At 40.2% G+C, this 70,589-nt stretch overlaps 1 protein-coding gene and 1 pseudogene across 1 annotated transcript; both read left to right on the forward strand.

The window, feature by feature from the left end:
* Nucleotides 1-1,729: 1,729 nt before the first annotated feature.
* LOC147615862 (pyruvate decarboxylase 2-like) lies at nucleotides 1,730-13,481 on the forward strand. Its single transcript, XM_086778467.1, has 7 exons — nucleotides 1,730-2,368; nucleotides 11,366-11,529; nucleotides 11,664-12,225; nucleotides 12,316-12,404; nucleotides 12,551-12,668; nucleotides 12,841-13,029; nucleotides 13,120-13,481. The coding sequence occupies exons 1-7, from the start codon at nucleotides 1,907-1,909 to the stop codon at nucleotides 13,288-13,290; spliced, it is 1,755 nt and encodes a 584-aa protein (XP_086634593.1). The 5' UTR covers nucleotides 1,730-1,906; the 3' UTR covers nucleotides 13,291-13,481.
* A 22,937-nt stretch (nucleotides 13,482-36,418) lies between these two features.
* LOC147615863 (FACT complex subunit SPT16-like) lies at nucleotides 36,419-45,225 on the forward strand (annotated as a pseudogene).
* Nucleotides 45,226-70,589: the final 25,364 nt, after the last annotated feature.

The raw sequence follows: 70,589 nt of genomic DNA on the forward strand, positions 1-70,589 counted from the left end.
GGATGTTTGAGCTTCAGATGTTATTACCTAGTAAGTTTAGACATTTATTTGATGAGGAGGATGTGCATGCTAGATGGTCTAGACGTTCTACACATGGTGATTTTGTTAAGGATCTATGTGGGTATCTTTACATGGATGGTTCGGCATTGATTGCATGGGAGAATGTATTTGGGGATTTGATTGAGTGTCCTACATTTGTGAGTAGAGATGACTATATACCTGAGGATCGGTATCATTATGACATACATTCAATGGATGATGATGTGGATGGTGATGATGATCATCATGTTGATGATGATATTGATGTTGATACATGTACACATGGTGATGGTCATACACATATATGTGATGACATTGATGTATCACACCCACATACCTATGATGATGTATCATGCACACACACACATGATGATATTGATATATCACACACACATACACGTGATGATTGTGATACACGTGCACATGATGCCACTGACACATATGTACATGATGATGATGTATGTGATAGTGATAGTGAGAGTGATGTGTGTAAGTCAGATCATGTGGGCATGATCTTGATGGGAGGGATGGCCAACAAGCACATCAAGCATTACGAGCATCATAGAGCTACCTATCTCTATTCCTAGGGATACATTAGATGACCATAGTGATGCATTCCATGATCTTGATGGACATTTGACTAGACATGATTATTCGGCTAGTCATACATCTTTAGTCACACATGGGATTGACACTTCATATGTCGTTGAGCACATCATAGACCATGAGGAGCATAGACCCAAGGTTCTAGTATTAGATGTGTTGGGCTATTCCTCTAGATTTGTTACATGTGGAGAGATTTCGGATACGACCACTACACACGCTATCTCTCTTCTCACACACACTCTCCCACGTATAGAAACTCTCTCTCTCTCTCTCTATCTCTCTTACATACATTCATGCACACACACAAACATACTTCTTTCTCATGCACACGTGCACACACACACACACACACACTCTCTTCTCTCTCACACACACACACCCACAAGTAAATATATATTATCTATAATATTATGTTTTATTATATTTAAAAACGTATACCTATATATACATGTGTATTTATAAAATAAATAAACACATATAAATATAAATTTTTAATCAATATTAAAATTTAATACGTGGGGATGCATGATAAGGTGTGTTCACTCTTAAATAAGTGTATCTTATATATAATGTCTTTTGTCTTCTCTTTTACATACATATGTGTGTGATTGTGTAATGTCTTCACGAGTGCAAGTGTCTTGATTGTGTGTATTTGTTGTGTGTGTGTACATGGTGTGTATGTTTTTATTTATGTGTATCCATAGTGAGTGTCTACATGTACGTGTGTGAGCATGTGAATATACTCGTGTGTACATCTATGTGTGTGCACGCGTAGGTGCACATGTCCATGTGTGTGCACATGTACTTGTGTATGTGAGTGTATTTATGTGCTTGTGTGCATGTATACACATGTGTGTATGTGTGCAAGTGTGCATATCTCTGTGTTGCACGTGTGTCCATACATGCGAGTGTGTGTATGTGTGTTTGTATGCGTATGTACACGTATCATGTGCTTGTGTCTGTGTGCTGTGTGTGTATGTGTGCATGAACATACATGTGTATGCATCGACACACATATAAATCTATTTATATATACATGCTTACATACCTATAGATACACATACATACATGATATAGCACGGGGTAGGACTGGTGAGAGCACAAACATTTGTCCTAATGTAGGCAGGTGCCAATCAGTGCGCAGTAATAGTAGTAGAAAAAAGGGTTCACTGAATGTTGCTCTGCAGCGAACCTCAGCCGTTGTGGGGCACTTCAGCAGAACTCAGGAGGCGGCCTATTTTTAGGGTTTTGTACTCCTGCCATGGCAGAGACCCCGGAACCCAGCACGCAGCAGTACCCTTACACACGAATCGGCAGTGGGTGCTCATCCCTTGGGCGCCACATCGCGCGTAGGCTGTTGGAGATTGGCGTTTCAGACGTGTTCACAGTACCGGGCGACTTCAATCTGGTCCTGTTGGACCATCTGCTGGCAGAGGAGCCCCTGAAGCTGGTGTGCTGCTGCAACGAGCTCAATGCTGGCTATGCTGCGGATGGCTATGCTCGGGCCCGAGGCGTGGGTGCCTGCGCGGTCACCTTCACCGTGGGCGGTCTCAGCGTCATCAACGCCATCGCCGGTGCCTACAGCGAGAACCTCCCTGTCATCTGCATCGTCGGTGGGCCCAACTCCAACGACTATGGCACCAACCGTATCCTCCACCACACTATCGGCCTCCCAGACTTCAGCCAAGAGGTCCGCTGCTTCCAACAAGTCACTTGCTGCCAGGTCAGCCCACTCCTTTTAGGCAGGTAGTGAGAGTGCCTCCATGTATAGATGGAGATGAATAATCACATGAATGTAGGCATGACCGTACATTTTGGTGCGTGCATGCATATAGACATAATGCATGCATGTAGACATCATGTAGGTATGACCGTACAATTTGATGCATGCATATTGCACGCATACACACAAACACACAGTTTTTTTTTTGTAACATGGGATATTACAAGTGGGAAACCTCCAAGTGGAGAGGAAAACCACAATCAAAATACAGGAGACATAAGGAAAGTTACAAACCCGACTGTCCAAGTACAAGACAACTAAAGTTCAAAAGTAGTCAAATAACACTTGTTGCTAATGCAGGAAAGAATCAGCAAAATAGGGAATATCTTGTGTGGCAAAAAGATCAACTGACGTCTTGCATGATAGATGGACCATAGGGCCCAAAATCTGGTCCATGCAATGAAAGTATCAAATTTTGGCTGACCAGGGGAAATGGTGCCAAATAGCCAAAAGAATTTTGCCCACAAATTTGAGAGGAAGTGCACGGGAATGGGGGCAGGACCATAGAAGATGATAGACTGTCTCATGTGGATGTGAACATCTTCTACAAGATGTTGGAGCAATACGCCTTTCAGCCAAAAACTGCCAACCGGTAAGACACCAACGAGGCATCTCCAGAAGAAGACTTTCTATCTAAGGGGTAATCTTCTCTTCCAGATCCTCAAGAGAGCCACCCTCCACCACCTAAACGGCTTGTCAATGTGCCATAATGAGTTTTTGTGACCTTGTATACAGGGAGGAGAATTGTATGTATTGGTTGCAGTCAAATTGCAAAGGGGCACCGCGTGATGACCTGCATTTTGACTTGCCAAAATTTAGTCATCTAGGGTATGACTCAATTGTAGAGGAGGTACATGCTGAAAATCATGCAATAAAGAAGTATGATTCACCATATCGGTCTATGATGTAAACCGAGATTGTAAAGGGCCATAGCTTGTGGAAAAGAAAGAACATAGCCGCTGCCATTCATTACATCCTCAACATATGTGACTGCTCTGGTAGAAAGGTAATAGCCCTTTCTCGGTTGGAGCAAGAGGCTGTTGAAATGCACGACTCCAATGAATACTCTCTCGGTCTACCAGACCATTTTATTTGAGCCGTGAGAGTCTGCTAGTCCTCGATCAGTTTTGTGGAGAACGAGCATCCATGAATGCATCCATGTAAGCATCCAAATATAACCTCAGCATGAGTGATCATCCAATGCCCAAAAGTTGAAGTTTTCATTGCTGCAGCAAGTCTTGATAAATTTAAAGTCCAGGGCTGTTTTTGCTCCAAAAAACTCAAAAGAAGAGAAGCTTTCCTTGCAAAAGCATGAAAGTGTAAATTCAGTATATTGAGGCCACCATGCATTCTTGGAGTACATACCAAATGGTTTTTAAGTAGCCTAATGGGTTTTTTGTCCACCTTAGTATGCCACAAACATAAGGCTACAGACATGAAACTGTTAGCGTTATTCATCTCCTGGTAGTGTGCCCAAGTTGTGTATCAGGGGTGCCCAGATTTATCCCGGGCAGCACCATACTTTTCCCTCATGTTCAAGCCCTTGGTTGTAGGGTTCGCCACCCATTTCTCACATATTTATTTTGTCCAGTCGTGGGTCTTTTTCTAGAGCCAGTCGGCCAGCTCCAGTAGGAGCTATATAAGGTCAGGCTCTTATTCATTTGTACTCATCTTGACAGGGGCTTCTAGGCCGGGGTCCTCCCCGAGGGGAGTTGCTCATCATGCCCTCATTTACGGGGGACCACCCCTTGCACATGGCTGATTGTATCATTGCTTCTTCATTATGCAAATTCATTTTCTTTCTCTCTGTGCCTATGTCTCACGCTTTCTGCTGCGCACTTTTGACATCATATCAGAGTACCAGGTTGAAGCTCTTCTACAGAAGGTGTTAGAGAGAGAAGGGTTTCTGCGTTTTTTTGATACTGTTGTGGAGGAGGTGCTGGGCAGCATGGCTGCGTTTCTTTCCTGAAGGAGGTGCAAGGCAGCATGGCTGCATTTTTCTTGAAGGAGGTGTTGGGTAGCATGGCTGCGTTTTTTCTGGAGAAGGTGCTGTGGACAGCCCCTATAGCTACGTGCTGGGACCTTGTGAAGAGGTGAAGGGGCAGCCAGTAGAGGTGAAGATCAGCCCCCTACAGGCTGCGTTTTTTTTCTGCCCCCAAGTCAGAGGTGGAGAGCAGCCCCCTATGGCTGCGTTTTCTGCAGATATGGGGCAGCGAGTAGGGGAGATACACGTGCTGCGTTTTCTGCAGATCTGGGGCAGCCAGAGGAGGTGCTGAAGGTGCTGTGTTTTCCTCTTCCCTCTTTTTCTTGGTACACGTGCTGCCGGCTGGTTACAACAGTGTTTTTTTGCATTATCTCATCTGCGTTTTTTGAAGGCAATGGAGGCAGGTGTTCTTTTCCAGAGGTGCCTTCCCACATGGCCTGGAGCCCTTGCTTGGCCAATCTTTGCTTTGTCAGAGTTTTCAGACTCATGGATGCACACTTGGATTCACATCCTCAAGGTGTGTGTGGAAGACAATTAGTCCTTTCTCGACAGCAAAGGGGGTCTATGAGTTTGTGCAAGTTCAGCATAGTTTTGTTGGTGTATAGGTGTTTCCTTTAGGTTCTCAGGGTGTTCACTTTGAGAGGGGGATGTGGTTACTTGTTGGCAAGGTGTGCCAGTCCTATTCCCTAGGCAGATGGCCTTCTGGATTACAGGGTACAGGCACAGGAGTCTTCATCCCTAGGATGAGCATTGATTTGGGAGCTTGGTGTATAGGTTGATATCGGCATTCATGCAGAGGTAGGCTAGGTCACTTGGTGACAAGAGCTGTTGTTGAGGTTCACAGGTACTTGCTCAGTTGCAGGATGGGAACAGGATGCATGGCAGGTGTACAAGTTCATTGGGTACAGGTAGGTACCAGTGGAGCAGCAGTTTGGAGCAGATGATTGACATCAGATTGTGCTTTGGGATGATGAGTTGTGGATGTTTGGTTCCACATGGACACGTGACTAGTTGGTTGGGAGCTTGCTAGCTAGGGGTGTCAGGTTTTGGCAGGAGAGCTTTCTTGAGCTTAGTGCCATAGTTAACACCAAAGAGCTCAGGGGGTGTTGCCATGTGATTGAGTGACTCATAGGGGTGTGTGAGTAGTAAGTAGTTCCATCACGCGACGGCGAGTTATGGATACAGGTTTTAAAGGTCAGGTGCCAGCAAGATGGTCAGCTACAGTGCTAGAGGTATGTTTCTTCCACTTGGAGTGTTAGTAGGACAGAGAGGCATTCTTGGACTGAGGGATACATGGAGATCCAGAAACCTTGTATCTGGAGATTTGTGCTCAACAAGCTCAGAGTTGGAGGCTTGAGTACTAGGGCTGATGTAGACATTGTGGGCCTCTACGGTGTCTAGAAGGGGTGCCAACAGGGAGACAGTTTGGCGGCGTTCTCTAAGGAGCAAATTTTTTCTTGGAGGTAGAGAGTCAGACGACATCCTTTCTTGGACTGAAGAGGGAGCACATTGTGTGGACTGGTGTCATACAGATTGGGTTGGAGATATGGACATCTGGTGGTTCATTTTTTTGGATTTTGCTGGACTTCTGGATCGGGAGAAGTTTCTTGGAGTACGTGGTAGAGGTGGGAGCAGATCGACTTCTCGACTTGCTTTGGAGGTTTCCTTTTCCAGCTCCTTGGACCGGTTTCTCTCCCAAGATCTGAGAGGGGGTGTTAGAATTATTCATCTCCTGGTAGTGTGCCCAGGTTGTGTATCAGGGGTGCCCAGATTTATCCCGGGTAGCACCATATTTTTCCCTCATGTTCAGGCCCTTGGTTGTAAGGTTGGCTACCCATTTCTCACATTTATTTTGTCTAGTCGTGGGTCTTTTTCTAGAGCCAGTCGGCCAGCTCTAGTAGGTGCTATATAAGGCCAGGCTCATATTCATTTGTACTCATCTTGATAGGGGCTTCCAGGTCCGGGTCCTCCCTTAGGGGAGTTGCTCATCATGCCCTCACTTATGGGGACCACCCCTTGCACAGGGCTGATTGTATCATTGCTTCTACTTCATTATGCAGATTCGTTTTCTTTCTCTCTGTGCCTATGTCTCATGCTTTCCGCTGCACACTTTTGACAGAAACTATCTAGATCGGCAGAAGACCAAGGGAATCTAACATGCAGAGGCCAGGCTCATAATTTCCAATATTGAAGTTTGAAATTGAGCTTGTCCAACACCCAGAGGATACCCAAGATGTTTGACTATATGATATGGGGAAATTATCTGGCCTGGCCAAAGAATAGAGTGCCAATCATAGCTTGGACTTAGCAAAATTGATTTTCAAGTCTGTTGCCGCAAGACTAAACAAGTCCAGAGCATCCACAATTATTTTGACATCATCTTGGGTGTTCCTTGGAAAGAAAAACATGTCATCCGCATAAGCTTGGCTAACAAAGTGGGTTATATCCAAAATCTGAATGCCATGTAGCTTGTTCTATCACCGAAAGCGGGGACCCGGAGCAATAGACAGACACTTGTAAAACCAAACAGAGCATGAAAACACAATGGAGGAACCATAAACAATATAATCACACCGCATAGGTCTAAGGTATAGGAAAAGTGCACATGTACGAGGCCCAAGAAAAGGAACACAAGACATGGAAGAAATTCCGAGGAGGTTGGTTGGTGGTGATCCACAAGGGCCAAGGGGAATGGCAGTCCTGTGCGTCAGGTGCCACTTGGGGCACAACAGGAAAGGCTCTCAAGCAACGGTTCCAAGGAAGGATGATTCTCCAAGGGGCGAAGTGCAAGTGCTAGACTCAATACTTAGGAAAAGATGACCAGAGAAAGTGTTCAGGGATAGGGCATGAAGGGAAAGGGGACAATATGGTACATATGCATAGATCTTCATCGGAGTTGGAGAGGATTGGAGATCGGGCAAAGTTTTCAGTGAAAAGGTTGCGAGGAAGGGAAGGATGACAGGTTCGGAACTTAGTGAATAAACAATGGGATGATGATAGTCATCCAAGAACAAAAGTTGGAATCCTGTCATCAAGTTTAGCAGAGGGGGATATCATGTACAAGACTTGTGGTGACTAATCCTAGGGCTAATCCCTGAAGGGCAACGATAAAGAATTAGACTAGAACCAGATTTGGAGCTTGTGCTACTAGGTTTGGGGTAGGAGTACCTTGTGGAGAGGACAATGTCACGTACATCCCGCACTTGGATGCCATGTAGACATATCTGTACAGAAGGTGCAGGACCCGGGATGGTAAACTGGTCCCATGTGAGCCTAGTCCGGGACGAGTTAGCTAGGGATCCATCTCAGTCGTCCGAGGTCAGTTGTGCATTGTCCTGCACAGGAGTCCAAGGTCAGGTGTGCATTGTCCTGTACATGAAACAGTGCCAATCCGCGCTGTGAGTCTTCCTCTGGAATGATGTCAGTGATTCTGTGTATTTGGTATGGTACTGGATGCCAGATCATTGTGTAGATAGTTAGGGTTTGCTTTTAGGAAAAGGGGCCAGCCCATAGGGCTACCCCAAGTCCTTGTGTGGGCATGGGGATAGTGTAAAACCACCCCCATGAGGGCCAGGAAGGCCCTGGCTGAACCCACCAGCCATGGAGGGGCTGTAGGACAGCCCTAGGGGCATGCCAGGGGCAGCCAACAACACATCTAGTGTTATGAGGGCTGTAGGGCAAGTTTAAAGCAGCCCATACAGGCAGCCCAGTCCCCAAGGCAATCTAGATTCAGTGCCCAGCCCATGCCAACTAGGCAAAGATGTGCAGCAGTTTATGGATTTTATTTGAATTATTTCAGCATTTAATGCTGATTATTCAGTCGTGGCAAAACAAGACACAATCAACTGAATTATAAGCTGGCCGACTGCCATTAGTTGGTAGTATAAATAGGTGAGCCACAAATTCATTGTGTTATATCACAATTCACCAAGTGCTCAAGCAAAACAGGGCTAGGACAGCCAAGAAGTTGCTGAAGCAAAGGGGTGGAGGACTGCAGGTCAAGGGTAGGGATTTCTCAGCCAAGAAAGGTCAAGTTTCTGTATTTTCTTTTCAGATTTACATCATTCTAATAAAGCAAATACACCATCCGTGGTGGGGGCCCTACAGAGGGTATTTGGGACCCAATACTGTGTCTTCTCCTCTCTCCCTCTCTCTCTCTATTTTCTGCACATCTTCATTCAGTTTTGTGCGTTAATTCCATCGCGAAAAGAGTGCTGATTTTTGAGCATTGAAGTTACCGATCTTCTCCGAAGCTTCCGCATGTTACAAACAGGAGGGAGGGCTCTCAGTGAGTTTTTAGAGAGCTTTTCTCTGTCGGCTGTAGCAATATATGGGAATATTTTTCTTGGATCTGCTGTCGGCCAGTACATTGAGGTTTTCTGGCCCTATAAAAGGGCAAACATGCTCAAGGCTTAGATCATTCAGCTCTTATGAGCTGAGTCATAGATTTAGGGATAGATAGGTGACTTTCCACTCAAGGCAACCTATGGCTATAAGATTGTACATCCTTTTTGTACCATATGAATATACTGAATACTCAGCTATATCTCTCTCTCTTCTCTCTCTTTAGTATGTGTTTTGCATCAAGCATGTTCTAGGATGGTGTTCAGGGTTGAAAGAAGACTCCTCGAGCTTCCACATGTGACAGCAAGCTTTCAAGGACCTCAAGGTTGCATTATCTGAGGCTCCTTGTTTAGCATTAGCCTCTTGGGATGACCCTTTTTAGGTGATCACTGATGCGAATAACATCGCTATTAGAGAGGTCTTGCAACAGAATGGACATCCAGTAGCTTACATGTGCCGTAAGGTGATCCCTACAAAGAAGAACTACTTAGTTTATGACCGGAAACTCCTTGCGGTGATACAGGCCTTGAAGCATTGGAAACATTTTCTTTATGGGTGCGACTTTTGAGGTTCACGCAGATCACCAGGCTCTGCGTTGGCTTGAGACGATGCCAAGCGCAAATTGGAATGCGTTGGAGCCAGATTTTCTAGTAGTTTGGTGTTATAATTGAGTATCTTTCAGGCAATGCTAGCCCAGTAGCCAATGCCTTGAAGATAGGGTTGTCAGAGCCTTTACCCATTTTCGAAAGGACCTTTTCAAGATATTTCGATGGATTTTGTAACGAATCTACCTCCGAGTCCGTGTAAGCGTAATACTCAGTGTTCGACGATTGTTGATCGTTTTAGCAAATTTGTTATGTTTATTCCTTGTAGGGCTAACATGACCACTGAGGATGTTGCTAGGTTGTTTATTTGGCATAGGTGGCATACCTAGCACCATTGTGTTAGATTGTGATGCAATGTTTACTAGTCATTTCTGGAGGGCATTATTTGAAACTTTGGAACTAAGTTGACTTTTTCGAGTGCATTCCACTCACAGACGGACGTCCAGACAGAGATTTACAATCAATTGGCGTTCGATGTGATGAAGTCTTATGTTCACGACTAGCAACATAAGTGGGAATAGTATTTGCCTTTAGTTCAAGCTGTTTTGAATGACTCTTTTTCTTCAGCTATTGGCATGACTCCATACGAGGCAGCATTTGAAAGACCGTTCCATTCTTTGTTGACCAGGGCGTCGTCCTCAGTGCCTGAAGCAAATAGATTGACTGAGTCTTACCAAGAGATCTTGGAGTCTGTGAAAGACAGATTGGCTAAAGCGCAGGAGGCTTGTACTCGACAGATCAACAAGGACATAAGAGATGTGATTTTTTCGGAAGGAGATTGGGTTTATCTTCTTTAAGATTGGTGTCGATGCCCAAAATTGTCGTTTCAGAGCTGTGGACCCTTACCCATTTTTAAAGAAGATCAGTGAGGTTTCCATGAAGCTGAAGCTACCACCCAAGTCGGACTATGCATGATGTGTTCCATGTGAGTTGGTTGAAGCCTTAATATTGGACCTCCTCTCTCCGATGTCCATGATGAACAAGAGCCAGACATAGCGGACGAAGTTGAAGTTATGGTTCCAGAATAAATTCTTCTACATCGTTTCAAGCACGGCTTCGGCCAAAAAGAACCACAGTTCCTCACGAAGTTTCAACACCGAGGGACACCCAAATCGGTGTTGCTTGACAAGACCTTCTTTGAGACTTTCCGGCATTATTGACAAACTATTTGGAGGCTTTACGGCTTCCGACAATGATGCCTAAGGGGACTCCTTCCTCTCCTTTGCCCGAGTGGTTAGGCTGTCCTGACTATCCTGTATAGCATATCGTGAAGTGAAGTATCTGGTGCAAAGTAGCAAACCGCCACATGTATGTATCTGGTGGGTGTAAGCTGCAGCCTAACCCACATGTATCTGGCATTCTCATCCCGCCTGACTATGCTGATCATACCCTGAAGGTGTGACCTAAATAGGACTGCTACTACTACTGTCCTGCGGGTATGCCCATGGTAAGCCGACTCCCACTGGTATCCGGCGACAGGAGACAATCCCCTCTTTGAGCTCTGGTGTGTCTCCGTATAGAAGACGATATCTCGTCCCGTAGATGTCTTCCAGATTCCTTCCACATCTGACCACAGTGTCCCATTACAGCTCCAGGCTGCCATCTTGATGCGTGTAGTCACACAGGGGGATGCCACATGGGGATATCACACATTGACAAACTTGCCAGTGAGGTAAACTGCTAAAAGCAAATGCAGTTTGAATGCTCAAAAGAAAAAGAAAATATCTCAAAGTGTGCCATAAACTCTTTTAGCTACACAAATTAGCACACAAGGGCAGGCAATAGAACCCAGGCTGCTCATCAAACCTGGATGTTATAACCAATCAAGCAAGGCTCTGCCACAAGTGGGCATGCCTTTCATGCTGCAGTTCTGCTCTAGTTGTTTTGATTTGCAGCTGGTGAAAACAGTTTCTTTTTGGAGTAGCTCTTGTATCTACTTTGCACCGAACTTTGTGCATGCACGCATCATGTTAGAAGCTAACTGATGTAAAAAGTTTGAAACAGGTGGTGGTTCAGGACCTGGATACAGCTCATGAGCTCATTGACAATGCCATCTCCACTGCCTTGAGGGAGAGCAAACCTGTGTATATTAGTGTTAGTTGCAACTTGGCAGGGCTACCTCATCCTACTTTCAGCAGGGAACCTGTTCCTTATGCCCTTACACACAGGTATTATAGTTGAGCAGCAATACTCTTATCCAAGTGTTGTCTTTCATTGGAGTGGTTCACGTAGTAGTGAAAAACTGGATTTGGCTCCAATGCCCTCATTAAATTGACTCACTGATGTGCAATTGTCTAAACAGACTCAGCAACCCTAAGAGTCTGGAGGCAGCAGTTGAAATGGCAGCAGATTTTCTAAATGCAGCAGTGAAGCCGGTTTTAGTAGGTGGTCCGAAACTAAGAGTGGCCAAGGCAGGAAGTGCCTTTTTAGAGCTGGTGGATGCATCCAGTTACGCGGTTGCCATGATGCCATCAGGCAAAGGGTTGTTTCCAGAGACATACCCACACTTCATCGGCACCTACTGGGGTGCTGTCAGCTCTCCTTTTTGCTTGGAGATAGTCGAGTCTGCAGATGCATATCTTTTTGCTGGTCCTATCTTTAATGACTACAGCTCAGTTGGTTACTCCCTCTTGCTCAAAAAGGAAAAGATGGTAATTGTGGAGCCTGAGCGAGTTACCATCGGCAATGGGCCTGCATTTGGTTGTATTTGTATGAAGGACTTTTTGAGTGCCCTCGCAAAGAAGACGAGGAGAAATACAACAGCATTTGATAACTTCAAACGCATATTTGTGCCACCTGGCATGCCACTTAGGGGTGCTCCGGGGGACCCATTACGAGGGAATATGCTGTTCAGCCACATTCAGGTGAGCAGGCATGCAACATGATCTTTTTATTGAAATTATTGATTAGATGTTTCAAAGCCAGAATTTGAGTGGTACTGTGAAATTCTGCAGAGGATGTTGAATAAAAACACCGCCATGATAGCGGAAACAGGAGACTCTTGGTTTAACTGTCAAAAGCTACAGCTGCCTGAAGGATGTGGGTGAGTAATATCCTATCTTTTCCATTATAGTAGACTGAGGCAGGTGGGGAGCTGTGCGCTTTGAGTCTTACATTGCATTGGTATTGTGCTTTTCTTTGGAAGAAGTTCGTATGAAGAGTTTTGATGTGTTTCTCCTTTTCCTGCAGCTATGAGTTTCAAATGCAATATGGATCCATAGGCTGGTCGGTTGGTGCTGTGCTGGGCTATGCCCAAGCGATGCCAGAGAAGCGAGTGATAGCATGCATTGGAGATGGTAGCTTTCAGGTCATTTTCTTTATTTGACCATGTAACACTGCATGCATGCTCTCACATGGCCCTAGTGGACTCACGCCCAGAGGGAGAGAGGGTGGTTGCTGTCTGCTTTAATTTTTTCAACTAATAGGAGGATCCTTCCAAAAGAGAGATAGAGACTCATTACTGTGCTTTCTCCCTGCAGGTCACCGCACAAGACGTGTCAACAATGATTGGGCACGGTCAGAAAAACATAATCTTTCTTATCAATAATGGAGGGTACACCATTGAAGTGGAGATTCATGATGGTCCCTACAACATCATCAAGAATTGGGATTACACTGCAGTGGTGGATGCTTTTCACAACAAAGAGGGGAAATGTTGGACTATGAAGGTAGGTTCCAACAACCTTCTGAACTTTGCAGGTAGGCATATGCAGGCTTTAGCCAATCAAGGGTGTATGTGATGTCTTGATTTCCTCCAGGTGAAAACTGAAGAGGAGCTCGAAAAGGCAATTGCAACCGCACTAGGAGAGAAGATTGACTGCCTATGTTTCATAGAGTGTATTGTTCACAAAGATGACACCAGCAGGGAGTTGTTAGAATGGGGCGCTCGTGTGTCTGCTGCAAACAGCAGGCCACCTAACCCTCAGTAAAGTTCATAATTGATAAAAATATGTATGACTTGTTGTGTTTATTTTGTTAAGTCCAAGGCCAAGCGAGGTGCATTCTGTAAATATTATGGGCATTCACATGCTATACATGAGTTGTTTTCCTAGTCTTTTCTATTCTGGATTGTTCTTTATTTATCTCCATGCTTTTCAATTATAGTGCAAGGATTCCGAAACTAACACTCCATTACACAATCAAGGTAAACTAAATAATTTTGTGGATGGGGCTTAATTAATTGAGCAAAAGAATGTTGGCTTGGGTGAAGTAATTAAGAGGCCACCTTTTGCATCCATGCCAATTGCTGTATGTGTTGTAGGTGTCCTCCACTTTTTCCCAGTTGTCTACCTGATGAGGCACAAGCTGATTGGCGTCGATGAGCACATCCAACTTGTCAACTAGGTGAGAAGATAGAGGCTCTTGATAAATACCAAGGTCATCTATCATGGAAATATGCAAGCAGCAACCTTGGTCTTGCAACAATGCTCTAGTATATTTAGCTTGCAGAGGATGATGGAGATATTCTCTGTTGGAGTCTCAGAACGAGCTTGCTCGCTTCTGACCCCGGCTCGAAAAACAAAAAACAAAAAAAGGATGATGGAGATATTTAGCTGCTAAATTATGTTGTCTTGGAATCACTGTTGTCCGTTACAAGCTCTAAGCTTGTAAATTAAGGTTGCACACAAGAGATTTGAAGTAATGACATCCATGAGGCAATCTTTGCAATGCATGTCCATCACAAAGATACCACTGGGTGGGTGGATAGAAATAATCCATTTTTAGACATTGCAGTGTGCTATTTCTCAACTGCCATGTCAACCTTTGCACATGACTTTTTGCAAGATAGGCAGTCACCAGGCACATCTCTAATCTTGCAAGAGCAACCATAGTCACCTCTAGAAATCACCACGACCTCACTATCATTTTCATTAAAAAATCCCAATTACATTAAGAAAATCAAAATACCTTAGAGATGAAGCAAGAATCTTCAATATAGCAACGCTTTCAATATTACACCATTGGTACATGTACCTAGAAGTTTCTTTGTATACTTCTTAAAAGCCCCCACCACCCTTTACATGTGTTGCAACACTAAAGAAGCTTGCATTTTACATTTATTGAGCTCAATTTCACACAACTGTTGCAACACTAAAGCAGCCTACTTTTTACATTTATTGAGCTCAATTTCACACAACTAAACCGCAAGATTGGTCTAAGTTAGTCAAGTTACATTACCAAAGTAGCTCATTATTACCTCATAAAAGTTGCTTGATTTGATTCAAATTCCACATGCTTAAGCTATCGAATATGAAAACACACACACACACACACATATATATATGTATGTATATATATATACATACATATATATATATGTGTGTGTGTGTGTGAGAAAATACAAATACATACATGTATGTATAATATACATGTATCTATATGTATATGTACATGCACATGCGTGTGTACACACACACACACACATATATGTATGTATGTATGTGTGTACACACGCATGTACATATACATATAGATACATGTATATTATACATACATGTACATGTTCATAGATACATGCATGTATTTGTATTTTCGTACATACATACATATATATATATATACCACGCATCGTTTGCTAGACAATGCGAAGCGGTTACTTCCCGTGGATGCTCTCTCGTCGTGTCTTTGCCCTTCGAGGACGGGGTAGGCAGGCACTATCACTTTGTAGACACTTCCTCGCTTTGTTCTTTGTGAAATCGTGGGGTAAGCGCTTGCCTAAACCAAAAGGAAAGGTGCGTGCAAAACAAGAGTGCTTCCCCGCCTTCGGCCCTCATCTTCCTCTGGGGCAAAGGACAATAACCTAGTGCGGTGAAACTAGGGTAAGTGCTGTTTGGCACTCACCAGACAAAAAGCCCCTACCTCGTCCTGCCTAGGATGGAGTAAGCGTTACGCACTTCCTTGCTTCGCCTCGTCAGAGCACCTATATATATATATATAAGCCCCTACCCCGTCCTGCCTAGGACGGAGTAAGTGCTACTTGCTTCGCCTCGTCAGAGTATTATATATATATATATATATATATATATATATATATAATATATGTATGTGTACATATTTATTACATATTAACCATGGACAACCAAGGCACAACGAGAGGAGAGAAAAAAGAAATCGTGGGTTTAAAAAAAATAAGAGTAAAAAATCTCTTCGATTGATCTTTTGTATTCTGGCTTCCATTCTTTTTGTCTTTTTAGGCTCTTATTGTTTTTTGGTATTTTCTTTCCTTCTAATAAACGTTTTGCTCTTTTTTGTGCGTGTTTTTGGTGGGGCGTTGGATGGTCTGCATGTGTGTGGGGGGGCTGGTGGATGGCGGGTTAGGGGAATGGAAGGCGGTGGTTGAAAACCAGAGGAGGTGGCCCGACAGAAGAAGCGGGTCGCGAAAGTGGTGGTGGTCGGAGGTTGTCGGAAGCCGAAAGGAGACGGAGCCGGAAGGAGTGGGACAGAAGACAGGAGGTGAACTAAGGGGGGGCGGAAGCAAGTGTGGATCACGAAAGAGGTGGTGATAGCTTGGTTGAAGGAGGGCACGACAAGGGGAGATGGCAGAAATGGATCCAGAGGGAGCAGAGACAGTGGCGTAGCTCATAACGGAGGAGAGGAGGCGGGTCGGAATTGGAGAGGCGGAAGGAAAACGAGAGGATTGATCTTTTGGTTTTTAATATTGTAGGGAAAGAGAATGGAGAGAGAAGAGAGAGGAGAACTTAGAGAGAAGAGAGAGGAGAACTTTTTAACGTAGTAGGAAACTATCCCAACAGACCAAATTGATCTATCCGACAAGATTTGAACTCAAGACCTTTGATTCAAGAGAGAAATGAGTTAACCAATCTACCACACTTGGAGAAGGATAGAAAGAAGAGTAAACTCCACTTTGCAAATGGGTGTCATGCCATTATATTGTAAATAATATGTCTATCTATTTCTATTACATATTATAACCATGGACAACCAAGGCACAAGGAGAGGAGAGAAAAAAGAAATCCTGGATTTCTAAAAAATAAGAGAAAAAAATCCCTTATTGCTATATTATCTATCAGCATGACCCTTTGTATTCCGGCTTCCATTCTTGCATTTCACTTCTTAATGTCTTTTATATATCGCAGGAACGCATGGGTTGAGTACTAGTGTGTACGCATGCACACACGCACACACACACACACGTACACACACACACACACACATATATGTATTTATGTTTGTATGTGTTTGTGTGGGTGGGTGGGTGTGTGTGTAAATGTATGTGTGTGTGTGTGTGTGTGTGTAAATGTGTTTGTATATTATATGTATGTCTATATGTGTTTGTGTGGGTGGGTGTGTGTGTGTGTGTAAATGTGTATGTATATATATATTCACACACACACACACACACACACACATACATACACACATATACATATATAGATATATATGTATATACGTGCATGTGTGTATGTATATATATATGTGTGTGTGTATATATATATACATATGCATATATATATATGTATATTTATATATTTACATATTCACACACACACACACACACACACACACACACACATACACACATATACATATATAGATATATATGTATATACGTGCATGTGTGTATGTATATATATATGTGTGTGTGTATATATATATACATATACATATATATATGTATATTTATATATTTACATATATGTATGTATACACATACATATTTATGTACATACATACATACATACATATATACAAATACACACACACACACACACACATATACATGTATCCATGTACATACATACACACACACACACACACACATATATGTGTGTGTGTGTGTATGTATGTACATGGATACATGTATATGTGTGTGTGTGTGTGTGTGTATACATACACACATACACACATATATGAATGTATGTATGCATATGTGTGTACATACATACATACATATATCATACATATATGTATGTATGTGTGTGTGTATATAAATGTATGTATGTGTGGGTGGGGGTGAGTGTGTGTGTGTGTGTGTGTATGTATGTAGAGAGAGAGAGAGAGAGAGAGAGAGAGAGAGAGTAAATGTACATATTAACATACATACATTATATACATATATACATTTATTTACACAATATATATACATTTATAAATATATATACATATACATACACACACACACACACATATATATACATACACACACACACATATATATGTATATATACATATATACATGCATACTTACTTACATACATACATATACACATGCATGCATGCATGCATACATACCTACACACACGTATACACACATATATATCTAGATGACATCGGACATCTAGATACTCTGCAACCGCTTCTCATCAAGAGTAAGTAACTGTTGTTGAAGTCTATTTTCTTTGGACTCTCCAGAGGATAATTCGGTAGTAGCTGTCACTTGTAAACTTGGCTCCACAAATTTCATGGGAACTACTGCCTCCAACCCATACACCATGGAAAACCACATCTACCCTAGTGCTAGCTTATAAGCAGTATGGAACGCCCATAATACGGGATGTAGCTTTTGATTCCAATCTGTTTTCTTCAGTATTCTTTGCAAGATTTTGTTAGAAGACTCTGCCTATCCATTAGCATGTGGATAGTACACTGTAGACTTCTTTTGAATTATAATGTGTTGTTGTGTTAACTTTTGTATTACTGCATTAAGAAAATGGCCACCTTGGTCACTAACCAATTCTACCAGATATCCAAACCTTGTCATGATCAACTCATTCATAAATTTGGCCCCACTTAATTGGCTTTATTATCTCTCAAATCTCTGGCTTCTACCTATTTAGTTTAATGATCCGTTGCCACTCAAATATACTTGTTATTAATCCGATGAGCAGGAGGTTAAAATGGCCCAACAAAACCTAGACCCATTTCCAAAGGTAATATTGTGGAGTATGAGGCATCTGATGTGCCGTATTTGGCTGGCCTAGTCTTTGACAAACATCACACTCACGAGTAAACTTCCAAGTATCCTTTAACACCGTGGGCACCATAACTGTGCTTGAAAGATCTTCTGTCTTGTAACTTCCCAGAAAAATGGCCGCCCCTTATACCTTGGTAGACCTCCATTAACACTGCTTATTGTTCATGTGACTGCATACATCAGTGAACTGCTATGATCCATGTTATTTGACGAATGATAGTCATTTATTTGACGAATGATAGTCATGGTCATTTATTATTTGACAGGGACGCCCGAGTATTTTTACTAGTCAGTAATGGATGGATTTTCATGTGTGGGTGGACTCCCACGTGTATTTGGTGACATTTTGGTATTTGATTTATATTTTTTTATGATGCCTATTTCTCATGAACGCGTTAGGATTGATTGATGCGATGTCAATTGATTGTTACTGACCTGGTTTATGCTTATGAGTTTAGGTGATGAGGTGTGCAAGGGTACCGACTTAGGTGTTGCACAGTGCGAGGGTACCGATTTAGGTGTCGCACGGATGGTGGATTGAGTCGTGGCGTGTGGACAAATCTCATTATTATATTCACAATATTTTATGGCTGTATGATGGCGTTTGATATTATTTTGACATCATTGTGATGTGTGTGTGCGCATGCATCAATTTATTGTACAGTGTGCGTGCGAGCACTAGTTGATTTATTTTGTAATGTGTATATGTGCACAAGTTAGATTATTGTATTAGAAAATTGTGCAAACCTTAGAAGGCTTAAGGACAAAGGCTAATTTAATGACAAAGTCCAAATATGGATGTGTACTCTATTTTTGGCTCAAGGCTTACTTTTGGAATATATCACAAATACCCATGTGAGAAGAAGCCACTCACGTTTGGGGGGGGGGGGGGGAGGGAGATTGCACCCACCCTTGTGTTGATGGTGAAAGAGACAAAAACAAAGCACCCTTGTGTTGATGGTGAAAGAGACAAAAACAAAGGTGATTTTGGTAATTTTCTTGAATTTAAATTAAAGAAGAACAAGTTTAGGGATTTTTGTTTATGTATGGTTGAAATAAAGCTTGTTTTTAACCATTGGGTAATCAATCTCCATCAATCTATTGCCCAAAGTGCAAAACTAGATGAAAAACCATTAGTGGGTTTCCCAAAACCATGAAACCACCTTCCTCTTCACTAATCCTCTTTCTAATTTGTCCGTACGGATTGAAAGAGCAAGGAGAGGAGCATGGAGGGTCATAGCATGATTGCTAAACCAATAAGACTCTGAATTCTATAATCAAGGGTGGGAGGTGATGGATTTTTCTTAATTTCTCTCAATTAGTAAAAGCGCAGTCTGTGAGAAATGAGTAAAAGCCATATATATATATATATATATATATATATATATATATATATATATATATATATATATATATAATTTCCAATTGATCTTTTTCTCTCTCTCCCTCCTTCATGGGCAGAGCCTACCCCGCTCCTCTCTCCATCCGGCAGTGCTGCGAATTCAGAGGGGGGGAGGAATTTTCAGACCCCGATTTACTATTTGCGCTTATTGAGGCTTAAAAGCTTTATTATTACAAAGCTTATATTAGCTAAAAGCTTTATAAGCTTAAAATGTTTATTTTTATTTTTATATTAGATGTCGTGTCTTCTCCAGCTGGGGCGAAGATTACTTTTACCCATTCGGAGCTGCGCTCAGATAAAGGCATTACAAGCTTTTAATAATAAAAGCTTGGATTGATTTAAAGAGCTTTATAAGCTTTATATTACCCAGCTTTAGAAATATATATAGGCCCTTGCTCTATCTACTTCCGTTGATTGTTTCTCCACAAAACACCATTTAGTGAAGTTCTTTTAATTTTGCACAAGTGATTGAAGCTTTAATTATTAAAGAGTACATGGATTATTTCTTGAAAAATTATGCATTTGTGTATTGAATTAACTTGGCAGGACTCACATCTAACTCGACATTCCATATGAGATAAGAAACCTTATCTTTTCTCTTGTTTTAAATTTTTCTATTCCTTTTAATTGTCAGAAAATGGGTGAATATCCGCACCGTCCTACTATTCAGGAACAGCTTGATTCTCTCCATATTATTTTGAATCAAGAACGAGAGCATCGGAACAACTTTCAAAGAACGATGTCTGTCTAGAATGAACAAATATATTAAGAAGAAAGTTAAAACTGTGGAAGTATCTGACATGCATAGCCCGATCAATGACATCGTATCCAAGCTGTCTGTTGTCAAGTGTTTCAGGTGTAAGATGATGGGACATTATGCTAAATCTTGCCCGACTAAAAAGAAGAACCAAATTGCACCAAAGGACACGCTTGACACCAAAGAGGTTAACGCACTCGACACATTAACCAAAGGCGGAGGTATGTGTTAAAAAATTATTTATTGTATACAATTTCTTGTTTGCTTTTGTATCTGTCTTTTGAATATTCTTTCCTTCTAGACCTAGTTATAAAATTTTAGAAAACTTTAGCTCCCGAAAAGAATTTTAGACACCCTGACCTAACTAGAAAGATCGAGACAAGGTTAGCAAAAGTTATCTTCAAGATCTAGTTGCCCAAATTCAAGTAAAAATGACTGTTAGACATTTCATAGAAGATTAAGACCAATTTAAAGATTCAAGATCCAAGCAAGTTTCTTCAATCTTTGATTCAAGTTATCAATTGCTTAACCATCGACTAGTGATGAGAAAAGTAAAGAAATAGCTCTCAAGTGACTAGAAACCAAGCCTAAGTTGTATGCCAATCACAATTACGAACTTTATACCATTTCAAGTAAAGTTTTGTCTAAATTTTCAAGTGTTCTAGTTTAAGATCTATCCGAGTACAAGATTCTTTCTAGACCAAGAATTGCTCTAAGTCAAAGATATATTCAACCACAAGATTTAAACCCCTTAAGAACAAGATTTATTCAAGAATTGCACTAATCTCTCAATTTTTGTCCATTCAAGTATTCTAATCCAAGCCAAGATTCATTACTAGTATATCAAGTTCTTGCTATCAACTAGGGCGTAAGATGTCCATCTTTCTTCAAGTTCTGATTTCAAGTTTAAGATTAAGCTTAAGATCAAGATCCCCTTTAGATTTCATTGTTTACAAAAGTAAGATTCATAAATTCAAGAATTATAAACCTATTCAAAGATTATAATTTTTGAATTTAGTTAGACTATTACAAGATTAAGATAAAAAACAAATCTCGAGAATTCATCAAGTTATTCACAGGAATGTAAATGATTATTTTTCAATCCTAAGTTGATAAGAATTTCCATTTCGACCTAATTCATTTTTGGAATAAGACTTGTAGTCTAAATTTGAGGATAGAGAAAAGTTGTGTCGGAATGAAAGTTTCAGAGGGAATTAGCTACTCCGTCTCAAACTTCTGTTCTTAAGGTAGTGTCGTGTGGAATTAATCTATGGTATGGGACATTAGTTTGGTTTCACATGCCTACACTAGATGCATCTATGTCTTCTATCTTTCACCAGCAGAGCCGGTGTTTGTATGTGGAAGGTACCTCTATGGAATGGGACACTTAGATCCGTTTCACATGCGTTCACTTGTTTGGTTTTATTTTCGGAAATTGTTTGATGTGATGATCTTGTCCTCCACTTGTGCCATGAAGCCATCCACTCATTGATTGCGCAACTGAGGGTAGTTGCTTCCCAACAGGGGGGATTGTTATGATTCATGTTATTTGACGAATGATAGTCATGGTCATTTATTATTTGACGGGGACGCTCGAGTATTTTTACTAGTTAGTAATGGATGGATTTCCATGTGTGGGTGGACTCCCACGTGTATTTGGTGACATTTTGGTATTTGATTTATATTTTTTATGATGCCTATTTCTCATGAACGCGTTAGGATTGATTGATGCGATGTTAATTGATTATTACTGATGTGGTTTATGCTTATGAGTTTAGGTGATGAGGTGTGCAAGGGTACCGACTTAGATGTTACACAGTGCGAGGGTACCGATTTAGGTGTCGCACGGATGGTGGATTTAGGTGTTGCACAGTGCGAGGGTACCGATTTAGGTGTCGCACGGATGGTGGATTGAGTCGTGACGTGTGGACAGATCTCATTATTATATTCACAATATTTTGTGCCTGTATGATGGCGTTTGATATTATTTTGACATCATTGTGATGTATGTATGCGCACACGTCAATTTATTATACAGTGTGCATGTGAGCACTAGTTGATTTATTTTGTAATGTGCATATGTGCACAAGTTAGATTATTGTATTAGAAAATTGTGCAGACCTTAGAAGGCTTAAGGACAAAGGCTAATTTAATGGCAAAGTCCAAATATGGATGTGTACTCTATTTTTGGCTCAAGGCCTACTTTTGGAATATATCACAAATACCCATGCAAGAAGAAGCCACTCACGTTGGGGGGGCGAGATTGTTGATGGTGATGTTTTTCTTTCTCTTGCCTTATGTTTTGTTATGTGCTTTAATTTTTAATTTAATTCAAGTAGTTGTTTTAATATTTGATATAATTTATGAGTTTTTGATTATTCTCTTCAAGAAGATTAAAGGGTCCCATGACATGAACAATCTCATCAATGCTCCCTCTATACAATTGCTGAAAAATGTTTTGTTGTGGAGTGTTGATCTCCTCTCGTATTTTGGTTCATTCCTTCTAGAAAACTACCTTTTGTATTAAAAAAAACAAGCATCTCATCACCAAAAATGTTTTGTCGTGGAGTGTTGATCTCTTCCCGTATTTTGGTTCATTCCTTTTGGAAAACTACCTTTTGTATTAAAAAAAACAAGCATCTCATTATACCAATATGGGGGAATAGATATTTAAAGCAAAACTGCATCTGGTAAAACTAATCCACCGATATCCTTTTTCGTGGCTCCCCACTCTTAAATTTGGATATAAGAAATCCGCTACTACATACTGGTTACCCAGTGTATGGCAAACAACGAAATCAAATTCATGTAATATTAGCATCCATCTTGCAAATTTTTCAGCTAAATTTGGCTTATTTACTTAGAAAAGCAAGGCTTGGTAATCTACATGAAAAGTAAATTTGTTGCCTTTGTAAAAGATAATTCCAAAATTTCTTAATAGAATAAATCATCCCAAGAGCTTCCCTTTCTGCAGCAGTAGAGCAGAATAATTTCTTTTCGCACTGGACAACATCTGGCTGGCATAATACAATGGGTGGAACCATTCACCATCAAATTATTGCAGAAGCACACTCCCAACTGCCATGTTGGATGCATTAACAAACACATAAAATAGTATGGACCATTCGCCATTATAGAAGCACACTTCCAACTGCCATGTCGGATGCATCAACAAACATATAAAATAGTATGGACCATTCACCATCAAATTATTGCAAAATCACACTCCCAACTCTCATGTCAAATGCTTCAACAAAGACATAAAATAGTCTGGACCAATCCGACAGTTAAACAATTGGGGCAACATCTAACATAATCTATAAATATCTGAAAGCTTTCTGACACTGTGTTATCCAATCATACGGTACCTCTTTCTTTGTAAGGAGATATGCCACATCAACTAAGTATCTCAGAAATTGATAAGGCCATTTGATATGTCCCAAGAATTGCCCTAATTTTTGATATTGTGAGGTGCCCTGAAAGCTTTAATCACTTCCACTTTTTTAGAATCCACTACAATTCCAGCTCTGGACACTACATGCCCCAAAAGGATTCTATTGGCCACTGCAAAGGTGCATTTAGTTGGATTCAGGTTGCTGAAGTAGGCAAAACGACATTTTTTAAACACATTGCCATGCACAAAAGATGCTCCAAGAACACTCTCATAAAAGTGACCAAGTATTCATGAAATATATCTTGGACCATTCTTTGAAATGTTGAGAACTGGAGTATTGAGGCCAAAAGTCATCACATTGGAAGCAAAAGCTCCCCATTTTGTCATAAAGGCCGTCTTCTCCTGTTAAAACCCTAAGATCTCTCTAGATAATCATCATGCATAAACATGCATAAACTCATCCACCCAACCAACCGTGAGCCCAAGGGATGCACACATGAATTACAATGAAGTACCTCATACCTTAACCTTGATGTCCCATACCACCAAGAGGTATGACTCCAATCCAGCAACACTCAGCTCTAGTATGAAATGGCATGAGAGTAGATACAATCCTCTACACAAGAGAACATCCCTTGAGTGTGCCCCATGCCCTTATTATATAGGAGGGCCCTCAAGTGACCCTTGACTCTCCATTTCCCATGTGTGACCTTTGGATGCCTAACCCTAACCTCAACCCTTAAGGTTAGCCCTAACCCATACTCCACTAGAGCTTGTTCCCATGCTTCCATGCTCACAAGCCTAATGTGGGTTAGCCTCCTACTATATGCACATATAATGTGCACATAACATACTTCCCCTCTCTCAAAACATTGCACTCTGAAAAGAAGGAAATCTATGCTGAACATTCTCAACCGACTCCCAAGTCGAATCCTCTATTTCCCTATCTTTCCACTTAATTTTAACCTCAGGGATTAGTCGACTATGAAGTTTCCTTTCCTTGAATTCAAGTACCTTTTCAGGTTCATGTGGAACATAGGATAAATCTTGGACTTCAACGAGTTCTTGAGGAGTAACCGTGTTATCCTCACCTCCCAGTTTCTCTTTCAATCTACTAACATGAAAGATTGGATGAACTCTAACATGTGGAAGTAGTTTTAGTTCATACGCAACCGTGCCAATCCGACGTATAACTCGAAATGGACCACAATATCTAGGAGATAATTTCATGCATTTTCCTGTTGTGATAAAGTTTGAGAGTCTTTAGGAACTTTTAAATAAACCAATGCTCATGGTTCAAAAGACCGAGGTGAGCGTCCTCTATCAGCATAAAACCGTGCCCTATCCCGAGCACTCCTGATAGAATCCCAAGCTTTGGTCAGCATTTCTTGCATATCACGCAAGAAATCCCTCGATGCATCAAGCTCAATGTCCTTAAGACCGACATCAATAGGTGCCCTGGTTTGATACCCATACATAATCATGAACGGACTAAAACCGGTAGCCATATGTTTAGAACTATTATAGGCAAATTCCATCATTGGAAGATACTTTTTCCAATTTGATGGTTTTCTAGAGACATATGCACGAAGCATATCCTCTATAATCTGATTCACACGCTCTGTTTGCCCATCAGACTACGAATGATCAGAGGAACTCATACTCAAAGTTGTTTTCAATTTCTTGAAAACTTCCTGCCAAAAATTAGCTGTGAACTTAGAGTCCCGATTGCTCACAATATCAAAAGGTAGACCATAGAGTCTAAACAGTTGTTCGACGAATTGGTAAGCCAATTTCGAAGCTTTAACTGTTGTCTTTGTGAGTAAAAATCTAGCCATCTTTGTCAATCTATCCACGACTACCCAAATGGCATCATGACCCCCCTGCTGATACGTGGAAGTCCCGTAATGAAATCCATGGAAATACTTTCCCACTTTCTAGACGGAATATCCAAAGGATGTAATAACCCATCAGATTTAAGGCGTTCAGCCTTGTTTATCTGACATTGATGACATCGGACCACATAACTCTGAGTAAAATCTTTCATTTTTGGCCAATTAAATGTCCTTTTAAGTAAAGCCAAGGTACGTTGTATGCCAGGATGTCCTACCGATGGTGCGTCATGGCACTCAAATAGGATCCTTAACTTAATTTCTGGCACATCTGGCACGCAAACCTTATCATTTCGAAATAAAATACCATTCCGAATAAAAAATTGATTGGCTTTTCCTTTCACCAGGTTTTGATCTACTTCAGAGTTGGACCCTGATTTTGCCAAATTCTAATATTTTCCAAAGAAAATATATGTGCTGCATTTTTCCCTGAGTGAATTATACAAGTTAGAAGTAATCTCAAAGACGCAAAGTTCATTAACTTCACCAATTTGACGCAACGCATCAGCAATGCGATTCAAGCTACCTTTTTTGTATTTAATTATAAAATTGAAGTCCTGCGTCAATTCATCCCATCTGGCTTTTCTATCCTTTAAGTCCGATTGATCACAAATATATTGTAAAGACTGATGACGTGTCTTGTCAAGACCATAAATTGAGACCCGTAAAGATACTGTCTCCATGCCTTTAAATCATAAATGATTTCATACAAGTCTTTCTCCTGAACTAGGTACCTAGTCTCTGCATCATTGAGTTTCTTACTCTCGAAGGCCATAGGCTTCCCATCCTGGAACAAAGCTGCGGCTACCACAAAATCACTAGCATCAGGCTCAACAATGTAAGGTCTGCTAGGATCTGGCAAGGCTAACACAGGAGCATCTCGAACTTTATTTTTCAAAATCTCGAAAGCCTCCTGTAGCTTATCATTCCACACAATTGGAGAATTGGACTTCTTATTTTTACCTTTAAGAAGATTGGTAAAAGGTACAGTCAACTTCGAATAATCCTTAACAGATTTTTGTAACAGATTTTTGAAGAAATACCACAAAACCTAAGAAGTTAACTGTTTGACCGTACAAGGAACTGACCATTCCAAAACCTTTTGGATCCGATCCAAATCTATACTCAAGCCATCCTGAGAGATCTTATGACTTAAGTATAATAATTCCTTTTTAAAGAAATCACACTTAGATAATTTACAATACAATTTTTTCTTCCTGAGCCTTCCTAGAACCTCTTTAAGATGACTCTCATGCTCATCCAAAGTTTTGATGTATATCAAAATATCATCTAAGAAAACTACCACACATTTTCCAACCAGATCTTGAAATACATCATTCATCATCTGTTGGGAAAGTTGTTGGTGCATTAGTGAGACCAAAGGGTAACACTAAAAATTCATAATGGCCATATCTTGTCCTAAAAGCAATTTTAGGCACATCTTCCTTTGCTATACGGATCTGATGATAACCGGTTTTGCAAGTCAAGCTTTGTAAAATACTTAGCTCCATGCAACCTATCAATAAGATAATCTGATCTAGGTAATGGGTATTTATTTTTAATTGTAACCTTGTTAAGACGTTTGTAATCAATACACATCCTCCAGGTACCTTGATCCTTTTTCTTAACTAGGAGAACTGGTGCACCCCAAGGAGACTTGGTCTAATTTGACCCATACTCAAATATTCAGCTAGTTGTTTGGCTACCTCATTCTCCTCAGATTGGCTAAGCTGATATGGAGGAATACTAACAGGTTCTGCCCCTAGTACTAGCTCTATTTTATGGTCCACCTCTCGTTTAGGAGGTAATCACTCATGAGGCAACTCATCAGGAAATACATCGAGAAATTCGCTTTTAATGGAACTTAACACTTTACTTTCCCAAATATCTAAAGAAACAGTGTTTACATCAAAATGAACACATGAAGACACTGGATCCATAACCAAACTGGAAAAGTTCATAGTTAAAAGTATCCTCCATTAATTCTAGCTCATTGATAATAGTTTCCTTGGGTACAAAAATGTTTCCTTTAAGAGTTATAAGGCTTCCATTGTGATGGAAAGACATCAAATGTTTAACCCAATCAATAGAATAATTCTTATTTTTGTTATGAAACCATTCCATTCCCAAAATGATATCAACATGACCCAAGCTCATGACATGGAAATGAAGCCTGTCTAAGTGTAATTGGATGTCTAACGATAGTTTTGACACCTTCTTGTCCCAAAATTTAACTTATCCTCCAACTATCCTGACCTTGTACATGTGATCATTCTGCATGGTTTCCAGCTTCATCCTGTATACCACAATATTGTCAATAAAATTGTGAGTTCTACCAGGATTAAACAAAATATGAACATGATGTCCTTTCACTGATCCATAAACACGAAATAATTCGTTTGGACCATAAATGTCTTTATTGAAAGTACAATTTGAACATTGGGTTCCATCAAGATGCGTAATATTGACTTCAGAGAATTTACCTTGAAGTTCTCTTCGGTAATGAACTTTTTCGGTGCTGCCTTTTGACCAGGCGCCAAAGTTGTTGTAGCTCCATTCAAAGGACAAAATTTCTTTGTATGACCTTCCTCCTTGCATTTAAAGCATGTAAGATTTTCCTTACAAACTTTGGTTTTCTGCCTGGCATTGTCGGCATTTTTTGGTTTTGGTGTGAAAATCAATTTTCTTTTCTGTCCACTGTTTGAATAAGTGAACATGGATTTCTTTTCACTTGAACACGCTGGTTTTGATGAATTGGCGCCAACCATTGTCTTGTGAAAAACCTGAGCAGCCCTGTGAATAGTATCCTCAGCCGTTTTAACTTTACACAATTCTTCACCTCGTATTGATAATCACGAGATAAACCATTGATGAAAATACCATACAAGGTATGATCATCAGACTTGGCTTTGGCAGCCAACTGTCTAAACTTTTGTACATAGTTATCAAAAGATTGATTAGCCGTGCTATTTTTAACTAGCTTGGCAATAACTTCGAATTCATCCTCAAGTTGGACAAACTCCTTTTGAATGCATTTTCAAATCCTTGCCCAGTAGTGGGAATAGAATCTTCTTTAAGATCCTTCCACCAAGTCAAAGCTTTCCCCTTTAACAATCCCTATGGTGCTATCTGCAGTTTCTGCGCGTATCAGTGAAAGATTGAAAAACAAAGTGTGTAGTCCACCTATTAAGCTAGGCATTCACACATTCTTGTGTCTTCTTCTTCTCCCCGCCATACACCTTTGGTGCAAAAGACGGAGCAACTACTTTGGTAGGAGTAGATGAGGTGGCTAGAAGAGCTTGATGGTGGCAGAGTTAAAATCTGCACCTTAAGTGATTCCATCTCATCATGGCACTTTGCTATTGTAGCCTCGAGACGCTGTGTGTCACCTCCAAAAATTCTCTCTTTACTATCGCCTCCTCTTCTTCTTCATGGAATTTTAAGATCTTCCCTTCCAGAATTGGGATGATCACTCATGTCATCGACATTGTCATTGACCGAAAAGTCAATATGAGTCATGGTAGATGAGTTCTCTATGAATCTGGATTATACTTTTCTTTAACCTTCTCTTGACCCCTCTTGACCAAAAGTTCTAGTCAATATGAGTCATGGTAGATGAGTTCTCTATGAATCTGGATTATACTTTTCTTTAACCTTCTCTTGACCCCTCTTGACCAAAAGTTCTAGCAAATTAATTCACTATAATCAACTGCACATAAGAAAAATACTTCAATTAGCATTTAGTGGCTAGATATTGGCAAACAAATCATGAAAACACCATCTAGAATTAATCCAAATGGATAAATTATTAATACAAGGCATGCTCACATTAATAATATGCGAATCACCCGCGTTTATCTAATGTGAGTACATAAAAACGTACTAGAACACCAAATAACCCTCGAAAATAAGAATTCTCGAGAAAAAAGAATTACCATGATTTTTTCTTAATTTTCCCTAATTTTTTAGGACCTCAAAATATGCTAATTTTGAATTCCACCAAAACTATCTTATGGCATTCAAAACTTATATTTTTTCAGAAAATTTTTAGCAATTAGATTTGCCAAAATACCATTGATATTTTAAAAATACCAATTTCTAGGATTTTAAAAATAATTTCTAGGATTTCTAAAAATAATTCTAGAATATTCCTAATTTCTCCTGAGAATCCCATTGTTCACGAAATTTCCAATTCCATAAGACAATTCTGAAATCCAATGAAAATTTACGATTTTAATGGATTTTCTAATTTTCTTGGCAAAAAATAGATTTTTAAAGGAATTTGAAGGATCACAAGTGCCCGAATGGACACACCACACATGCCAATCACCAATCCCATATTTGTCAAAAAAATTAAAATAACCTTTGTCTAATTTTCCACTAGTTTTCAGGAATTTTTAAAAAAATTTAATTTACCCCGAACCCATTAAATATGAATGGTCCAAAAATTTTGGAATCCCAATGGTCTTCCTGGAATACGGAAAGCCAACAGTTTCGGGAAAATGAAAAGACAAAAAAAAAATCAGAATGTGAAAGGTCAAAAGTTTTCAAAATTTGAAAGGTCAAAAGATCCCCGGAATTAGGAAGGTCAACACGTTTCCCAAAAATTGGAAAGCCAAAGGGCTCCAAGTAAGAATTTTCAGAGAAAAAAAAAATTCAGAGAAGAAAAAAATTTCAAATCTCTTTTTCTCTTTTTTTTTTCAAGTTTTTTCCGAAATTTTTTTAAAAAAACTCTTTTTTTATATTTATTAAAGCTTTTTCTAAACTTTAATTATAAAGCTTATAAAATTGATTTTATGGGGGGGGGGGATTTTTTTTCGCCTGGCGGCCTGCAATGCAACCCCCCTCCCCCGCACGTTGCGAATAGTGAGAGAGAGAGGAGGAGGGCTCCTCTCTCCTCTCTTCTTTTTCCAATCAACTCCTTCTTCACACTTATCCACTCCCTCCTTCTCTGTTAGCAAAGAGGAGATTAATTAAAAAATTTGATTAATAAATAATCATAAATACATAATTATGATTAACACTAATCTAATTGTCCCTCATAAGACGCGGGAGAAGAAAAATTAAAGAAAAAATCATTTTTGAGAGGAGAAAAGAATCCCACGCACACGGAAGAGAACTCAATGCATCAATTGGCTGCCCCATACTGCATTTCAGTAGAAATTTGGCACAAAATTGATAGCATCTCCGTGGAAAACCCACCAAAATGAATAAAAAATATATTTTTAACCAAAAAAATGCTCTAAAATTTTCTAAATAATTTGAAAAAAAATCTAAAAATTGTAGAAATTCAGGGAATTCATTCTACCAAGAATATCCATGATAAAATGTGTGGTATGGTAGAAATTCCATAAATGCTTATTTTAAACCAAGAAAAATTAGAAAAAATAGCATTCACAAAATTTTCCCGCATCGTCGATTCGTCCATTGAATAGAAGAAACACGCATTCCAATCGCCATATTGACGATCCACGTGTGTAATCACCAAAACAAATCAATAAAATAACATTTTTATTTAGTAAATATTAAAATTTACTTTAAAAATGCTAAAAATTAGAATAAGAGAGAAAAATAAGAGGAGAAAAACATCAACAATTAACTAGAGATTGCTCTGATACCACTGTTAAAACCCTAAGATCTCTCTAGATAATCATCATGAATAAACATGCATAAACCAGGCACAAACTCATCCACCTAGCCACCCCCGAGCCCAAGGGATGCACACATGAACTATAATGAAGTACCTCATACCTTAACTTTGATGTCCCATACCACTAAGAGGCACTCAGCTCTAGTATGAAATGGCATGAGAGTAGATACAATCCTCTACACAAGAGAACATCCCTTGCGTGTGCCCCATGCCCCTATTATATAGGAGGGCCCTCAAGTGACTCTTGACTCTCCATTTCCCATGTGTGACCCTTGGATGCTTGACCCTAACTTCAACCCTTAAGGTTATCCCTAATTCATAATCCACTAGAGCTTGTTTCCATTCTCCCATGCTCACAAGCCTAATGTGGGTTAATCTCCTAAGTATATGCACATATAATGTGCACATAACATCTCCCGATCCTCCGGGGCCATCACAACCTCATTATATATACTAAAGCCATCTAGGAAAGAATACATTTCATGACTTGCTATATAGCATCTAAACTAAGTATTGAATCTGTGAATGGAAGTGGGAAAGGATTGAACAGAAGTGGGAAAGGATCCACCTGAGTTTTTACCTTGATTTTTTTGTAATCCACACATACACGTAGCTTCCCATTCTTCATCGAAACTATTACTATGGGTGACAGCCAAGTCACCTTATCTACTGGCGGGGATAAATAAAACCTACTTTTAAGAGTATCAATCTCTTCCTTGTGTTGATGTGTTGTTTTGCATAATGGATTCATATGTTATCTATGTTGATTGATTGGAATAGTGTCTTTCTTAAGATTGATGTAATGTTGATAAAATTAAGGATCTACCCACTTTATATCTTTGTAACTCTAGGCAAACACAACCACACATGATTTTAATAACTCATGGTATTCTTGATCCAGTTGACTACTTACCTATACTATCTTCAGATCCTTCTCATTGCCCAAATTCATGTCTTCTAGATCATCTTCCTTAACTCAGTGGGTGTGCTTCATTTCCCTCTCATGTGCGTCCTCTACAGCCACTAGAGCCTGGATTTCTTCTGGCATGCCCGTTTCATCTAAAAGGCCGAAGTAATGGTGATGTATGTAGATTTCCAGTTGGGGTATACTGATACATAATCTAGTCCACATCCATCTTAAACAATGAGACTAGATCCAAATTCTGAATGAGAATCTCTTCCTCCTCATCAATACCCCCTCTAACCAATTCAGGCCTTAAGTACATATGGGGTGGACTGACTGTTGGAGCATATCTTTGGATGCCACTTGTACCCAGACCTTCTTCTTTCAGTTCCAAATTGTAATCTGATCAGTTACCCAATCATGCTTGATTTTTGCTTTGCCACCACCAACATTGGGTAAAATCGGAAGACCCCCTCCATCTTTAACACAATAAATGCTACTGAAATCACATCTTACTAGATATCTGTAGTTCAAACTAGACCAAAAGGTTTCACTCTTCGTTGGTCGGTCATTCTGATTTGAAATGGAACTGGCTCTAGCTCCTAATTCTTAATTCCTAATTCCCTATGAGTAGCATCTGAAATAATGTTCACTCCTAACTTGCCATTAAGGACCACTCCCTTGATGGTCTTACCATGTATCTAAATTGTAACTTTTGGAACCATCGCCACATCCCAATCCATGACTGGCTACACCTTCAAAGTTGTGCTTGCCTCTTTCTCTTTTATGTTCTTTTCCTTACCGGGCTGTGCTTCAGTAATTTGATATGCATCCACAAGCTTCTAGATCAACTCTGTTCGGTAATTCTGCTCTAGGCACAATAATTGATTCAACATCATATTAAGTTTTATGTCTTTAAGATCTTCCCATAAATCATACTCAGCATCATTGGTCTTATTCATCACTCCCACGCTTGAACTTCTTTTCACTTTTCTGGATCGGAATGTCCTTCCCTATTTGACTTCTCTGTGCTGGGGTATCCTCCCTGTGTTTTCTAAAGCATCCTACTTTCAGTTGCTTCGGTATTGCGCTGACTTTCCTTTCGGATGAACGCCCACCAGTTGAGTTTCCTTCACAAATCTGGTCCATTCATTGTCACTCTCTTGCCTTCCACGACCTTATTGCTTCTCGAATTCTAGATTCTTCTGGTACTATCCAAAATTGTTGTGCATTATTTTGTCCTCTAATCTGCTCCAAACTGGTGGGGTGACAGAATTACTTCTCGGACCTTTTTCCTATATTCCATCACAAGCTCTTGAGACCATGTGACTACCAATGCAACCTTTGGTGGACTATCTTCCACTAGTAAATGAATCTATCTGGACCATATTAATTACCAAGGCCTTCTAGGTAGACCCCTCCACTTAATTCTATTGTTAACTCTAGTTGATGGCACTACTAAATTGGACATTCAGACTTCCAGTGCCCCGGAGCCTCATAGTACTAACATTGAAAAGTGGCTCCAGGTGTTCCCCCTGGACTACCTTACCTACACGGACGATACGGTGGTGGATAAATTGGATAGATCAATAGGAGTCACTTTGCTGCAGAGGAATTGTTGTTTGTGTTCGACTATGAGTAGTGGTCTAGCATATTGCACAGTCTAAGTTTAACATATAGTCTTCCTTAGAATGACCTCGGTTGGAGCGCTTGGTACACCAAACATCAGGTTGGACTCTGGATCCAGTTCCTCTTGCACTTCCTTTGGTGAACTTTGCCAATACTCCCAACAATTAATCTTTGACTTTCTTATGCGGCTTCTAGCTTTTCTTCTTCACGTTCTAGTGCTTTAAATTTGAATCTGAATCCACATCCGAGCCCTTCTATGAAGTGTGCATATCTTGACTCGGAGGAATCTGTATTTTTCTTGTACTTTCCCTTATTAAGAGTCTTTTCTATCAAACTACGTTTAGAACACTTGGCGGCATCCACTAGTGCATCAAAACCACCCACTATGAGGTCCATCGAGGTGGCAACTAGTTTTAGCTTTTTACACAATCCGTGTACCAAAAACCATTCCCCCATCAAGGCTTCAGTTGGCCAATCCACGTTATCTATCCTACTCCAAAGAGTGTAGAACTTAGCTGCATATACTTCTACTAGTAACTCTTTTGCTCTAGATGATGTAGCTTTTAAAACATACGAGGATGCCTTGTCTTTTTGGAAGCAATGAAGGCATCTCGCACGTCCTCAAATGTGGAAAACAATCATTGGGGCCATATTAAGCATGCCAATTGGTTACCTGGTATCAAAGGTTCCACAGAGGGAAATCCATATCCTGCTTGTACTTTCCATTCTTAGGAGTCTTTTCTAGCAAACTACATGCAGAACTCATGTGGCGGCCTCCACTAATGCATCAAAACCACCCACTGTGAGATCCATCAAGGTGACAACTAGTTTTAACTTTTTACACAATCTGTGTACCAAAAACCACTACTATGAGGTCCATCAAGGTGACAACTAGTTTTAACTTTTTACACAATCTGTGTAAAAAAACCACTCCCTCATTGAGGCTTCAGTTGGCCCATCCACATTACCTACCCTATGCCGAAGAGTGTAGAACTTAGCTACATCAAAACCACCCACTGTGAGGTCCATCAAGGTGACACAACTAGTTTTAACTTTTTACACAATTCGTGTGTAAAAAAAGCCACTCCCCCATCTAGGCTTCAATCGGCCGATCCACGTTACCTACCCTACACCGAACAGTGTCGAACTTAGCTACATATACTTCTACTAGTAACTCTTTAGCTCTAGATGATGTAGCTTATCCAGCACATGCGAGGATATCTTATCTTTTTGGAAGCAATGAAGGCATCTTGCATGCCCTCGAAAGTGAAAAAATGATTGGGGCCATATTGAGCATGCCAATTGGTTGCCTGGCATCAAAGGTTCCACTGAAGGCATTCGGCTTTTTCATGACATTGGAGATAGTAGTGGTCCTCGCACACATCCTTGGACAATCATTTGGACAGTCTTCATCAACCAGCTCTCAATGATTTAGGCATACTCTAGACAAGCTTTGTAACATCGCATACAGTTAATCATGTGCTCCACCACCTTTAGAGGTCATAACCTCGCTCATTCCAAAGGGTTTCTAGATCTACTGCTTGGTACGCAAATAAAAAATTACAGGCATTCCACTCAACAACAAAAGAAATGGACAAATACCCTCAAACCACATGGACGAGGAATGGCATCAAAGTGAAATTACTAATAATAAACTAAACCTTTAGAAACATGGATAGTGTTGAATTTGATGATACAGTCAACAATACCCTAACAACTAGCTAATTGAATAGCACATAATTTAGCCAAACAATAATATATGATAAAGCATAGGGTTCAATAAAAAGAACCCAAATGTAAAATTGGAGGAGCTTGCAGTGAATTAATTCAATGTTTTCAATCTCTAAAAGACCTTTGATGATTACGCGCTTGGCTCGGAGAGGTAATTCCTCAACCAACAATAACTCTATGATAATAGAACAACATTCTAAAGCAAGACCAAGAGAAACACAAAATAATTAAATGTAGCAGGATCACCAAAAGTGTTGGCAACGACCAACACATACAGTTTAACATGTTAATACATTATAATCGGTTGATCACACATAAACAGATATCAGTACATACCAGATATCTAGAAGATAAACAGTGACAGTATAACATATCTTTATATTATTGTAAAATCTCTCTCTAGATATCTATGTGAGCTTGCGCCTTGTTTATGATAACATATCTTTAACCACAATTGTGTATGAGACAAGGACTATGTCATTTTCTCCTTGAGCATGCCTTCCTTTTGGCATCACGAGGTCTTAATTGCACATATAAGCTCTTGTGGGATGACATATGGATGCAAAAGAATGAGAAATTCAAGCAAGAAATCTTCTCCTTGATCATGCCTTCCTTGGCATCACGAGGTCTTAATGGCACAAATAAGCTCTTGTGGGATGACATATGGATGCAAAAGAATGAGAAATTCGAGTAAGCGATCTGCTCCTTCAATAGGGGAGTTTCTTAGCAACAAGTTTTTTTTTACGTGTGGAATGGCAACCACATGGGGGAGATCAAACAAGGTATGCCTCCAAAGATTATGGAAATATATAATATTATTATTAGCTAGATCATAAACTTTAAAGCAAGTTTACTCCTTGCAACTTTTTCTCGTGATGTGGGATGCACCCATGAACTGCAGCATCTCTCCTTGTTGTCGTGTTTGCAAAAAACAAAGGGGAGCTACTCTTGATGGTAGCAATACTTAACAGGTACAATTATAAACCACCAACATCATCTTGATTATTTATCTCACGGGACCCTTTTGTACTTCTTGAAGAAATAATTAAAAACTCATAAAATACATCAAAATTTAAACAAAGACTTGAGCTAAATTGAAAAATAAATAACAAAGCATAACACAAGGGAAGAGAATTATAATAACATCACCATCAAGAGTAAAAGAGTAAAGGGTAGAGAGTACCACAAAAAAGACAAGATTGGGTGCAATCTTCCCCCTCAAGTGTGTAGCTCCACTTCCATGACTTGAGTATTTAGAGAATTTTATTCATAAAAATAGTCCAAGGAGCTAAGAATAGATGTGCGTACAAATTGGGCTTGTTTTTCCCACTTTAGGGACATTGCTTCACATATTATTAACCATATGAAATCTCCTAAGGTTTGTATATATAAAAACCTTTGCCCAAATGTAATTGCTAATGGGCCTTGTTACATAAAATATCTTTGTGCACATTTGCACATATGATAATCTTTTGCACATTTGCACATTCCATTAAATTGAATCCTGCACAAATTAAATTAAGCATATTTTCTCTACAATTATTAATTCATCAAAAATATATACCTCTAACAGTCCTCGTGTTTGAGGAAGCAACGGTCCTCAGTTGTGTAAGAAAAATGTCAAGAGAACAAGATTATGTTCGTAGGAATTGATGTCTTAACTTGCAAGGTAAACTTAAAGATCCGAACATGGCTCAAAGGCACAAAGTCATGGCTCAGATGTTCTTATGGACATGGAATACCAAGAAGAAAAAGTCATGAGACACCTAAATTGGTGATCATCACACTGATTATCAAATGAAAAATAATATACACAAAAAGTTTAATACATGATTCAAAAAATAAAAATGATTATCATCTTCACACCACCACTTAATCCACCAGCCATACGACACCTCAATCGGTACCCTCGCATAGTGTGACACCTCAATTGGTACCCTCGCACATCTCATGTAGTGCGACACCTCAATCGATATCCTCACACTTCTCGTTGACTATACTAGACATTGTCCACGTTAGTTAAACAATTAATTGAACACATCAATTAATCCCAACGTCATCTTAAGATATAGACAACCCATAAGTATTCAAATAATACCCACACACATGTTTGCCAGGCGTAAGTAACCTAGGAATCACCCCTTCTTAATATGAACCAACTGAAACAAGTAGTGGAGGCCCAAAAGCATGCCATATATGGGCGTCCCCGATATACAGTTGCATAAACACATGAGAGGATGGCTTCATGATTGGTGTGGAAGACTAGATCTACACATAATGCATATGCAATGAACCAATCAAATGAATGTACGTAAGATGAGTCTAAGTGTCCCATACCACATAGGCGCGTTGCACACACACATAGTATAGTAAAAGATAGAAGACATAAATGTGTCTAGAGTAAGTATATAAATGTACGTAAGATGAGTCTAAGTGTCCCATACCACATAGGCGCGTTGCACACACACATAGTATAGTAAAAGATAGAAGACATAAATGTGTCTGGAGTAAGTATATGAAACCAATCTGATGTCCCATACCACATAGGTGCGTTGCACACACACATAGGATAGTAAAAGATAGAAGACATAAATGTGTCTGGAGTAAGTATATGAAACCAATCTGATGTCCCATACCACCAGATTAATTCCATACATCACTTCCTTCAGAATAGAAGTTTGAGGCGAAGTGGCTAGTTCCCTCTAAAACTTAAATTCCGACACAAAGTTTCTCTATCTAGAAATTTTATTTAAGGTACTGAACTTAAACTAATCTTAGTGTTGAATCTATGGTTTATTAATTAGGTTCTTAGGTTGTAAAAATATTATAAAAACTCATATGAAAAATTCTTGTAAATAAAAGTGAGTATATACATATACATACCTCCATCATTGTGGTGTCATTGAAATTATCTGTCAAAAATAATATTAACAACAATCGAAAGAGATGTGAATCGTTTATTACTTCTATGGATAGGGTATATGAATTTATTAAACAGCATCTCATGAGAAACTTAACATCATAAGAATAAAAGTTAAATTGGTTATGGATATAAGGATAGGAAAAGTCGAAATCGTTATTACTAACCTTGAGTTAAAAAGTTGTTTGTGAGGATGTGAGATTATAAATGAAGAGTGGATAAAATTGATTTTTTAAAAGTTTAAGCAAAAATTAAATATGAATGACTAGTAATAATTCTAACATCTTAATTAAGTAGATGATGAAAGCTTAATTTGCATTTGAATTTGAAATAAACTTGAATAATAAACATGAAACTTAAGCGCAAGAGAGTCATACCTTTTATATATTCGATTTTAATGACGCTCTACATTGAGAAAAATGAGAAACAATTGTGAATGGATTGAAATATAATTATTCTTCCAAACGTAACTAGGGTTATAATTGCGAATGGATTGAAATATAATTATTCTTCCAAACGTAACTAGGGTTATATTAAATTATGACTTTATAAGAAATATACTTAGAGCAGTATGAATTGAAATTCTATGCATAATTATGTAGGCATGATAATTATTATAAGGATGGAAAGGAGAAACTTACTTGGACGGTATTTGAATTACTGTCTGAGAGATAAAACTTTCATAAAGATATTGGAAATAATTATTTACTAAGTTATGAAAAATAATAATTTACTTGCAAGAGTTACAAAATACATTTTTAAAAAGGCACAAATACCACAAGCATATGTGACGTTTTAATTTACTATGAAGATTAAAGTTATGAAAAATGGAGAAAGAATTTGCTATAGGGTATAAAGATAAAGAGATACCAACTTCCGAAACAAAAGGTTATAAAATAACAAGAGAAATAAATATAAGAAGTCAAAAAATATTTACATTCTTCTAATGATGTGGGTATGATCAGGTATTATCATTTTCTCAGGGGATAATCTGGTTCTAAGGTAACGGAGTCGATTCATAAACTCTGCATCTATTTATTGATGATGAATCATCTTCTATAGTATATCCACGTATGATGTCAATCCGCTCCAGAAGGTGGCAAAAGCATATATTTGGGATAAAAATTGTGGTGTTTCCAATGGGTATGAAAACAAAGCATTCTTCGTGATCATGGGTCCACATCTTTGACCATTCATCTTGCTGTCGGTATCCGTAGCAGTTAGTGAAAAATAACGTGATTTCATTCAGATATATATGCTAAGGGGGTGCAACGTATCATGAGTCGCATGAGCTTCGAAGACGTATGAGGATCCTGAGGTGATGATCAAGTCATAATGCTATAATAATAAAAAAATGGACATGAGGACTTATTAAGTGTAGTTGGTTTGATGTTGTATAATTAATTTTGGTTTTAGTGAGAAAGTCTTGAGGTTATGCACTATTACAATGAAAAACTAATAGCAATTTTAACAATCTAGATTGTAAAAGAAACAAAAGGAAGGAACACAATTGCTAAAGTCTATAATTCAAGACAAAATAAATTTAAGCAAGAAGCAACCCACTATTGCTTTATCCAGTACTGAGGCTGAGTACAGAGGAGCAACCATAGTTGCATATGTGAAGGAGTATGGTTAAAGAAACTCCTGGTGGTGGTGGTGGGTGGCTGATTTGGGTAAGCCTATTGAGGGCAAGGTTGTCATACGTTGTGACAACATGAGCAGCATACAGTTGGCCAATAATCCAGTTTTTCATGCACGGACCAAGCATATAAAGGTCCAGTATCACTTTGTCAGGGAGAAAGTGTTGGATGGTATAATAGATTTGAAGTATGTGAAGGCTGAAGAGCAAGTTGCTGACATATTTACGAAGCCACTTGGGAGAGAGAAGTTTGAGTACTTTCGTACCATGTTGGGAGTACATGCGACGATGAGCTTGAGGGGACTATTGATAGCCCAAGCTCATCTTCGTCTATGGTTGTACATCATGAGCTTGAGAGGTGCTATTGAGATTACAAGCTCGATGACAGCTAGAGCCAGGCATGATATGTGCTGGCATGGTAGACAGTAGCATGTGTATGGCAATAAATGGTCGCGTGCAGCTAACCATAGTGTGTGGACATTAGTTAGGGTTATTTGGTGTGTGAATGTTAATCTATGGCGGACATTGAGACGTATTACTTTTTACGTCATATAATTATTTTACGTATTCTGAGTCATGGGACGGCGGGCTTGTCGGCACCACATGTAAAGGGTAAGGGGATTGGGTGATCGTCGATGAGAGGTGCACCTCGAATTTCATCAGGATAAGGGTTAGGATCGGCCGGCCATGTATGGGAGCCCATGTGTGAATGGCACATATAAAAGTCAAATGTAACCTAAAACCTCTCATTCTCTGAGTGTTGAATACAAGGAGTGCTCTTGCTTCATCTTCTCCATCTCCTTCTCCAGCGTGTGTGTGTGTGTGTGTGTGTGTGTGTGTGAGAGAGAGAGAGAGAGTGTGTGTGTGTAGCGATCGAGCATTGCGTGGCGGCACGACGGCGACGAGGTGGTAGAGCGGCGACGACGGCTTCTTCATCACGGCGTGAGAATCCTTCACAACGGCGGTTTGAGCGGCGAGTGACACACCATTGCTCCGTGTTTTGAGCTTGCTAGTTTCCTGGTTGTGTGCTTGCAGCCATTCGTGGCTTGCACACAGTGCTTAGCAAGTCCCTAGCTCCGACACGTGTGGCAAGAGTGCACATTTTTGGTGCCGTTGCGGGGGAATTGCCCTGCACCAAGCTCCAGATGCAGCTCGGGCTGCTGTTTGAAGTCTATTTTATCCTGCAGGGAAAGGCAAAGAGAGGCGTGTTTGTGTGTTTGTTGCTGCTGTTCTTCAGTCATTTTTTAGTTCCGTTTTCTTCATTTTTTGCACATTTCAGTTCTGTGTGTTAGCTGTTAGAGTAGTAAGTTAGTTCGTGTTAGTGTGTGCGTGCGTGCGTATAGATAGAGGGTAGAAGAGCTGCTGCGCGCTGTGCTGCTGTGTTGGCAGCCGTCTCGCAGAGGGCGTCGTGGGCAAGCGGCCAGCCCTAGTAGGTGCACATGAGCTATTTTTCTCTAAAAATATTTTTTAAGTAAAAAAAAATTAAAAAATTAAATCAACCCAACCCGCGTGGAAAGAAAATTTTTATTGAAAAAAGAAACCCAATCGATCCTGACCCCTGGCCTCGATCTTTTGATATATATATATAGGAGAGTGAGCCTCCATAGCTTTCTCTCAAGTGAAAGCTTAAGGAAAGTAAAGCTCTATATATAGTCTACCCCCTCAAGGAGTGGAGTGGGCATGTGGGACAAAGCCTTCACCTTTCCCCCCATAGGCACCCTTGGACTTTCTAATTTAAGCCTCACACCTAGGCACAAATAGAGTGTTCTGAGGGCCACTGGAGCTCCGGATAGGCGAACACTGTGCTGTAAAGCACGCTAGGACCCCTTGAATGATACGCTCGTCTTGAGCTATCACACGCCTTAGTCCAGTTTTGACCATAAGTAAGGGGGTAAAAACAGGTTAAAAACAAGACAAAAACAAGTAAAAACAGGGTGCGAAACACCTGAGAAACCACTTGTGTGGGCTTCAAGGGTAGTTACCAACGCCCGTAGGATACCCACATCACATGCATCTACGCTCTGGTCGAGTGCTAGAGTCTGAGCAACTAGAAAAACACCATATTGGAGAATATGGGAATTTCTCATAAGTTTGGGACATGTGGTCAAAACTTTGGATTTACCATAACTTGAACACTATTTGTCCAAATTGTGCGCTATAAAGCTCAATAGATCCCATTTTTCAAGCACTTTCCAATGATAGGTCACATGATAGGGTTTTGAAAAACTTATAGACATGTTTACCGAGTCCCACCTTTTTAGTATTATAAAAATGGGACTTGGGAGATTCCCAAACTCACGAATATGGTGTTAGAAAGCGTTTCAGTTTTTATGCAGGCTCACACCATCCCTCCACGTTAGCATCTTGGCCTTCAGTTGGAACCCAAGGAAGTGCAACCCAAGATCCACGAATAGCGGCTAGTGACTCGTCCTCTGACTCTGAAGTCATGGAAGGGCATCCTACCTAGAACTCTGAGGAAGCAAGCCAAAACATGCCAGTTTGGACCCTACAACCCAGATCTAGCATGTTTAGTCATCTAATAGAGACTTTTAGTAGAGCTACGCGCTCTGAACCTGCGACAAGTGAAGTAAACGAAGGAGGTGGGAAAGTAGATTTGCCATTCACATCTCATGTAGACCTTGCCCTCCCAAAGAGTGTCCATGTGGATATTCTACCCACTTCATGGAATGAAGGCCCTACTGAGCTACCACCTTCTGACGCTCTTCCTAAAGTAGAGGCCCCTAGAAGTCAAACCACAAGAAGTGACATTATGTCCACTTCGAGAGAACCTTTTGGCACGCCAAGTTTAGATGGGACTGACCTATACACGGGTTACACATACCATGTAGGTTGGTTAGAAGTCATACGATCTACATCTAGTGCCACCAATCTAGATGAACAACAACAAATGATATGTGAAGTTATCCATAGAATTATCCAATTCAAAAGGCAGAATAGGGGAGTGAACCTAGTTTCAACTGGCCCTATAAGATTTTTGGATACGGGCAAGGCTAAACAACCAACCCTATCGCAATTGGAGACTCGGGGGGGGGGGGGGGGGGGGGGGTCACTTAGTGTAAAGCCCCTATATCACGTGCGTTCAAGGCCTCTTTTATAAACCCCTATGTAACCTTTTTTGAGTAGTCTTCTCCACCCTTCTTGTAAATTTTATAAATCCCTTTCTGTTAATATATTTTTTTTGAAGAGATATTTCAAATATCCTTATATACTAGATACAATTATTTCTTTTGTAAAGATTTTGAGATGACATTGAGAAGGCAGATTGATCCTAGAAAAAGCCAAGGTAAAGTTGAAGCTTGACAATGTGGACATCTACTACCCCCTGTATTTCAAAGTGGTGGGGTATTTGCTCTAAGGCCAAGTGCTATCAGCAATGAAGATCCACTATATTATGATACATTGGGTGTCATTATTTGTGCTATTGGTGCGAGATACAATAGTTATTGTGCAAATGTTACAAGAACGTATTTGATTGATGGAGACCCAGTTCAATCAAAAGCTTACAAGGCACTTCAGAAAGCCCACAAAGCTGCCATGAATGCTTTAAAATGTGGAAATCCTGCTTCAGCTGCTTACAAAGCAGCATTATATGTTATGGAAAGGGAAGGGCGGGAGTTCTTGCCCCATATAACTAAAATCTCTGGCACAGGTATTGGCATTGAATTCAGGGAATCTGGCCTAAGCCTGAATTCCAAGAATGATAGGATTCTAAAGGCAGCTATGGTATTCAATGTTAGTTTAAAAATGTAAAATTTACAAACATAGAGCTCATAGGACCCCAAGACAAAGAACTTTTTTTTGCTCTGCTAACAGATACTATAGTCATAAAAGAGAAAGGTCTTGAGAGTGCAACTTCGAATTGTTCAAAATCTTACGACGATGATATTGTGTCTTCTTTCAAAGATGAGGAAGAGGAGGAGCAAGAGAAGCCAAAATCAAAGCTAAAGCTGCCATCGAGTAATGGAGCTAATGCCCAGTTTCTGAAAGCAACTTTGCACCCTGACAATCAAGAGATGACAAAGGAAGAGGTGTGCAAGCAGCATCAAGCGGAGCTTGCTCAATAAAAGAATGAAGAGACTGTTTTAGGAGGCTACTGGCTTCTGGGGGTCTGGGCCAAGGAGACAAGCAGGGTGTGGTCAGGACCACAGGAGATTTAGTGGCCTATCGGAATCTAGATGATATTCCTTTCTCAAAAGAATTAATGATTCAGGTAGATCAAAAGAACAAGTCAATTTTGCTGCCAGTTTATGGTTTTATGGATCCCTTTCACATACCTACTATAAAGAGTGTTACCAGCCAATAGGATGGAGGCCACTCCTTCATTCGAATGATTTTCAATGTGCCCGGTGCTGGTTATTCTGCCACCACTGACTTGGCATCACAGAAGTTCCCCGGTGCAATTTACTAGAAGGAAGTTTCCTTCCGATCCAGTGATGTGAGACACACTAACCAAGTAGTCCAGCTGATTAAGACGTTGCATCACCAAGTTGCTTTTAGGGAATCAGAGAAGGTAGAGAGGGCCACGCTAGTGACACAAGAAAAACTATAACTTATGAAAGCAAAACCTATAAGACTATCAGATTTATGGATTAGGCCTGTCTTTAGAGGCAAGGGGCGCAAGTTGAGTGGTACATTAGAGGCACACACCAATGGGTTTAGGTATTCAACCATGAAAGCTGACGAGAAAGTTGATATTACATACAGAAACATCAAGCATGCTTTTTTTCAACCTGTAGAGAAGGAAATGATTACCCTGCTGCACTTTCACTTGCATAATTTTATCACGATTGGGAACAAGAATACCAAGGATGTGCAGTTTTTTGTGGAGGTGATGGATGTGGTGCAGACCTTAGGTGGTGGAAGATGTAGCACTTATGACCCTGATGAGATCGAAGAAAAGCAGTAGGAGAAAGGGATAGAGAAAAAAAATACAAAGTTTAAAATTTTTGTGAAGAGAGTTTCAGAGTTGTTACCTCAAAGCCGTTGCTAGCTCAACGTCTCTCTCTGCTGCAGTTGCGTAGGCCTTGCAATCTCGTCATGGATTTGGTTCCCCTTGTCTTCGATCATGGCACATGCTTTCAACATAGTGTGTAAGGCTCCACTGACTGGCCCAGCCCATAAGGGGAATCATGATCCCCTTTCTTAACCCTAGAATGTACGGGTGCAAATCACCCAGCCCTTGTGCAATGTACTAAAATGTCGAATATTCACTAGTAGCCAGGTTATGACTGTAGCTTAGCAACCACATCTCCACAAACGCTAGCTGAGCTTGCTGAAAACCCTTATTCTCAGAGCCTTGATGCGTCACAGAGTGCACCCTGACCATATTTGTCCCTTTCTTGGTGGGCACCTTTCTACTGTTGATGTGTGGCTCAGAGAGAAGTGTGGTGATGTTCTTTCTACTGTTGATGAGCAACATTAGGCGAGCGCAAGAGAAAGGAGGCCTTTGCCCAACCCTCTCTTCCTTCAACGTACTGGCATGCATATTTGCGTTGGCTCATCGATACTGATCTCTGCTTAAAAAAATCTCAGTCCAATTGTGATAAGAGCAGGCCTTGTGCATGATTCCCACACTTTGGCCATAGTAGTAGGGATGGGCTTGAAGTGGGCAGGGTCTCTGTAGAGGTACTTTTGAGTTCTGCTTCAGCATGAGGGATCGTCAAGAATGTCATCCTGCCTTTTGTAGTTGAGATGCACTGAAGCTGCTACTCTGCCGAGCTACCGAGCTTCTCCCAAATCGAGAATAACACCTCTTTTGTGAGAAGCACGCACATAGAGGAGACAAACAGGAGAACTTCTCTCCATGGCGGCTGCACATTTCTCGCCCTGGATTTGTTTTTGCTTGCTCCGCATGACTTTCTTGTACATATCTTGCAACTAGTGCACTCCAAGAGATAACATTCCAAGAAGGCAGCCTGCCAAACAGTAATCGTGCACCGCATTTGGCATACATGTCCACTAGATTGCAGAGCACAATGTCGTTCCTACAGCAACCCCTGCCTTGAAATCTCGTCATGGATTTGTTTTCGCTTGTCAGTTGCTTGATCATGGCACAATGTCTGGATGCACATGCTTGTCAACTGGTCCGATTATGGCTCATGCTTTCAACATGCATGTGAAAGTCATTTCATTTGGAAGGTTGCATCTCTTCAGAACAATCAAGTGCTTGCTCGGCATGACCCTCTTGTGCATATCCTGCAATCCGTGCCCTCCAAGAGACAACATCCAGAGAAGGTAGCCGGTTGAACACTTGTCGCGCCTTTGAAACATGACCGCACTTGGCATACATGTCTACAAGAGCATTGCCAACAGAGGTGAGATACATAAACAACATAGATGAGACACGATACATCCAACTTCATTTGTAGTCCACAAAGGTAGATACATAAACAACGTAGGTGAGACAAGATACATTTAACTCCATAAGGTAGATACACAAAAAGGTGGTTCAAAAATACTCTGTTACAGTCCATTTCAGATTTTGGACATAAACCTCATCGACACTACTTTCTCTTTTACCGTACTAAAATATGAGATCGAAAGGATAGCTACAAAAAATGTATATATAAAATGTTTTTCTACAACCTATTAACTGAATGTACGTAGATACAAAATGTGTTTCTACAACCTATTAACTGAATGTACGTAGATACAAAATGTGTTTCTACCATTGATAAAGCGAATGCCTTAAGCACCTTCACTTCTCATGTTTAAGGTAGTTTTCGCTACAATCCACACGCTGATGCATATATCGAAAACTTAATATTCAATCCAACTTTGTAGTTTGCACAAAACCTCATCAAAAAACTCCAATCTTGGTTTGGACAGCCATGTAACAACAAAAGTTATGTTCTTGTAAAAAAACCATAAGAGACCAACAGGTTACATCAAACAAGAAATATGTTATAAATGTAGCTCAAAAACACAAACTCTTTTGCTTTTACACAGTAGGATTTAGTAAAGAAGACGACGTACCTGCTAAATGCTCCTAATGGTCCTTCACAAACTCAGTGAAAACCTTCCAATCGTTTTCGTCAAGTTCGTACTTATTCTTGTTGCAATCATATGTGAGATTTGCTAGAGCAATGACGCTTTCTATATTTATCATTTCAAGGTCAGTCAAATCATATGTAAAGCATCTGGTTCCTTTTGCTTTTTGATACCATCCTAGTTGAACCTCCACTCCTGAAGGCCTATCAGAGAGGCTGAACCCTCTCTTGTACTCCATATATGCACCACCAACCTTTCTTCTCATCTTTTGAACTCGACCTAAGTACCATACACTTTTTGTTTTCTTCTTACTTTTTGAGGAGCTTGGCTTGCATGACCGCGTGATCTTCCCAACCATTGGTGTTCTCTGCCAAACAAATTTTCATTTGTCCCTTTATGACATTTTTCTTCCTTAGAGTAATACACTCCTTGTCGAACCCTTGTCAGCCTATCTTTTGACAATGTGGGATTGCCATTCAATTGACTTACCAATGTGGACTTGAAAATTGACTTGTTCTCAAACTCTACAACTGGGCTAACTTCTTCTTTTTAATCCAAAACAGAATCCACGACATGTAGTATCTCACTGATAGGAGACATCCTCATCTGCATCTGCTTCTTGATCTGTTGTAGGAGCCTCTTCATCTGTACCAGAGTCTTGGAAATCTGAGTTTGCATAGGCATCAAAAAATCCATCGAACCAGGGTTGCGACCACCACCTCATGTCTTGTGTACCTTTTGGCTTCATATGTAGGCGTTCACAAATCCCTTGAGCACTATGTAATCCCAACTGTAAGGCACTGATGATCATCTCATTGGTAGAAACACAATCATAGTCACCTAGATTGGCTTCCTGCACACCCTCTTTGAGATTTAACTCCCTCCATACATGCTCTTGCTTCTTGTGAGCTCTTGTAAACGACAAACCCTCTTCCTTGCATTCAAAATGTGCTATCCTATTCAAGCTGCATCTGTGCCGGTGAGATGTAAAGGACACTTCAAGCCCGTGTGAAAATCTCTGAAATATTTGATTAAAAACACCACAAAGTGGCATGAGCTTTGCACATCCAAGAATGCCTCCTTGGTGATAAAGTTGGTGCTTAGAGTATATGTGCTGTGTATATGTGCTGTGCTGTACAATCCAAGATCTCCAAATTCGGAAGAAGAAAGCCACTTTGGCTGCTAAATGAAAACTCTCTAACAAGCTCAAGTGCGGAGACAAGAAAATATAGGCTTGTGTCCCTAGCATACTCCGCTCTTTTCTCTACAACCCATTATTTGCAAGCTCTCCCAAACACCATTGTACTTGTCTGCTACATATTCTTTGAGGTGCAGCCAATTTTGCCGATCATCTCGTCTAATGTCTCCTTCTTTGAGCATGTGCTTGTCTCAATAGAAAAAGAATCATACACAATGATAACATGGTTCAAAGTAACCCAAACATCACCAAGAGCCAATTGACGCTTTGGTTTATCGAGAACATTGACTAGCTTCTTTCCATTGTGTACAAAGTCTTGATCATGCATGCCTGAGACATCCCCATTATTTGACACTTTGGTTGAAAGAACCCATCCATCCCATCCAATTCCATATCTCACGCCCTTCTTGTCAACATAATCAGCAAGCATCAACTTTCTTCGACGGCTATCTCCATCTGAGGCATGCCCAATAATTGGACCCACTGTAGCTTTAAGCTTTTCATCCCATAAGCTCAAAATTTCAATCCATTGTCTTTGTACAAAACAATGGCATCAAAGCGATTGCAAGTACAGTGGGCTGCCATAACCAAGCGTGGTAACGCTTCATGCAACGGATTTGCAACAAAAACTCTTGCGTAACCACCAATGATATGAGTCTCAAATGCATCAACAATCACATTATAACCTTCCTTTCCTTCTCCAACTTTGATCGTGCAAGCAGTCATGCATTCATGGTTCCCTAATTTGAGCCCATCAAATCCAACAAGCGTATCATCCTTCGGATTCCACCTACAACCAAAAGAACAATGTATAGGAGATGCATGAGCTGATTGTAAGCCTTGTGCAAGTCAAAACAGAAACTTAGAGTTTGTTATGTTTACCTGATACGCTTTTTTATGGCAGTCTCATCTTCCACTACGATGAAGAGAATCTGTGATGCAATCCCATGTTTTTCTTTCTCCTTCTGATAAATTTCAGCGATGGCATCAAAAACATAGCCATGTATGCCTGAGATAAACTGTGTGGCAAGTCTTTGCCCTCTCTTAGTAGTTGACAATGAAGGGCCGTTAAGATTGACACTTAGGAAATCGTGCAACCTTGGTCCACCCCACATCTTTGCAACCTCAAACATAGCCTTGGTGTTTTCACTATATCTTCGTCTCCTCTATTTGACCACCTCAATAAATTTGTAGCTACTTCCTGTAAGAAGTCCCATAAGGTAGGTTTACCACCAAACTTTCCTAGTCTATGGGATTCTATTGCTACAAAATCTCTGTAAATCCTTTCGGTTAAGAGACTCCATGCTTGCTTCTCTTAAAGTTCGTATCCTCACTGAAAGCACTGCAATCTGAGATTTTGCCCACCATAGTTTGACAGTGAGATCTCTTGCATGTTTTTTGGCCACTATAGTTTGACAGTGAGATCTCTTGCATGTTTTTTGGCCACTATAGCTGTTTGTCTAAGCTCTGTTCTAGTGAGAAAATCTAATCTTATTCCACCATCAGTTCCCCTATTGCCTCTCTTCTTATCGACGGTCTTCTCTCTGTACAATCTCATCCTAAAATCATGGAGCTTATCCCTTTGCAGTGGCTACATGAAAAGGCTTCAAATGGTTGTCCGTACTAGAAACACGTAGACAACTAATGTGACGAAAGCATCCATCTATGTGAAAGGTAGAAGTTCCATCATATAAGGTTGCCTTACTATAAGGCTTTGTAAACCAAAACTTACCAGCACATTGGTCATCCAACAAGGGCTTTATGCAAACATTCTTGTTGTTCACTTCAATCTCATGATTCCATAAACCCCAACATAATAAATTTAGACTTGTTAAAGAAGTTTCACCTTCTTCATGGTTATTGAGAGAAGAGGAGCCACCCATAGTAGTTGAGCTTGCAATTTTTGTAGAAACCACAAAATTACTAAGTGATATTTGCTTTGGATCGTGTTTCTTCTCCTTTCGAGGACGCCCGCATAATCCCGTGAACAATGGCTTGGACCTTTCCTTCTCTTTTGCAACTGCCTTGTTATGGGTATTGGACTTTGTGTGCTCGGTAAGAACTGTATGCAAATCAGATCTTGGAGGACATAAGGGCAACCATGCATCATCGTACTTACATCTCACTCGAACAAAGCTCTTATCTTTCAAATCAAATATTATTCATACTCCAATCATACACTGAGAAAGAATATTTGAATAATTTTAAGCTACTATGATTTTCTCTCTCACCACATGGAAATACATTTCCCTCTCTCCATGAACCTTCCACAACCCCTCATCAAAGTGCATTTTATAGGTAGAAGCTTCTTGACATAAGAAGACTTGTAAAGCTTTATTTTAGAATTGACTCTCTAAAGAATCATTAGAGAACTTGTAAAGCTTTATTAAGAATTGACTCTCTAAAGAATCATTAGAGAAGAAACTATGCATGCATGTAGGCACTTACCTACCTACTCCATGTCATATGAGCTCACATGTCACCAAAATCTCACACCCTCTCTAAAATGGATTTTATCTAAGCAAAGGTGAACCCCATAGCAAAGTTCAAAAACACTTCTTATCACAGGACTATCTAATGTGCTATGCACTTTTGGTTATATGTAGACATCTATCACTCTCCTACAAACAAGTAGCTCCCATCCTTTGAAAACCCACACTATGCTTACTTATAAATCTAAAAAGAAATGGCATTGCATTGTACAAGGAAAATAAACTTACAAGAAAATAAAAGAATCTCTGAGGATTAGCAATATATTCAATCCACTTCACTTCCAATGCCACTTTAATAAGCCCACAAGGTTAACTCCTGTGATTCATGAACAAGTACTAATTAGCAGGATTAGTAGATGAAAAAAGCCCAAAACAGCATAATATACATATTAGTTAAAGCTACATCTAATAAAAATTGATAAAAATTGATTCTTCTTCATAACAGCTTGAAAGAAGCCTCATATCATATTGAGTATTAGTAGAGAGGCTTTGAAAATTACATGAAACCTCAGCCTAATCTTATTTTCTTAGAAGAAGCCTCATATTGAGTATTAGAGAGGCTTTGAAATTTACATGAAACCTTAGCCTAATCTTAATGTTTTCTTACAGCATATTTAAGGAAGAGAAAAGGTTGAAATCAAAATAACTACCATGTGCACCTGTGTGAGTTTGGCATTGACAGAGCAAAGAGCTACAAATATGCACCTGTGTCAGCTTGGCATTGACAAAGCCTTCACTGTAGGTGCCTTCAGTGGGGGCGAGTTGTTCTCATCGATGGCGACGATGACCTCATTCTTGTACCACCACGTCCTTGCCGTACAAGCCTCCGCTCCCCTCTGGGAAGTGCGGCCAAAGGGATCACGGGCACCCAACTGCCGCCCTCTTCCTCCTCCTCCTCTGTGGAAACCGAGACCTCTTCCTTCTTCCTCTTCCTTTGTGGAAACCGAGACCTCTCCCGCGCTGTACTGCGCCAACAACAGCGACGCCTTGTGGCGCCGCTTGAAACATGCGGCAAGCGGCGGAGAGAAACTCAGAGAAAGTGGCTGCTCACACCGCACCAAATTTACCTTCCCTTCAGAAAATGGGGTCAATGATGATAATGAAGAAGAGATGGCCTGACGAGAAGACCCAATGATTCAAAAACAAGGCCTGTAATGTCAAACGTTTTTAATAAATAAGAAGTTCACGTTAAAATTAAAAATAAGAAGCTCACGTTAAAATTAAAAATAAGAAGAAGCTGAGCTTTTATTGAGCGTGGGCCTCAAGGATTTGAACCCACAATGTTTGGCATGCTAAAATTTTGACCTTTATCATATATGCCACTCTTCCTACATTCTACTTGTGTCATTCTAGGTGATTGACAGCATATATAAATATAAAATACCCTTCTGTATAAATAGAATGCCTAGGAGAAATTGGCCTCCCTCTGTAAATAAATTTCTATGAGTCCATCCTAATAAATAATGCCTTATGTTGAACACACGTGATAGACACTTTTACATGTTAGTGACCCCCCCGAGATTGGAGACTCCCTCGGTGAGTCCCGTAGATCCTTCGTATGTTGTTTCGCCTGGAGTCTTAATGCAGGTTGAGCCCACGAGCAATAACTTTAGCTTTCCAACTTTGGCTCAACTTTCCATTAGGGAATCCACAATGCCTACTCCGATGATGAGCATGACAGAAAGTGTACCCGTTACCACTGTAGTTAGTACAACACCGCTACCTAGTGGTACAGTACCTACAACAGTGCGTACCAGTGCATATCGACCATATGTACCTATCGTTACTCATGCTCATGTAGCTCCTACGCCTCCTGTTATGCCAATGGCGTATGCTCCACGAATGCCTTATCAGAACCCTTATCCAAGAGGAGCTATGCCTAGTCACATATCATATCATGCATCAGCTGCATACATACCAAGACCAATGCCAACTCCTGTCAACCAGGCCATCCCAGAAGTGCCTCCACCAGCTATGCCTGCTCACTTAGGTGATCTAGCAGCGTTTGCTCAAACGATCAGACGATCTATTGCGAAAAACATGCGTGGCATACCTGAGAGAGAGCCTAGAAGCAAGGCGATATAAGTTGCCAAGCTCACTCAGAACTTCAATTGTAATGAAGATGTTAGGAAGCACATTGAACACGTGTGTGATTCCTTGGAAGAGCACAATGAGCTACATAAGTGTAAAGCCTTAGGCTTAACCTTGAGTGGAAAAGCCGGAGATTGGTATCAAACTTTAAGGGTTGAAGAGCGTACTCACTATCCCACTCTCAAGAGATTGTTCTTGAAAGAATACATACGTGAGGGTGTGCTTTGGGGTGTAGCATCTCAACTCCAAAAAGCTGAACGTGAGGAAGGCGAGTCAGTGAGAGACTTTATTAGTCGACTAAAGCATCAAAATTCTCGCTGAACTCCCGATGAGCGCTTCAATAACAACTAATTTCTTGATAGATTTATCCGAGGATTGCGCCACGAGGACATATACAATGGCCTAGTCATTTTAGAGGTCTTACGATGTGGGAAGCCGTCATCAATGCCAATGTAGTTAGAAGACAACTTGATGATTGTAGGTAAAAAGGTGTCTTCGGAGACAAAGTCTGTTAGAGGTCTTACGACGTGGGAAGCAGTCATCACTACCAATGTAATCCAGTTAGAAGACAACTTGATGATTGTAGGTAAAAAGGTGTCTTCGGAGACAAAGTCTGTTAGTTTGCAAGTATCTGGGCACGAGCCAATGACTGTAAAACCTATTGCCAAGGAGCCCAAGATATCCGAAATGTCTATAGTTGACCTTACTAAGGCTCTCCAAGAATACTTTAGGGGTAATCGAGCTCCTCAAAATAGCCATATGTACCCAAGAAGAGAGCAACAATGGTGTTCGGTTTGCTTAGGACCACATAGCACGAGTGAACATCCCACATTCAAAGTTAAATTCAATGGGACTTGCAATATGTGGTAAGTATGGCCATCAATCTAAGGATTGCCTAGTACTTAAGCGTATGCAAATCAGGCACCACTAGCCTAGTCAAACACACCTCAAGTACTCGCACTGATGCCTGCACCACCTGTCGAGCAACCGTCACAACACACAGTTCCAAGGAACCCAAATTTAGTCCAGTCTGTGCCGTTACCACCGCCAGTGCTAGGACCACAACCTCCGCATCTGTCTGAGGGTTACCCCTATAAACCAGATGGGTTGTGAGTCACATAGTGCGTGTGGGGATTATGAAGAGGATATAGACCCCACTGTTCCGTATGGGATTGATATGTTTGAAATGACTCCCCAGTATTACATGGAGGATCATTTCAGGCAAGTCAAGCCTCTATATCAAGCAGCTGCTCTCGCCACAAGAGGGCAAAACCTTAATACCTTTGCCAAGAGACCACCTCTTCAATGCGACGATTGTGGTGGACCACATCGTGTAGCGGAGTGTCCTAATAGGCTACAGAAGATCGCTACTCAAATGCAACCAAATCAAGGGAGCTTGTCGAGAATGCCGGTACTTACATGTAATCATTGTGGCATAGATCATTTGATTATTCAATGACCACATAATCCAAATGTACCCAAGATTATGCCATTGAATTTGGTTGAGGTCACCAATGAGGCACTAGGAAACCACATTTGTTGTACCCGCAAATGTAGTCACACGGTCAATGCTTCAAAATCAAAACTACATTCTTGAAGAGAGGGATACTGCATCAATTGCTCGAGCAAAGAAAAAGAAAACGTGACGAAAGAGATCGCTTAATGCCACAAGCTCCAAACCTAGTTCAAAGACTAATATAGGGACAGGAGACAACCCTGTGTATATGAATGATCCTGAAGATGATTCTGTTTTCAATAGAAACCATGGAGACCAAAGCCACTACTTTAAGGGAGGAACCCACTCACATTAGGAGCGCAACGAAGGAGAATCAAGCAAAGACATAAATCAAGGGAAACAAAAGGAAACTCCTCCTGCCCCCTCTCGGCTACCCAGACTGACTAAGACTCTCAAAGACAAGCCATGTGGGCCAAAAATCCTCAAGAAAAAGATTGAGACTTACCCAAACCCAGTAGAGGAGATTGAACGAGTGCAACACTTAAGGGGTTTGGTGGAAGAAACACGAAGAGAACTGGAGCCAGAACCTAGAAAAATCAAGATCCTAGACACAGTGTTTCCTACACAAGTTCAACCTCACAGGAGCCATAAACCGTTAGCTATACCTAGTATCATTCGAGAAGAAAGTGACGATAGGACATCAGGAAGTAGGCAGACACCCTTCTTGCTTGAAAGAATGTTTAGTGAGAGAATGCCTGACCCCATCGAAGAGGAAGTGATTCCATCTTCACCAGTCCCTAGTCAAGGGCCAATACCTCAAAAAGTACCATTGAATGTGTCCAAACTAATGGATTTCATGTCCTCTGAAATCAGAACCACGATCATATCCAGGTTATATGGAGATCCTGAGCTATTCTTAGCTCTTCGGGCATTTCTCAATGGAGAACTGAAGGTGGGGTTACCACAATTTGCAAATATGGATAGACCCGACACGCTTCAAGATGTGGAGGAACATTTGGATCTATAGCCCAACCTAGATGAAGACTCGGTCGTTGAAATACCTGTTAACAAGTTCGGACAGTACTTTGAAGGTGACGAATCTAATGCAACCCTCCCTATTACTACCAAGGGATTAACTCTAAAGGGAATACTTGATGGTGGTGCTGGAGTGAGCATTGTGACTAAAAACTGCTGGGAATCTATGGGAAGACCTCACCTAGAAGTCACAAACATAGTGGCTAAGATGGCAAACGGAACTATAGCTAAACCTATTGGAATGCTAAGGGACCTTAAGATCAAGATTCTGGGATACAAGGTAAGGCATACCTTCATTTTAATGGATTTCTCTAAGCATCCTATGTCATATCAAATGATCTTAGGATGTCCTTTCATGAGGGAAGCACAAATGGTGCATGACTGGTCGAAAAACCATGTCTACTTACAATTCCAAGACTCTGTCATTCGAGTTGATCTTGAGAATGGTCACGTGCATCCTTTAGGAAGCAAGGTTATCATTGATAATCGATCGGATACCACTATTCACTCAGCCCCATTAAAGTATTGCTATACATGCAAAAAAGAGACCGATGATGGGGAAGATTCTCCTTATATGGATGTCCTATCGGGCATGACTGAGTCAGATAACGTAGATTTGGTACACCTAGCGGCAACCATAGACACATGGGGAAATAGAGGCACAAGTTGGGTAACACCTGAGGGGCAAGATATGCCACCATTAGTGCCAGTAAACATGATAGGTGTTATGCACTTGACTTCTGATGGCAAGAAAGTGGCAAACTCCCTTGACACTGAAAGTAGCGAAGACTGTGACCAATGCGACTCCGAGTCTGAATCTCAAGAAGAGACTGTGACTTTTACCATGGGGGAACGTAAAGTTGTCTACACAATAAAAGCCCAACGAACGCCTACCAATGGGAGTAGCGGTGTCTACGATGGCCCGACGATAGTTAAGGAGATAGAACTAGCAGATCCAGGTGAGGAGTCTAAACCAGTTTTTATTGCTCACCAAGACAGAAGAAGCTACACTTAAGATGCTTCTTAAAGAATTCAAGGACATATTTGCTTGGACATACCATGATATGAAGGGTGTTCCACCCAATGTGGTGCAACACACAATTCCAATGATTAGCACTGCTAAACCAGTCCAACAACATCCCTACCCAATGAATCCTAAGTATACAAAGATTGTACAAGAGGAAATTGAAAAGCTTATAAAATGTGGATTCATATACCCTATTGAGCACTCAGAATGGGTTTCTTCGATAGTCATTGTACCAAAGAAGAATGGGAAACTCAGAGTGTGCGTTGATCTCAAAAAGGTTAATGCAGCCACCAGAAGAGATCATTACCCCTTGCCGTATTCGGAATATGTGCTTGAAAGAGTTGCAGGCAAGGAGACTTATAACTTTTTAGACGGGTACTCTGGTTATACTCAGATCACAATTGCAGTAGAGGACCAAGCTAAAACAGCTTTTATAACGGAGTTTGGAGTGTTTGCCTTTCGCATCATGGCCTTTTGGCTTAACCAATGCACCTGCAACATTCCAACGATTGATAAACACAGCCTTTAAGGAATATTTAAGGGACTTTTGTGAAGCCTTCTTAGATGATCTTTGTGTTCATTCCTCTTGGGACGAGCACTTGATGTGTTTACAAAAAGTATTTGAAAGGTGTAGATTATATCCCATCTCATTGAATCCTTTCAAATGCCAATTCTGGGTTAAACACAGAGTTATTCTAGGGCATATAGTGTCCAAAAATGGGATTTCCACCGACGAAAGTAAAATCAAGGTCATTTTGGAATTGCCCCCACCCACCAACTATAAGGGAGTCCAGCGCTTTATGGGCCATGTTGGTTATTATCGAAGGTTTATTTTATTCTTCGGCTGAGATAGCTCGACCATTGTACAAGCTTCTCATCAAGTTTATTTGGACTGAAGATTGTGACCGTGCATATGAGTTATTAAAGAAGGCCCTGGCGAGTGCTCCAATCTTGCAAATGCCTAACTGGGATTTAATCTTCCATGTGCATATTGATGCATCAAACTTTGCTATTGGGTGTGTGCTAACTCAACCTGGAGAACATAAACTAGACTACCCCATTAGCTTTGCCAGTCTAGTTGAACGATGCTGAAATGAACACCACTATGGAGCGAGAAGGGTTGGCAATGATATATGCAGTAAAGAAATTTCATTATTACCTTCTTGCCACCACCAAGTTTGTTTTCTATGTGGATCATAGCATTGTTGTATCTGGTGAACAAACCATGCTCCACAGGAAGAATCACACGATGGTTGTTGATTCTTCTTGAGTTTGATTTCACTATTGTTGTGAGACCTGGCAAAAAGCATGTCATGGCTGATCATTTGTCCCGCATATCTAATGGTTAGACGATTGGCGGTGTACAATGCCCTTGTAGAGAAGGATAGAAGGAAGAAATGGTTTGATCGCCACCTGAAAAACAAGGACATCAAAGTTGGGGATAAAGTCCTGATGTATGGAGTGCGTAATAAAAAGAAGGAGCTAAAATATGCTAGTAAGGGACCATACAGAGTATGTGAAATTACCCCGCAAGGTACCATTCGAGTGGAGACTCTCGACGGAGTTGAAACCGTTGGATTCCTCAATGGGAGTAAATTCAAAAGATACTATGACCCCCTAAGCCAAGAGGAATTACATGCAATCCATCAGAAGAAGGCAGCTAAAGAACAGGCTGAGCTTAAGAAGATACAAGCGAGAGTTGAAGCTAAAGAACGTCAACAGTGTGTTAGGGGCCAACGAGAGGCCAACTTGGGGATTACGCAAGCATTTTTCGAGGAGGCAGAGGTGTAGCCACTTGACTTTGTGATTTTTCCTTATCTAGCGTTTTATCCAGAGTTGATGGCTTAGGTGTGGGAACCTGAGTGGTCAAGGCTGAGAGTTGGTTCTTGCGTTGTAACTCACCTGGTTGCCCAATCAATATTGCACTTGGTGGTTAACATCCATTTGCGCCCTAAGTTTACAGTTCCCTCCATGGTACCAGCAGGCATAACCAAAAAGCTTTGAACCACAGTTCCCTTGTCATAGGCAACAGGAGTGTACAGAATTCCCGAGATAGTGGTTTTCTTCTTATTGATACCCTTAACTTGGATGGTACTCTTGGATAAGGGTGGTTTTCCAAGTTGACACCACACTCCATATGACAGCAAATTGTGTTGAGCTCCCGTATCCAATAATACATTATATAGCACCACACTCCATATGACAGCAAATTGTGTTGAGCTCCCATATCCAACAACGATGAATGGATGGATGAGACTCATGGCACTATCGAGGCTGATTTTATTTATTTGGATGATGCGGATAGAGGCTTAGCCTTAGGGCTATAGCCAGAACTCTACAACATCCTCTTACCTTGATCCTCAGTAGTATTAGTGTGGTGACTGGTAGGTAGGTTAGTGTTTTTCAAGTTATTTCTAGTTTTGTGTCCTTAAACGAGTCCTTATTTTTTCCCACACTGATGTGCCTCTCAAGGTATAGTGCTTGTTAGTTAATTGTACAGGTTGAAAAGTTTGAGGTGGGTTCGCTTTCATAGTCCTGGGACTGCCGCAATGTTCATACATGGATATCTACATCAAATTGTGGGCATTTCTCATTGAATCAAGGAGATCTCCAAAATACAGGTGTAATGCTTCCATGCCCACTCTCTTTCATTTTTACTGTTCAATTAATTGTATGAACTATAATGCATGACCACATGGAATTTGTCAAGCACTAAGTTTTTGAAGTTGCCTAAGGTGTTAGTGTAAATCATTAATTGAGTTTAACCTTATTTTAAAAATTCTTGGGAATGCATGATGTTTTTAGTTAACCTTGGAATATGGTTATCTTAGGTCTAGAGTTAAAACCATCTTAATGCTTGAACAACATGCCTGTGTGTGTTGACCTCTAAGACATAGCTTCTACCCCTTTGTCGAAAGGATGTAAGAACGCATGATAATTTGGGAGCAAAAATCTAAAGAGATAAATAAAAAATAAAAAGAAAGGCCTACAAAAAATGGCAATGTATGTTTGTTATGTGCTTTCATGTCGGCCTATCGCCCTATTGACACTTGGTAGGAGAGGAGTATTCCACTCCAGAGACTGATGCCCTGGGTTGGTAGGGGGTAGCTTTGCCTAAGGTGAGCTAGTAGATTCCTGGAGAAGGCCTTGTGGTAAACATGACACCAGGGTCGATGCTAGTTTTGCTTTAGGGAGGTCGCCATTGTTTGTAAAAATTGTCACAGCATAAAAGAAATAAAGGCAAAAGACTCCTATGACTCTGATATTTCTTGTGTCCTTAGGCTCTTGGGCTTGTTCTTAGAATAGACACATTGTGGTCATCTGTTTATTTATTAAGCTTGGTAATTTTCCTTGACTTAGGCCAGTTGTACACCTTGATTAACCTTCGACACCTTGCGAACTCTTGAATTACTTTCAATAATTTTAAACTCCTATTAATTTGCTACGCTAGCTCCTTAATGTGACCTCTTAAACTAGGTTCTTATGGCATACTTCCATTGTGGTCTAACATGCTTGATTTTATTTTTGATACACTCTAGACCAAGCATGCTTTCACTCTACTTTCCTGTTTTGCAGATACAGTCTACCACAACAACAAACCTGTCGAGCTTACTATACCATAGCTTTCGAGGACGGAATCTACATCATCAGGAAGGGGGGCATGTTAACCTAGGCGGACATTGAGACGTATTACTTTTTATGTCATATAATTATTTTACGTATTCTGAGTCATGGGCTGGGCTTGTCGACACCACATGTAAAGGGTAAGGGGATTGGGTGATCGCCGATGAGAGGCGCACCTCGAATTTCATCAGGATAAGGGTTAGGATCGGTCGGCCATGTATGGGCGCCCATGTGTGAATGGCCAGGTCACATATAAAAGTCAAATGTAACCTAAAACCTCTCATTCTCTGAGTGTTGAATACAAGAGTGCTCTTGCTTCATCTTATCCATCTCCTTCTCCAGTGTGCGTGTGCGTGTGTGTGTGTGTGTGTGTGTGTGTGTGTGTGTGAGAGCGAGAGAGAGAGAGAGAGAGAGAGAGAGAGAGAGTAGTGATCGAGCATTACGTGGTGCCACAGTGGCGGCGTGGCGGTAGAGCGACGACGGCGGCTCCTTCTTCATTCGCGACGCGAGAATCCTTCACGAGATGGCGGTCTGAGCGGTGAGTGACACACCATTGCTCCCTGTTTTAAGCTTGCTGATTTCCTGGTTGTGTGCTTGCAGCCATTTGTGGCTCGCACACGGTGCTTGGCACAACAAGTCCCTAGCTCCGACACGTGCGGCAAGAGCGCACAGTGAACACAGCACATGTAGTGTGTGGTTGTGTAGTCTTCTTTTATTATGCATTATGTGAGTGTGGATATTGTTTCCCTCTATGATTAGGGTTACATCAATCTATAAGGGTTGCTCTTGTGTATGTGTGTTCTCTCTCACTATCTATCTTTTGCCAAGAAGAAAATTCATATATCCATCTCTCTTGTGCGTGTGTGTTTGCTTGCAAGGAGCTCAAGCTCACCCTTTCTTGTGTGCATGTCTACTCTTGTACATGTGTGTTTACTTGCAAGGATCTCAAGCTCACCCTCTCCCCCGCATTTTTCTCAAAATCCATGTTAACCATGGTCGTCTCCTCACATTAGGTGGTGAAGATGCTACCAGTTCCGAAGAGATGTGGATGGTTGAAGATGTAGTTAGAGAAGATACCGATCCACATGCTTGAGAGCTTATTGCAGGTAAAGTTTAATTGCTTGTTGAGTTAGAAGCATGGCTAGGCTACATGTGGTGTAATGGCTTGATATGTAAGGCCTCATCTATATGTTTAAGTTGTTTCGGCTTGTATAAAGGAAGAGGGCCGGTGGATTTACTTTGTGAATTTGAGCACCAAGACCACCTTAATTTGATTGGCAATGAACGATGATGGTCCATAATACTCCTAGATCTTATAGTGGAGGCTGTGGGCTTCTTCGTTGTTGATTATTGTTAAGGTTTTTGTTGTGATGATGAAGATAATTGAAGAACAGTCAAATGGTCTAATGGAAATTGCAAGGAGATGTTTATTTCTTTGATGATCTTTGGGGATCCTGCACATTCAAAGAGAATCCAAGAAATGGATCATACCATGGACTAGGCTTTTGTTGCCCAACCACCAAGGCCCTCCCATCCAAAAATATACCTAGATGGCTATTGATTGCTATTGATGATGTCTTGCTTAATGTCAAAAATGACTTATATACAAATGGATAATGTTCACACTTGGCCGACTGTAACTTTAAAATAGTCTCGAGCCACTATTTATAGCTTAAGCAAGTATATACACAAAGTTTTTCACTTCCCAATTGGTATTAAGGCTCATGGTAAGGTGACTTTGTAAAGTCTAGCATGTTGTTTTACAAGAGATAGGCTTCTACTCTACAAGTAGGTAAGATGGCAAAGCAAGAAGCTATCGGCTGTACAGAGATGTGGATGCTCAAATATCTAGTCAGCAAATAAACCAATCGAGGCTTATTAGAGAGAGTTTAGGTTACCCTTGACTTAGGAAGCATGGTGAGTGTCACATGACCATGGTACATGAAGATTAGAATATTCCACAAATTGAATGATAGAAGAAATAAACCATATACACCATAGCATAATTCAAGAGCATAAAAATCAAAGAATACAAGATTGGGTGCAATCTCCCCCCTCATGTGTGTAGCTCCACTTCACGACATGAGTATTTAGAGAAATGTAAAAATAGCCCAAGGAGCTAATAATAGTTGTGCATACAATTTGGGCTTACTTTTTCAACTATTGCGTTTTGCTTTACATATTATTAACCATATCAAAGTTTCTAATAGGCCTTTACACATGAAATCACTTTGTGCACATTTGCACATATAATAACCTTGTGCACATTCGCACATTCCATTAAGCTGATTTTTGCACACATTAAATCAAGCATATTTTTTTTACGATTACTAAGCATCAAGAATATGATAAAATATATACCTATAACAGTCCTCCCGTTTGAGGAAACAACTGTCCTCAGTTGCGTACAAGAAAATGCTACAACAACAACACGATGCTCGTGGCTATCAACATCATAACCTGCAAGGTAAACTTAGAGGTCCGAACATAGCTCAAAGACTGATTAGGAAGGGCTCAGAGGTTCTTTTATGGACATGGAATACCACAAACAAACTCAGAGGTTCATTGACTGAGCATGGACTGCAACAACAAAACTCAGAGGTTCATTGACTGAGCATGGACTCAGAGGTCCGAACATAGCTCAAAGACTGATTAGGCAGGGCTCAAAGGTTCTTTTATGGACATGGAATACCACAAACAAACTCAGAGGTTCATTGACTGAGCATGGCTCAGAGGCTCAAGTGAACATGGACTGCAACAACAAAACTCGTGCGGCGACACCTAAATTGGTGACCCTCACACTCATCATCAAATCACAAATCATATACACAAAATAACCTAGCGACATGAAAGGCTATAGATGCCATAAATTCTAATACATGATTAACAAAATGATCTCCATATTCACGCCACCGCTCAATCCACCATCCATACGACACCTCAATTAGTACCATCGTATAGTGCGACACCTCATTCGGTACCCTCGCACATCTCATGCCATACGACACCTCAATCAATATACTCGTATGGTGTGGGTACCTATACTCATAGACGCAATCCATGTTAGTTAAACAACTAATTGAACACATCAATTAATCCCAACGTCGTCATGAGATATAGGCAACCAAAAAAAGCAAAATACATGTACCAACAAACACGGCACACACGAGCGTCCTCGATAAAATAAGACATATAATTCCAAGTAAACAAAAGTTAATTCTCATATCATTCCCTCTTGCTGGGGTTGCAACTATTCTCAGTTGCGTAAATCCATGAAAGGATGGCTTCATGAGATTGGTGTGGAAGACTAGATCAACACATAATGCATATGCAATGAACCATTCAAATGAATGTATGTGAAATGAGTATTAGTGTTCCATACCACATAGGTCATTTCACATACACACATAGGATAGTAAAAGATAGAAGATATAAATGTGTCTAGAGTAAGTATATGAAACGAATCTGATGTCCCATACCACCAGATTAATTCCACATATCACTCTTTTAGAATAGAAGTTTGACACAAATTTTCTTTATCTTAAAAATTTATTTAAGGTACTGAATTTAAATTAATCTTAATGTTGAATCTATGTTTTACTAATTAGGCTCTTAGGTTGTAAAAATATTATAGAAATGCTTACGAGAAAGTTTTACAAAAGGAAGTGAATATATACATACCTCCATCGTTATGATGTTATTAATATTATCTGTCAAAAAGAATTTTGACACTCCAAAGAGATGTGAGTTGTTAAACATACTTTATGAGAAACTTAACATTATAAGAATAAAAGATAAATTAATTATGGATATATGGATAGGAAACACTAACCTTGAGTTGAAAAGGTGTTTGAGAGGATGTGAGATTATAAATAAAGAATAGATAAAATTGATTTTTTTCCAATACATTAAAAGTTTAAGCACAAATATAAATATGAATAACTAGTAACAACTCTAACAATCTTGATTAAGTAAACAAGTCTAGATGATGAAAAGATTAATTTGCATTTGAACTTGAAATAAACTTGAATAATACATATGAAACTTAGCAATCATAATATTGAGTTAAGCGTAAGAAGGTCGTACCTTACATATATTCAATTGCAATGATGTTCTACATTGAGAATACCTCATTAGAAATTAGAGAGAAAAATGAGAAAGCAATGCGAATGGATTGAAATATAATTATTACTTTAAACCTAACTAAGGTTATATTAAATTATGACCTTATAAGAATTAAAACCTATAGTAATATGGTTTGAAATTAAATATTTAAGCATGATCACTATTGTAAGGATAGAAATGAGAAGCTTACTTGGAAAGTACTCGAATCACTATCTGAAAGATAAAACTTTCATAGAAATATTAGAGGAATTATTTACTAAGTTATAGAGGGTAGCAACTTACTTGCAAATGTCGGATAGCTTTGTTGGATTGGACTGCAATTCGTAAAAAGTCAGAAGCTTATATGTTGAAGGGTAGTGGGAAGAATAATATTTGTTGGTGTCGAAAAAAAATCAACTAATAACCATGGATCCAAAAATCTTCAAAAGCTCGAGAATATTGCTGATGTAGAAGATGACTCTTTGATGTCGACAATAAATCAAAATAATAACTCATTTTGAAGAAGTCGTCAAAAGAGTGAAGAATGTCGAAAAAGATAATCAAAATAATTTCTTGATGTTGAAATAAGGCCAATAATAACTTGTTGAGGAGGTTATAAAAAGAGTTAAAAAATTGTCGAAGAGAAAACACCTTTGTGGGCTTGCTGAAATTGTTTTTATTTTTGTAAAATTTCCTTTCCTTCCTCTTTTTGCAAGGTATAGAAGGCTTTGAAGCATGTAAATATAAGCTTTTTAAAGCTTATGTAGTAGATAAATCATAAGGTTTTTAAGGTTATAATATGTTTAAGCTTTTTAAGTAGAAGCTTTAATTAAAGCTTTACAGTCTACGCATAGTAAAATGTGCTCGCACGTAGCGCGATTGGAGAGAGAGGAGAGAGAGAGAGAGAAAAAGAAGAGTAGCACTCCGCTATTGATTGGAGGTGTATAATTAAATTTTTTTATAAGCTTTTTAATAATATAAGCTTATTATTAAAAAGCTTATTATTATTAAGCTGGTTTTAAACTTTCTCCACGGCGCGCACGGTAAGAAAAAGATACCATTTTCAAAAAAATATCCGCCGCCGCTGTCTCAGTCGCCAAATGGAGAGCAAAAACCAGTTACCTCAGTGGTCGCTGGAGTTGGAGAGAGGAGAAAAAGAAAAGATTAAAAAAACAAAATAAAATAAATAGAAATTTGGGTTTTTATTCCAAATTGCGCTTCAGCGATTTGGAAGAATAGAAAGTTGAAAACTAGAAGCCCTCCACATTGTCCGTTATATACATCTCTCACGTACTCACCCACCCACCTGTTTAGCAAACCACCTCCACCTCTTATGGAGCTCAATCACTCTTCCCTTGCTATACACACGGATTCACACGAGGCCAAGAAAATCAGAAAACCTCTTTTTCATGAAGAGGTGGATTTGTACAGTGGAGTGGTTTTCCACCCTTCTTTGCCTTTTGGTCAATAACTACTACTTGTAATTTCCTTATCCTTTAGATAAAAAGAATTGTAACTTTTCATACCTTAGTGCCTTTTCTTCAATTTTTGAGCGTCACCTTCATGTAAGTACTTTTGTAGGCTTTCTTTGGAAGACTCTCCACTTCCCATACAAGTATTTTTTAATTTGCTTCCCATGCAAGTATGTTCTAATTTGCTAAGAAGCCTTGGAATTTGCTCCAAGCCAATAACCTTTGGTATAAAGTCAATTTCTTGATTTTTCTTCAAGTCTCCATGACCCAAATTCAATACTTGAATTTTTTGTGCTCTTCAATACTTGAATTTTTCATGCTCTGATACCACTACCCACAGGACCATAGAGATTAGAATATTCTATAAATTGAATAATAGAAGAAATAAACCATATACACTATAGCATAATTTAAGAGCATAAAAATCAAAGAACATAAGATCGGGTGCAATCTCCCCCCTCATGCGTGTAGCTCCACTTCTATGACATGAGTATTTAAAGAATTGTCTTCCATAAAAATATCCCAAGGAGCTAATATAGTTGTGCGTACAATTTGGGCTTGCTTTTCTCACTTTTGGGTTTTTCTTTACATATTATTAACCATATCAAAGTTCCTAATGGTCCTTACATATAAAAACCTTTGCCCAAATATAAATGCTAATGGGCCTTTACACATGAAATCACTTTGTGCACATTCGCACACATAATAACCTTGTGCACATTCGCATATTCCATTAAGCCGATTTCTGCACACATTAAAGCAAGCATATTTTTTTACGATTATTAAGCATAAAAAATATGATAAAATATATACGTGTAATAGTCCTCCCAATTGAAGAAACAACTGTCCTCAACTGTGTAGAAGAAAATGCTACAACAACAACACGATGCTCGTGGCTATCGACATCATAATCTGCATGGTAAACTTAGGGTCCGAACATGGCTCAGAGGCTGATTAGGCATGGCTTAGAGGTTCTTATGGACATGGAATACCACAAACAGACTCAGAGGTTCATTGACACAGCATGGCTCAGAGGCTCAAGGTAAACTTAGGGTCCGAACATAGCTCAGAGGTTGATTAGGCATGGCTCAAAGGTTCTTATGGACATGGAATACCACAAACAGACTCAGAGGTTCATTGACAGAGCATGGCTCAGAGGCTCGAGTGAACATAGACTGCAACAACAAAACTCGTCACCTATATTGGTGACCCTCGCACTCATCATCAAATCACAAATCATATACACAAAATAACCTAGCGACATGAAAGGCTATAGATACCATTAAATTCTAATACATGATTAACAAAATGATCTCCATCTTCACACCACCGCTCAATGCACCATCCATACGACACTTCAATCGGTACCCTCATATATAGTGCAACACCTTATTCGGTACCCTCGCACATCTCATGCCATACGACACCTCAATTGGTATCCTCGTATAGTGTGGGTACCTATACTCATAGACGCAATCCATGTTAGTTGAACAATTAATTGAACACATCAATTAATCGCAACGTCATCATGAGATATAGGCAACCAAAAAAATCAAAATACACATACCAACATGTATAGCACACACGAGCATCCCCGATAAAATAAGAAATATAATTCCCAATAAACAAGAGTTAATTCTCATATCAGTGAGGCTTCATGTGATGTTATGTGGGCATAAAAAGGCTTGATGTGAGGCCTCATCTCCGAGCTTGTGAGGTGTTTGGGTCCGTATAAAGAAAGAGGGCCCGTTGCTTTGTGGATTCATGTGCCAAGACCACCTTCGTTTGATTAGCAATAAAGAAGCTCACATTTCTCCTTAATCAATTTTTTGGTGTAGTAAGGTATCTCATGGTGGGATTAGAGAAAGGGATGCTTCGTTGATTGTTAGTTATGATGGTGAAAATAGTGGAAGAATAGGCAAATGGTCAAACTAGAGAGACCGCAAACAAGGGGTTATTTTCTTAAATATCTTTGGAGGTTTTTGCACATTCAAAGAGAATCCTGGCGATGGGTTGTACCATGGACGAGGTTTTCGCCCACCATGGACCCCCCATCTAGAGATTATGTGGATGTTAACGGTGATGATTTTTGCTGCAGATACAAGCTATCACGAGTGCCTATGTATACAAGTGCAAAGCCCTTGTAATAAGTAATGCAAGTATCATGCATGGGCTTTGAGGGTTGAAGGTATGCATGTATGTGTTCTCCTCCGAGTAAAAGGTCTGACTTTCTACTTTCTTCGACTTTTATTTTTGCTTTCTTTGACATTTTTTCACTTGGGTGATATAAAAAAATGAGGGGCTTTTTCATATTGAGGTTTGTTGTTTGAGGGTTTGGTTGTTGCTGACAAGATTGGGTTGTCAAAAGGACAATTGCTTGTGCATGCACCATTTAAAGGAATCCAAGTGATGGGCCACACCATGGACCATGATTTCACCCACCATAGTCCTTCATCTAGAAATATACCAGAATAACTGGGCAATGACGAGGGTATGGTGTGTATACAGAGTTTATAGTACTTTGGGGTTCCATGAACAATTGTTTCCTTCAATTTTGGAAAATTGATTAAGGAGAACCGTGAGCTTCTTTATTGAAGTGTGTCTGGACAAGAAGCTTCTAACGGTTGTGGTGTACTTATGTTCCTTGTGTGGGGCTATGTCCTTAGTTTCAGGTCATTGTGCTTTATGTGAAGTACTCAAGGGCGGAGGAGTGGGTTGACACAAGCATAAACAATGACCCTATGAAGGGATATGAGTAAAAATGAGGGGAAGAGCACACTTTGAAGGACTTAAGATTTTGAGGTTGTCATCTTGTTACTCTCTCTCTCTCTCTCTCTCTCTCTCTCTCTCTCTCTCTCTCTCTCTCTCTCTCTCTCTCTCAGTTTTTTATTAAAAATAAAATTTAGGGCTCTCTCTTAGTAAAATAATTGAAGCCATCTCTCTCCTCTCATTAAGAAAAAAAAAGCAGGCTTTCGAACTCTTTCTATCTTCTCTTCTCTTCTCCTTGTCACGCTTCTTTTTCTCCTTCTCTCTTTCTTCTAGGGGGTAAACAATAAGACATCAATAAAATAATACAAGTATAGATGGTCTGGTAAATGTTTTAATATATGAGCCTAAAACTGAAGAAACTTAGGTGAAACTTTAAAATTTTCTATGATCTTATATGGTAGTATGTAGTGTACTTTTGGCAAATTTGTCTCTAGAATCCATTAAAAATTAGAAAAATTTAGACGATTTTTCCTAAAAACATTTCTAGTGGAATAACTCAACAATATCAAAGATCCCTCTAAAATAGCCCTTGGGCTAAAAATAACCCCTAATTTTTTCCTTATTTCTTTTCCTTCTTTCCTTCTCCTCTTGCTTCTTCTTCTTCTCTCTTCTCTCTCCTCCTTCCTCTCCTTCTTCTCTCTCTTATTTGCCTTCTTTGCCACTTTCCTTTTCTTTTTTTCTTTACGCTTTTCTTGCTTTCCTTCGCCTCTAGCGTTGCCACCCATGGTCGTGCTTCGCCATCTGTTGCCCTCGCCAATGCCATGCTTGTGGCCCTTGGCTGTCGGACGCCACGTAGCAGCAGTTGTCACAACCATCACTTTGACTAGCCGCACTGGTGCTGTTCTTGAGTCGTCGCGCCCAACACCCAGCTCCTTCCACGCCACTCAAACCTGGCTCTGCCCAATTGGGCATTGCATTGCTACGTGTTTTTCCCACGATCCGCCTCTTGGCTACTTGGATGCGCCGAGTGTCGCTGCCTCCGAGGGCCTACTGGCACCACTTCCTCCGCCCGCTCCGATGCTGTGTCTCACCGCGCTTCGCCCCATGTGCCACCACACCCTATCTATGCCTTGGTCACTACCATGGGTGCTTGCTAGAACAATGCCACGACACCCAACCAGAAAGCTTGCCTCCTTGCATCGCCAAGCGACGACAACCTCACACGTAGGGCCAACATGCCACACAAGCCGTGCGCCTGTGTGTGAGTCTCACTACTGTGTGTCGTGGCAAGTTGTTTTTTAAAATTTAAATTATTATTATGTTTCATTTTTGGGAAAAAATAAATTGAGGGTATTATTATTATTAAGGTTATCATTCCATACATCCATATCCACATTTCACATTCATACATCTATATCCACATTCCACATTCATACATCCACATCCACATTCCATATCTATATCTATACATCCACATTCACATCCATACATCCATATATCCACATTCCACATTCATACATCCATATCCACATTCCACATTCATATTATTATTGGGAGGGGGCATAGTGATGGGGGGAATGTAAAAATTAAAAGAGGGGGGCTGGTTCTCGCTTGTGTGTGTGTGTGTGTGAGAGAGAGAGAGAGAGAGAGTGCGTGTATCCAAGAGAAAAAGGCAAAGAGGGGGTGTGCATGTGCAAGTATCTATTTGGTTGCATGAGTGCTATGTATGCATTTTTTGTGTGTGTTGTGTGTATGCGTGAGATTTTTGTGTGTATATATGAGTGTTGTGTGTGTGTTTTCTATGTGTGTATATGTGAGTGTACACATGTGTGTATGTGTGAGTGTTTTGTGTGTGTATGTGTGTGTGTGTGTTATGTGTGTGAGAGAGAGTGTTGTGTGTAAGGTGTAGATAGAAAGTTTTTTTAGGGGGGAAGGGGTTTCTTGTTTGTTTTTTGTTTGTATGTGCATGTGCGGGTGTTTTATGTGTGTGTCGATAGGGGGATGTTTTATGTTTTGTTTTTGTTTTTAAATTCTAGTGTTTTCCATCATTCCCAATTGTATATGTATGTACAATTTATAGAAGGAGTTGTGTTACATATGTAAAAATGGGGTTTAAGGCTTCTAGGCTTACCTTGTGAGACCAATGAGCAAAGGCA

Source organism: Cibotium barometz, chromosome 39 (genome assembly GCF_041138505.1).
Source record: "Cibotium barometz isolate CiBa-2024 chromosome 39, ASM4113850v1, whole genome shotgun sequence".
In the NCBI taxonomy this organism is placed as follows: domain Eukaryota; kingdom Viridiplantae; phylum Streptophyta; class Polypodiopsida; order Cyatheales; family Cibotiaceae; genus Cibotium; species Cibotium barometz.

Excerpts from the sequence above, each read along its gene's own strand:
- LOC147615862 (XM_086778467.1), top strand. The coding sequence starts at position 1,907 with ATGGCAGAGACCCCGGAACCCAGCACGCAGCAGTACCCTTACACACGA. Across the intron at positions 2,369-11,365 it reads AACAAGTCACTTGCTGCCAG|GTGGTGGTTCAGGACCTGGA; the intron begins GTCAGCCCACTC and ends AGTTTGAAACAG. Across the intron at positions 13,030-13,119 it reads GGAAATGTTGGACTATGAAG|GTGAAAACTGAAGAGGAGCT; the intron begins GTAGGTTCCAAC and ends GATTTCCTCCAG.